The following is a 72089-nucleotide window of genomic DNA, read 5'->3' as shown; positions in this document are numbered from 1 at the left end:
ATACCAGCAAAAATATCTTCTTTGGTGCTGTGTGTGGATACTTTCTTTCATTCTGTGTGTATTCTAGAAATTCCTTAAATTATGATGCATTTTAATAAATGTGGACTTCCTGTTCCTTTTGGTCTTGGTTCTTTATAAGGATGTGACTCCATGGTCACATCCCTTGAATGTCATCTTAATTAGACTAGCTCATTTATGTTTCAGAGAAAGGAATTTAGAAATCTTCATAGAGATGGAGAAGAAATCATGCAACTTTCATAAGTTTTAGAAGTAAAACAACAAACTTTTCTAGATACCATTGAGGGGAGTGATATTCCAATTTTCAGATGAAATTGGTAACCAATGTTGAGGGTGGTGTCAGGTAGCTTGAGGATAGACGATGATGACAATGATTATGATTGATGATGATGATGAATTTTGGACTCAGAAGACTATGGTTGTCAAATTTGGATTATTTTTTAGCCTGAGTGGTGAGAATGGAAATGCATTTAAGAGAGTTTAAAAAAAAGATTAGGTAGGAAGAAAGTAAACCTTGAACTTTTGGGTCACATGTGAGAAATTTGGTAACTGAAAGAGAAGGGCTAAGAATACAAAATAAAATAATTTTGTAGATAAGATTTTGTTTTGTATATTAGAAGGCAAAAAAGGAGAAACTGAATAAAGAAGGAGAGTAAAAAATTATGAAGGTATGGAATCTAAGGCATTCATTAGTTTCTAACATTGGGAGAAAAAATACATAACTTTTTTCATAAGTAATAGAAAGCGAGAATAAAAATAGAAGTGTAGTTAGGTAATGGTACATACACTGAGTGAGTTCATTCTTTTCAGTGATTTAGAAAGCAAAGATTGTATCTCATTTAGAAAATCGCCCAAGAAATTCCTTAGGAAACACACACACACACACACACACACACACACACTTGCATAAAAGATCTAGCCTTGACTGACAAGCATCTTAAAAAAAATCAAGATCAACCGTAAGTCTCTTTATAATGAATAGACAATTCAATTATTCAATAAACATTTCAAAGAATCTTCACAATGCACAGCAAATAATTAGTAGGTTAACTGCATTTCTCAATTTTCGATTGTATATGTGCTTCAAATAGCCACGATCATAATATGTTCTTTCTAAATAGAACCAAAGTTGATCAACTCAAATGTTCACTATGTAGTAGTTATTAGAAAACTTCTATATTTTATGCCATTTAATAAATTTAGTTAATGATGAATACCAGAAAAACAATTACCAATTTCAGAAAGAAGAACTATAGAATTGATTTTATGAGGGAGAGGGAGAGGGAAGAAGAGAGGGAGAAATAATTGTCCAAGGCTTTGGCGTTCTAGTCAGGCATCAACATAATTTAATTGATGTCCAAATATTGAGCATATTTTATTACCAAATACTGGACTAATAATCATTGGTGCAATTAGCCTTGCCTTGGTAATTTTTTATATAAAGTTAAATATTTTGCATAAATAAGAAAAAATAAAAAACAGAAAATGTTTCAGAATAAAAGAATGTTTTCTTTTAATCTAAGAGAAAACATAATACCTATTTCTCACAGCTACTCAGTTCCAATGTTTCCATTTTTAAAAGCATTTAATCTTTGATTAATTTCTTAATTTTAAAATGTGTTTATGGCATTTATCTCAAATGGAAAACTATGTTTATGCAAAAACCTGTACTTGAACATTCATAGCAGCTTTATTTAAGAGCCACGAATTGGAAACAAGTCAAATATCCATCAATATGTGAATGAGTAAACAAACTGTGGCATATCTTTGCCATGAAATACTACTCAGCAATAAGAAGGAAACCACCATTGCTGCACACAACTTGGGCGGATCTCAAGGGAATTACACTGAACGATAAAAGCTGACCTAAAATGTTACCTGCTGTATAATTCCATTTGTATAACATTTTTGAAATGACAAAATTATAGAGATGAAGGTTAGCAGTTGCTAGGTACTAAGGAGGTAAGAGAAAAATTGTCTTTGGCTATAAAATGTAACATGGGGGACCTTATGATGGAAATGTGTGTTTTGGCTGTGCTGGTGGTCACAGGAATCTACAAATATGGTGAAGTTGCATTGAGTTAAATGCGCACACACACACACAAATGAGTGGATGTAAAACTGGTGAGATAAATAAGATTATGGATTGTTTCAATGCCTATTTCTTTGTTGTGATATTGTGCGTTAGGCAAGAAGTCGTCACTGAGGGGACTGGGTGTAGGGTGAATGGTATTTATAGATATATTATTTCTTATAACTGTATGAAAATCCACAATTATACAAAAAAATATTTTAAAAATAAAGATACTGTTCGCGTTCAAGAGGGAAAGAGATCAGTTTTAGTTAAGAAATGGGGTAAGAATAGTAAAGGAAGTGTCATTGGAGTTAGCCTTCAGAAACTGAATAAGATTTTCAAAGGTGAAGATTTTCTGTGACAAAATATTCTAGGTGGAAAGAAAATAGGCAAAAGCATTAGTGATATTTATTCATCATTTAGCAATTATTTATTGAGAATTACTAGGTATCAGGCACTGAGATGGATGTTAGGAATAAAAAGTAAGCAAAAAACATATACTTGTGAAAATAGCATATTGTTGGAGTGAAGTCTAACATAATCAAATATTGTACAAATATATGTACAATTTTCATGTTGGCTTCTATAAAGAACAAATCAGAAGGAGAAATTTTTCAAAGATGTACAATCAGTTATACAGTAATATTCCAGGTGAGAGAAACTGATGCAAGGTGTTTTTGGAGGTAACATTTAACTGATGAAACAAATGACATGGAATAAAAATTAAGATTAGTAATGCAGATTTAAGGTCAAATATTTATGCATCCAGCACACCATTTATATCAGGCACTGTAGTAAATGCTGGGCAGTGAACAGCATTAACAGCATGGCTATTTCATAAACTATTCTAGTAGATGGCAAAGAGATATAGTGAATAAACAAGATGATTATTGAATATGATAAGCTTTTGCAAGAAGACAAAACTGGATGATATGCTAAAGTGGTTGATGATGGTGATGATGGTGGGCTCAATAAAACATTAAATAGAATAGTCAGACAAAGACTCTCAAAACAAACTACCTCTTAGCTGAAATCTGGAAAAATGTGGCCATTGTTTAGAAATAAGAATGGGAAGACATTCTAGGTAGTATGAAAGCAAATGCAAAGGCCTAAAATAGAAAGAGCTTTGGCATCTTAAAAGAACAGAAAGGAAGCTATGTAGTTTAGTGACCAAGGGAGAGAATGATACAAGGTAAAGTTAGAGGAAAGCGTGGATAGATATTGCAGGTCATTTTCAACCATGGTAAGAATTTAGATGTAATTCTAATTTAAGTGGGAAGTAATAAAGATAAATTACATCATACTTTATCTTTTTAAAGATTATTTTGACTTTCTTAAGGAAAATGGAAGGGGAAACAAGAAATCAGAGAGACAAATTTTGGAGGCTAAAATAGTGTTCAGATTTGCTGATGGACCGTGGACTGAATTTAGTGCTTTTCTTCTAATATGGAAAATATGTTGATCTCATCAGAGGCAAAACAGTTAGTTGGTAACATGAGGACCAAGTCACTCTTCTCTTCACTATGCTCAAGAACTAAACAATTGGAGTTGGGGAAAACCAGTAATTAGTTGAGATTTTCCATGATTTGGATGGCAACTGGATGTAATATTGGATTTGGTAATTTTTAAAAGTGTAATAAAAATTAGCTTTCTTTTACACTTGAGTTTGTAGCCTGAGATGATGAGATGTGTTCACTCATTCCTGAAGAGCAGGATCATTTTTGGACTAAAAGTCACAAGGCATGGAGACCATCTATATGATGCTAAAGTTTAAGAACAGAGGTAGAGGCCAAGGTTCTCCCATGGCCTAAGCTCAGCTAATAAAGTTGGACCCTAGCTCCTGATCACAGCAGAGCAGGGCTTGGTGATTCCATGTCATGCAGCATATAAACTCCAGATCCTCAGGACCAGGGTCCCTCTCTTCAAGTCTGATACTTGGGCCGGCCAGATCCTTGACATTGTCCAGTGTGTGTTGAATGGTGGGGGCATGCATACTGGCTGTCGCTACATGTCTGGTGTTTCTGGCCATAAACACTGTTTCAGGCTTCAGTGTTCTTGGCTAGGTGATACATCACCATTTATTTGACAGATTTGTACCCCCTGTCGTGTTACTGATGATTGTCTGAAGCATATCTGGATTTGTTACGTACTTTGGAGGCTAATCCTAGAACAGTTCCGGTATTCTCTTTTCTACAGCCAATTTGTTTACCCAACACAGGCCGTGCATTGTGGTGAGTGGTTCTTGGTTCAGTCTCAGATTCTTCTGTCTTCCTCTTCTCATATCGTTTCGGTTCCGGTTTGTCTTTTGATTGATATAGCCTATTGTCTATACACAAAGTCCTGTACACAAAACTCACATATAAAGAGATGTAGTTTTCCCTTAAAAAAATTGTCACTTTTTGGGGAGAAAGGAAATGAAGGAGGGCTTGGAACTAAAAGAAGAACAGAATTTGCTCTGGGGACAAGCATGCAAATGTAAAAGAGGAGTCTGGAAGCAAATGTAGCTGCGGATGAACACCACCTTAATCCCACCTGCTCTGGCCTAAAGGCCTGCTTTGTGAAAAATAGCTAAGGATTGACCCTAGGTTGCCAAAACATGTGGTGCTGGCATCCCTGAGACGTGGTCACACAAAAAGGTGAATGGCTTATAACTTTATTCACTTTGACATGTGACTTTAAGCAGATGATCATGGAAAAATTTTAAGCACTAAATAAGAATAAAAATGCTAAAAGAATTTGTATGTGTTAAAAACATCATCTATTTTATAAGAAATTTGTGAGGTTGGTATTATAGTATTATTCTCAGTTTACATGGGAAGTGTATGAAGCCTGGAGATGTTAGGCAACTTGCCCAAATTTGCCAGTGAATACATGCCAGGGTCTGAATTTAATTTTTCTGATTCTGTATCCCGTGTTATCCCAGGTCAATATTAGACTGCCACTCAAGAAAAGTAACAGCGGGCCTCGATTTTCACATCTGTCATAGGGGTATTAGGCTTTGTTGCTCTAGCATCTCTAACATCAACATGTTATAATTTTCCTGGAGATTTACAAGCAACATTATTCCCATTTAAAACACCTGGAAAAGCATTTTTTGTGAGTTTGCCATATGTTTTCAGCAAAAGATTACACTTATTTCCCCATGGAATAATGTGCTAAGAATTTTAATTTTTTTTAGGATAGTGTTTATGACAAAGTATTTTATATAATTTTATGTTTTTAATATGTCACATTAAACCTTGGGAAAGTAATGGATAACAAGAAAATAAATATGTTTGTAAATAGACTAAATATCATTGCCGCCTGTCTAGGTTATGCACATGGCAAAAAAAGAAAACTAAAGGTTGTTAGAACTCATGAGAATCAAGATTTTTGAGTACCTGAATTATTTATGTTAATGATTAGATTATTGTCATATGACTGAAATCAAATTCACAAGTTTAAAAAGTAGATTTGTAAATTGTCAAATTTTTAATTCTATGAAAATACTTTTTATATTTATAACACAAGTAAAATTTTTATTTTTAGGATCATTTTTTGAATTTAGAACAAATATTAAGAATATAAAGAAGGTCATCATTTTATTTGGTTTAAATACCTATTTAATATTCTTCTCTCATTCTACCTGAAATTTTCCGAGAGAAAAAACTGTAGAAATAATATATAGGCACTAGAGTTGATCTTTATTATTCCATGTAAGAATTGATACTTTTACTAATACTTTTAAATAGGATAGTATTTCGCCTGTGTGTGTGTGTGTGTGTGTGTGTATAACTGGTACACCGAAGGGTTTTAAATTATCAAGTGCAATCAGAAGATCAACTGTTCTTCACTTCTGGCCATGTAACCCTCCTCTGTGAAATCATGCTATCTGTTCACACTCAGATAATAACAAATGTCCTCTGATGAGTTTTAATAACAAGCAAAATTCTCAGTTCAGTACATCTAGAGCCAATGCTAATAGAAATGTTCTACATCTGTACTGTCCAATAAAGTAGTCATCACACGTAGTTACTGAACACTTGAAACGTGGCTGGTGTGACTGATGAACTGAATTTTTAATCTTGTTTAATTTTAATTTAAATAGTCAAGCTTGGCTAGTGGCTCCTGTATTGGCTAGCACAGATTTAGACTAGAGGGATCTTCAAAAAACCAAAACTTTATTTTTAAAAGTCTCTTTTTCTTACACAGCCTAGGAGCGGTTGAGTTTGATAGCCTGTGGCAAGAATGGAAAGTTTGGTCAGCTTTTTCCCTTTATCTTGTCCTTTGGCCAGATCCCAGACCTCTTACCCGACTCCCTCCTCAACCCCACCACTGTCAGTCTCTTCTGTGTTAGGAGAAGAGACATTAAAATCAAGGTGGTGGGGAAACAAGTACATGAGCAAGGAAGGGAGCTATAGTGCATTGGTTAGCTCTCACTCTGAAAGCATTTACAGCTGACTCTAGCCTGGGTGATCGATGTTGCCTTCTTAGAGTGTATTTGAGACTACTGGGAACTTTCTGCATTGCTCCCCATGACACAGCAATTCATTTTCCTTCAGCCAGACACTTACATTCCTTCTCTTTTTCTTTTTTCTTATTTTACTTTTTTGAGTGGTGGTCACCTTGCCTATCCACACAGTGTTCTTGTAGAAGATTTTAACTAGCTCTGGGACTTTTTCAGTCTTCATTATGGTTCATGAAAAACAGGCACTCTCTTTCCCCTTTCAGATGAAATATAGTTAGTGTCTAATGCTAGTCAATCCACTCTCATTTGTTTGCTTCTGGTCGATGATAAATTCTCATGCATCTTTGTTTTTAGCTCAAATGGAAATGTAGAAAGCTTTTGAAGTTAACTGGTTCTCTATCTCTCCTTTCCCCATAGGTAAGTAACCGCATTTCTCACATACATACTTTTTTAAAGCGTGATGCTAGCTCTAGGCTCTGACCCCATAGACTCCAGGAGACCACAAGTTAAACTCTTCTTGTGTGAAGGAGAGGATACCTTACCTCTGCTCTAGAGGGTGAAGTTGAGAGTCATTTCAAACTGATAGCTCCCATAAATATCCAAAGACTATTTAAAGTAATAAGTTTTATGCATATATATTATACACATATATTATATTTCTCTTTTCCTAAGTAATAGTTATTTTCTCCTATATTTACATATATTATACATTTGAGTACTTAGAATTAATGTACAACTTGGTTTATAAAAGTAGTGCCTCTATTCTCTAGAAATGCTGTGAATAATGTACTATTTAACAATTTGGCATCTTGGAATCCAATACATATTAGAATAACTGAGCCACTAAAAGTGTGCATTAAACCATTTCTAATGCAGAAAAATATCAAGATCAACAGGAAATTATATATAAACACTCTGATAAGAGTCAATGAAGAGTTGGATGTGTCCCTAGAGTTTGATCAATTAATAAGATAATAAGATAACCATTATAAGTTTTTTGTTTTTTTTTTTAAGACATCATGTCTTTGGAAATGCTGTTAGAGTGAAAGTAATTTATCATGCCATTCATCTATTGATAAATTCAATAAATACTTAAATGTATGGCATTGTCTTAGTCAGAATCAATGATACCAAAGAATGTAAAAGGGAAAAAAAATATTCACAAGCTTCTCAGCAACCGGTCTAAAGATCGATATGTTTGACCAGGAAAGAGAAGTGAACAATTCTTTACATTTTCATATTTATTTTAATTTAACCCTGAACACAGTTAACAGTTTATTTGTTTTATCTTAACTTGTTGACTTTAAATATGTAAAGAATTCAGGAGCCTCTTTATTTTAAAGCCATAGGTACTGTACTGTTGCTATAAGAAAAAATAAATCTATATACATGTAGTTAAAGGTTGATGCTATAAATATGTCAGGATGTATGAAACTGATTTCACATCCCTATCATGAACACAGCATGTCCTATGAGCATGACAAATTTATTAGGTGTGTGCACATAGAAATTTATATGTGAAATAATGAAGTGCCTCATTTTACATATAAGATCTAAAGAAGTTATGTGATTCTCCCAAGTGCTAGTGCCAGTTGATTACAGAACCAAAATGGATGAGTTTATTATTTCTCTTACATATACAGAGAAAGAACATTTTGAGATGTCTAGGAAGAGATATGATTCTTAGTTTCTGAAATATTCTCAATCTATAACATTATATTGTATATGTTATATTTTCTTTTAGCAGACTATAACTTATCTACTTAGCATAACCAATCACATACAAGTTCAATTTAGTAGTGAACAAAAAATTATATCCTAGGAATAAATATGATTGATGGTACTTATAAATGTAAATCTATGTACATCAGATGCTTTCATACATGAAGGATACATGCTCCACAGCACAAAAGAAATCATAATTTTCCTTCTCACACCCTTCTTCTTCTAGTCCAACTGATATTTGTCTTAACATCATTTTTTTCTTATCTCCTGATCTAACCAAGCCCCAGTTTCATACAGTGTCTTAACTTCTTAGAATGTTAATAGGTCATTTAATTTATTACCCAAGTGATTCTCTTTTCTTCCATGCACCAAAGTTACTGTGAATATGTGGAGATGTGAGCCATTATCATACTGATGCATCTCTTCCCTTCCTGAATTTTGCAGCAGAGGGAGATTTTGGCCTATTTAGTGAATAGCATTTGAAGGTAGAGGACAATTGGGAGTCGTCATAATTTTATCTAACACTTATTGTCCGCTGAATAGTCTCATTTCCTTTCTGCTGAAAGGAAAGTATAAAACATGGGCTTTGCTATATTCAGAAAAAGTTATCTTCTGAGATTGGAAGACTTTCTCCAACTGAGATGTTAGAGGAAAGAAGAGGTTGAGAGTTTTACATGCTCCATATCACATGCTTTTAAGAAATTATTACTTATTTAAGAATTGTTAAAATTGGGTTATTCCTGAATTTAATGCTTTACAATGCATTAAAATTTTCTCTTAAAAGTAATTTTGAAAAATTTTAAATAATAGATTTTTGGAAAATATTGTGTTTCCTACATTATATGTTTAGTGTTTATTCCTCTGATAAAGACCGGATATCTGTGGGTGGCTGGACCTGGGGATACAGAAATGAATAAGAAATGAACACTGACAGGAAGCTCACAGTTTAATATATAAAAAAAATTAAGCTTTATGAAGTTATGATATCTATAATCTCTTTCATAGAATCAGAAAAGTTTAAAACTGAATCCTTAAATATAATCTATTACAATAATTTATTCAACTTACATATAAAGAAAACATGCCCCAGAAATTACAAGTTTTATTTAATTTTTGAGTCTATTCCATGTGCCAGGCATAGAGGATATGCAAATTAGTAGAGAACAACATAAATTAGGTTCCACCTTACTAATTTCGAAATATGGGATGAATGCTAAGACAAAAGAGAGAAGTAACAGAGCACAGAAGATAAACGGCTTACCTAGATTTGTAGGGTTTGGGGATATTTACTGGCAAAGGGGATATTTAAGCTTAATCTTAGGAATTGCACAGTTTTCCATCAAAGAGAAAAAGGTGATGGTGGGATTTCAGGTTGAGGGCTAGCAAAATTAGAGATGCCAAAGGGAAAAAAAACGTGGTAGGTTAGAGAACCTGAAAGAAGTCTCTGACTGCTCTATAGTAAAGTGTGTTTCTGAGGTGAGATAGAGAGGTCAGCTCTCAGATCGGTGCTCATGTTTTTCAGGGTGGTGAAGAGCTTTGAGAAGGTTTTAAGCAAAAGTGTGACATTCATGTTTGCTTTTAAAAATGTCATGCTATCTTCATAAAGTGGATGGGAGAGTGGTAACACTAAAGGAAGAGGAACCTATTAAGAGGCAATTGCAGTCATTTAAATAAAAGATGATAGGGACCTAAACAAGATTAGTGAAAGTGTGGACAGGGACCAAAAGAATGAATTTGAAAGATCTTTGGGAGGTTAAATTGGAAGTATTTGGTAGCTGAATGGAAGTACAGTATGTGAGAGAAGGAATCAAGGATTTCCCCAGATGTCTCATTTGTTCAAGAGAGCAGCAAGAAGAGACTCTGATTTCAGCAAGGTGGGGGATCTTCCATTTAGTTATAGCACATTAAGTTGGAAGAAATTATGAAACATCTAAGAAAGGTGGAGGAGACAATTAGATAAATGACTCTGAGCCTCAGGAGATGTGAGCTGGCCTGTCTGCCTCTCTTGGGCTTCTTTCCCCAGCTAAAGCTTGCTCATTATTTAAAATTCAAATCATGAATTATCTCTTTAATGCCCGAAGTGACCCCATCTTATGTATTTCCATAGGAGGGATGTTTGTCATAGCTCTTACTCTTTTCATTTGCTTATTTTCTCGTGTTACAAAATTAATATCCTTGAAGAAAAGAGAAAGATTTGCTTCTCCATCTTGCTTAGATCCTTGAAGACAGTAACATGACTCCTTTCTGGCACTATCCTTAATGTCTGAAAGAATTCTAGACACATAATAGGCAATTATCATAAATGTGTGTTAGATTGAAACTTTACTGACTAAAGCAAAACTAAGTGTCACTATGAAAGCAGTAGAATTTAGGTTGGATGAAGATCATTCAGGGTCTCGTATGCTTAAATTGAGAGTTTGGATTTATTGTTTTCATTGTGACTACCAATCTAATTGTTAATGTCTAAAGAGTTATTTCATCATGATTTATATGCAGTTTAGTGGACATTTATTCCTCTCCTAATGGATGTCACATATAAATTATGTACAACCTTGGGAGTTAACTGTCTTTATTGAAATGGTTAATAATAAGACAAGGTACTGGTTTCTATTTGTTTTTGGTAAGCTCAAACCATCTCTTTTCAGCTTCTTTGACTAAAGTACAAACAAAAAAAAAAAGAGAGACTTGTTCTTGCCTTGGTACTCTGGAAAACTGGGCTGTGTTTTGGGTGTGACAATTTCTGCATATACATCTTAATCACTTTATCTTTTAAATTGGTGGTTGGATTAAATTATACCTACATTCACTAGGGCTAAAATATATAGTGAAATCATATCTAAAGTACGCTAGGTCTCTATTGCTTGATATCTCCCTCTTAAATCAAATCCTGTTATCTTTTTGGTCCTACATTAGATTTCATATATTTAAACTTTTCTTACTATGAACCTACATATTTTAGATGGGCTTTTTAATTAGAATTAACTGAACTCTCATGAAATCTTCACTAAAAGCACTAATTATAATGATTACTTATCAAATAGTACAGATGTGTTTTAAAAGATCCACTTTATACTTTTGTTTCAAAAATTCTGTTAACATTATTCTGAGTAAATCCTAATTGAGAAATTTACAACGATTATGAGCTAATTTGATAGATTGCCAAATGAATATTAATTTTTATACTTGTGAAATGTTTTATTTCCATGTTTAATTGAAGGAATGATAACAGACCATTGTAGCAATTTTATTATTGTAAGTGGTGTGCATTGTGAATTAATCACATGAATGACAATAGCTTGTACTATCTACAGCTCCATTTTGATATATAATACTCCTATCAAAATTGTTTCATTTTAGCATCCCTAAAATAAAAAGAAATTTAATAGTCTTTTCTGAATATTAAAATAATTATGTTTATGCACACCATACATACATGTAAATATAGACAATATCTTCAGTGTATATTATTGTAATTTCTCAAATTATTTTCAGATTTATTTTAGATATAAAAGTTAGTCTATACTAATGGACAGAGCTATCTAAAACAGTAACACCTGGCTACCCTTGAAATGTGGCTGTGTTGTGGAAGAACTGAATTTCTAATTTTATATAATTTTATTATTTTAAATAGCCACCTATGGCTAGAGGTGACTATATTGAACAGCACAGGTCTATTGATTTAGAACTATATTTTATAAATATACTCTTTTTTAATGGCATTTGTTTTATATGAAAATTTTTAAATTCTTATTTTTAATAATTTTTTTCAAGTGATAAATATGTTTTCAAATCTAAGTAATTATAGTGTATATTCCGTAGTTTTTAATTTCCTAATATGTTCTTAAAATGATATGTCTTAATTAGAGCCAGCATCTAAAAGATAAAGGATAAACTTGATTTATGGTCTTTGTATTTGCATTCATCCCCTTTTAGCAGCATTAAAATGCCAATTTACTACATGTTTAGCATGTTCATTTCTTGATATTTAAAGGTTTTCTCAAGCTTGTTAATTGTTAAGATTAATATCAGGTTCTTCTCATTCTTTTTTCCCAAAGTGACTTCAATTCACATACATACACGCACACACGCATACATACTTCCCTTTTAATACTGAGAATAGCTTATACTTTATAGTAACCCGAAACAGGCTGAAACTCTCCAGGAAGAAAGCTGGGTAAATTCCTTTAATACCACAAATTTAGCAGCCTTCTCAAGAGCTGAAGAACACTACTAGCTTCCTCCCTTACACAGAATGAAGCATATGATACAGTTTGGCAGTTTACTCTACAGGCAAATGCCTGACTAAAATCTGGACTTCTCAAAGCCTGAATTCCAATGACTGCATAAAAGGTTAAAAATATCTATTCTTGATATTTTGGACTAATTAAATAATATTCCAAATTATCCACCTTTTAAATGACCCCAAATGACCACTTACTACAGAATTATTCATTTGTAGTAATAGAAGCAAGAGAGGCTGTAGAAATCTGGGCGTAGTGAAAAATGGGACTTCTAAATATTGAATAATTTTGTTTCTCTGGGGTAGTGATACTTGAGACAACTATACACATAGACACTGGGATATTCTTCATAAATTACTGCTTTGATCTTGTTACTCCTTTGTTCAAGAAGTTTCAATTGCCTCTGCTCCATTTGCTTAGAACAATCTCTAGAGTTTTCAATCATGCTATTTCAGGTAGACAAAAAAAAAAAATTGGACATACATGCATATGAAGTTTATCTCTAAATTATACACATGTAGTTACTAGATGCATACACTATATTGTAAGTTTTATTTATCATGATTTTTATGGTTGGGAAATTAAATTTTAAAAACCTGTACTTATATGTGCTTCCTCACTGGTTCATCATTTGCAAATGGGACACACTTATTTTGGGGGGGAATCACTTAGGTTTAGAGAATGATGTCCAAACCCCACATCTTGGTTTTCCAAGACCAGGTGATGGCTCTTCTTTTTCTTTCCTAGTAATTTTCCACTGCTTCTCTGTGTGATCCTTCTGTATGATACCAACCGTTTTCAAATTCATTTGGAGTCAATTTTTTTTTCTGTGTACATTTTTTCAACATTTTAATTATTAAAACATTAACAAAAATATTCAAATAAAATAATTATTGAATATCTCCAATAAGTTAATTGTGTTGCAAATATAATTCAGAATTCTGTTTAAAGCCTCCTTGGCTACCTCTATAAATGTACTTGAAGTTTTCCTAAATATATTCTTGAGAATTTTACACCCTGAACTTTAAAAAAAATTTTTGGTCAATGTTTTTCCTTCTTTTCCAACTTCCTTCTTTATTTCCTTTCTCTTCTCCCTCTTTTCTTTCTCTACTTTTATACCTTAATTCAGATGTATGCACATCTACTCATTTAAATTTAAAGTAAATATTCTATTAGTGCACATATAAGCCAGGGCAATTAAATGCTGGATAGATAGGCTTGGCATAGTTTCACATCACAGAATCACAAAAATTTGTACAATGGTAAATGAAACTGATATGCTATATTTTGAGAATATCATGTATATAAACAAGGTATTGTAAGTTTTGTTAACTTGTTACGTGATTTTTATGCTTAGAAAAAGAAATTTGAGCAATAGATATTTTTATCATTTAACTTTAAAATAAATTATCTCATACCAGAAGAAATCTTAAAGTTATTGATCATTTTAATTTAAGAAAATCCTATAATTTTATCTGAGTTATTAAAATTAAAGTTGTATAACTACAGTTCTTCATGAATAATTTAGTTTCTTCTTTTTAAGTAAAACAAATGGCTAAATAAATCAGGGGCTTCTGCTATTAGCTATGATGGAATAATAGGGACAAGATTTATTCTCTCACCTTAAATAACTAGATATATGAACAAAATGTATGAAACAAAATGGTTTTCAGGCTTCAGACAATAGGCTGTTGAGTGGAGTAATCCCCAAGAAATGAGAAGTAAATGAGGGGAGCCATAGACATATCTCAGCTCACTGTCTAGAGAGTTTCTGGACCCATTATAAGACAGAGGAACCCATATAGGAACTGGCAGTCTCCTTGAATTGAGGAGGCATAGTTCAGTGTTCAGGAAGTCCAAGTGGGCTAGAATTTGCAGAACAACTATGAGAGAGAGAGAGAGGGAAGGAGGAAGGATGCATGAGAGAGAGCTAGCTCTGAAAGTCTACAGAAGAGTTTGAGGTTTGACAAAGTACTGATATACACTTGCAATGTGAAGTAAATACTAAAGATGGGAGGAAAAAATACCAGAAAAGATTTGGAAGATTAAACTCCCCAAAATCACATGAGGCTGGGAATAGTTTGTGTTCCAGCCAGTCAGAATGGCAGAATTCCTAATGTACAGGGCATCAGGTAGAGTCCTCAAGACTATTGCTTCAGTAGTAGGGCCACATTAACTGTGGATTGAAGTGTGTTCTGGACTCATCCTGGCAAAATTTAAAAGCAAGACACAAAAGAAAAAACTGATTCCGAGTAGCTTAGTTGCATACCAAACAGATTATGAGTTGTTTAAATTTTATAACAAAATCTAGCCACCAATGTAAAATTACATGTCCAATATCAAATAAAAAATTACAATTCATGCAGATAAAAAGGAAATATGTCCGATATCAAAAAGGAAAATCAATCAATAGAAACAAACTCGGAGATAACAAAATGACAGAATTAAAAATGAAGACATTGAAACAGCTGTCTTATTAGCCATTTGGGCTACTATAACAGAATACCATAGACTGAGTGGCTTAAACCACAAACATTTATTTCTCACAGTTCTGGAGGCTGGGAAGTCCAAGATTAAGGTGTGGCTGATCCATGTCTGGTGACACTCTTCCTGGTTTACAGATGGCCATCTTTTCTTTGTATTCTCACTTGGGGAGAAAGTGCAGAGGGCAAAAGCTCTATGTCTATTTTTGTAAGGGCATTGATCACATTCATGGGGGCTCCCCCTGTATTCTAATTATCCCTCAAAGGCTCCAACACTTTTATGATTACTTTGGGGGTTATGATTTCAACATATGAATTTATGGAAATAAATATTAAGTTCATAGCAAAAGGTTACAAATATACTCTATATGGTCAAGAAAATAGAGGGAAATATGACATGATAAAATAATTGAGAATTTTAAAACACTCAAATATAATATCTAGAGATAAAAAAGTACAATATGTGAAGGAAAAATACTCTGGATAAAATTAACAGCAATTTAGACATTGAAATCTAAAAGATTAGTGAACTTGATGATCTAGAAATAGTGACTACTCAAAATAATGCCCACAGAGAAATAAAAATGAGAAAACAAATAAAGCATAAGTAAGCTATGATAAAATATCAAATAGCCTAACAATTAATTGGATATTCTGAAAAGAATTGGGAGACAGAAAATATAATTGAAGAAATGTTTTTCAAATTTGGTGAAAACTATAAAGCCAAATATCCAAAAATCTCAATAAACCTTCGTTAGAAGAAACATAGCTAAAGTCATATTAAGGATATCATAACAAATAATTGAAAGTCAGAAATTAAGAGAAAATCCTAAAAGAAGTCAAAGGAAAATGACATGTTATATGAAAGAAACAAAGATAGAAACTTCTCATCAGAAATAGTGCAAGATGGTAGAAAAAGGTATGATAGCCTTAAAGTATTAAAAGGTAAAATCTGTCAACCTAGAATTCTAAACCCAGAAAAAAATTATTTTTCATAAAGAGGACAAATATAAACTTTTAAAGACATAAAAGCTAAAAGAATTTATTACCAGCATACCAGCACTACAAAAATTTGTAGGCAGAATGAAATTAAAATCCGTAGACTGGAATGATGAGCATCAGAAATGGTACTGAAGTAGGTAATGTCGACAAATTTTCTTTTTAATTTTTTTATTTTTGAATTAGTTGACATAATATTAATTTCACATGTATAACAGTGATTAGACATTTATATAACTATAATCACCCCAATAAGTCTAGTACTCATCTGACACCATACATAATCATTACAATATATGTAATGACTTACAATAGGTGTAAGGTGATAGATATCTCATTGCAGTTTTCATTTGCATTTCCCTGATGGTAAGTGATGTTGATTATCTTTCCATATCTATTGTCCATTTCTATGTTCCCATTGGAGAAATGTCTATTCAGGTCCTCTGAACATCTTTTAATTGGATTTTTTGATGTTGTGTGCATTTCTTATATTTTTTTGTATATTAACCCATTATCAGATGTATCATTGGCAAATATCTTCTCCCATTCAGGTTTGTGTTTTCCTTCTGTGTGGAAAAATTTTTAGTTGGATGTGGTCCGCTTTGTTAATTTTTCCTTTTGTTTCCCTTGCTTGAAGAGACATAACCAAAAAATATTACTGAGAGCAATGCCAAAGAGTATGCTGCCTACATTTTCTTCTAGAAGTTTTATAATTTAGTGTCATACATTTAAGTCTTTAATCCATTTTGAGTTTATTCTTGTGTATAGTGTAAGAAGGTGGTCCAGTTTTCAAACACCATTTATTGAAGAGAAAGTTTTTACCCCATTGTATAATCTTGCCTCCTTTGTCATAGGTTAACTGACCATATAGGCATGGGTTTATTTCTGGGCTCTCTATTCCATTCCATTGAACTATGTGTCTGATTTTATGACAGTACCATGCTGTTTTGATTACTATATCTCTGTATTATATTTTGATATCAAGTAGCATGATACTTCCACACTTGTACTTCTTTCTCAAGAATACTATTCAGGGGCTTTTTGTGGTTTCATATAAATTTGAGGATTATTTGTTCAAATTCTGTGGGAAAATACCATTGGTATTTGGATAGGTATTTCACTAAATCTGTAGATTACTTTGGATAGTATGGTATTTTAACTATGTTAATTCTTCCTATCCATGAGCATGTTATATAGCCTTTCACTTATTTCTATCTTCTTCAATTTCCTTCTTCAGTATGCTACAGTTTTCTAATCACAAATCTTTTACCTCCGTGGTTAAATATATTTGTTGGTATTTTATTCTTTTTGATGCTATTGTAAATGGACTGTTTTCTTAACTATTTTCTCTTTCTGATAGTTCATTATTACATAAAAATGCAACTAATTTCTGAACATTAATTTTGTATCCTAATACTTTATGAATTCTGGGTTTTTTTGGTGGAATCGTTAGGGTTCTCTATATGTAGCAGGATGTCATCTGCAAATAATGACAATTTTACTTCTTCCTTTCCAATTTAAATGCCTTTTATTTCTTTTTCTGTTTGATTGCTGTGGCTAGACTTCCAATACTATATTGAACAAAAGTGGTGAAAGTGGACATTTTTTTTCCAATGTAAGGAAAACATTTTTAGCTTTTCACCATTGACTCTGATGTTAGCTGTGAGTTTGCTATATATGGTATTTATTATGCTGAGAATTTCATCCTAAATGGATGTCTGATTTTGTCAAATCTTTTTATGTATCTATTGATATGATCATATGATTTTACTGTTCATTTTAATTATACGGAGTATCACATTAATTAATTTGTGGATTTTGAACTTTGCATCCCAGGAATAAATCTCACTTGGTCATGGCATATGATCTTTTCAATGTATTGCTGAGTTCAGTTTATCAGGGGGGTAATGGTTTGAGGGCTTTACTTCTGTTGAAGTTTTTGGAATAGTTTGAGAAATACAAGTGTTAATTCTTATTTGAGTATTTGATAAAATTCACCTGTGAAGCCATTTGGTGCAGGACTTTTGTTTGTTGGGAGTCTTTTGATTACTGATTCGATTTCATTAGTAGTTATTCTGTTCAGAGTTTTCATTTCCTCTTTATTCAGTTTTGGACAATTGTATGTTTTTTGGAATATAACTATTTATTCCAGGTTGTCCAATTTGTTGGCATATAATTGTTCATAGTATTTTCTTATAATCCTTTATATTTCTGTGGTGTCAGTTATCACTTCTCTTTCATTTTTGATTTTATTGGGCACTCTCTTTTTTTCATGGCTGGCTAAAGGTTTATCAATTTTGTTAAAGCTCTTGGTTTCATTGATCTATTCTATAATTTTTAGACTATTTCATTTATTTCCCATCTGATCTTTATTATTTCCTTCCTTCTACTCACTTTGGGTTTTGTTATTCTTCTTGTTCCTTCAGGTGTAAGGTTAAATTGTTTATTTGAGATTTTTATTGTTTCTTGAGTTAAGCCTGTATTGCTATGAACTTTTCTATCTTAATACATCTTTGGCTGTGTTCATTGGTTTTGAGTTGTGTTTTCATTTGTATTTGTTTCCAGGTATTTTTTTATTTCTTCCTTGATTTTGTTAAACCATTCATTGTTTAGTAGCATGTTACTTAGCCTCCGTGTGTTTGTTATGTGTTTTTCAGTTTTCTTTTTATAATCGATTCCTAGTTTCATACCATTTTGAACAAAGAAGATGTTTGATATAATTTGAATGTTCTTAATTGTATTGAGACTTGTTTTGTGGCCTAACATGTAGTTTACCCAGGAAAATGCTCCATGTGGATTTGAAAAGAATTTATATTCTGCTGCTTTGAGGTGAAATGTTTAAAAATATCAGTTAAATTAACCTAGTCTAATTTGTCATTTAATGCAACTCTTTGCTTGTTGATTTTCTGTCTGGATGATCTATCCATTGCTGTCAACAGGGTGTTAAAGTCTCTTACTATGACTACATTACTGTTGATCTCTCCCTTTATGTCAGTCAATATTTGCTTTATATATTTAGGTGCTCCTACATTGAGTATGTATATGTTTATGAGAGTTATATCCTGTTGTTGAATTGATCCCTTTACATTATTAAATGCCCTTCTTTAATGGTTTTCACAGCTCTTGTTTTAAATTCTATTTTGTCTAATATAAGTATTGCTACCCCAGCTTTTATTTGCATTTTCATTTGGATGAATCTTTTTCTATACCGTTACTTTCAGTCTTTGTGGGTCCGAAGTGGGTCTTTTGTAAGCATCATATATATGGGTCTTGTTTTCTTATCCATTCTTTTGATTGGAGTATTTAATTCATCTACTATGAAAGTAATTATTAATTGGTATGCAGTTATTGCCATTTAATTCTTTCTTCCTCCTCTTTCCTTCCCCTTTCCTCTCCTCCTCCTTTCCCCCTTCTCCCCCTTCTCCTTCTTCCTCTTTTTCAATAAGTCCCTTTACCACTTCTTGGAATCCTGGTTTGGTGGTGATGAACTCCTTTGCTTTTTCTTATCTGGGAAGCTCTTTGTCCTTGGATTCTAAATGATGGCCTTGCTGGGTAGTATAATCTTGATTGTAGGTCTTTGCTTTTCATCACTTTAAATATTTCTTGCCAGTCCCTTCAGGCCTGCAAAGGTTTTGTCGAGAAATCATCTGACAATCCTATGGGAGCCCTCTTGTAAGTAACTAACTGCTTTTCTCTTGTTGCTTTTAAGATTTTCTCTTTGATTTTAACCCCACCTCCCACCCCCCACCCCCCTTTTTTGTTTTACTTCAACCTTTGCTCTTTTAATTATGTGTCTTGGTGTTGGCCTGTTTGGGTTTATCTTGTTTGGGACTCTCTGCACTTCCTGGACTTGTACATCTACTTCCTTTGTCAGGTTAGGGAAGTTTTCTGTCATTATTTCTTCAAATAGGTTTTGAATTCTTTGCTCTCTCTCTCTCTTCTTCTAGTACTCCTATTGTTACACTTGATGTTGTCCTAGATGCTCCTTAAATATCATCATTTAATTTTTCTTTCTTTTTGTTATTCCAATTGGTTTTCTGCTGCCTTGTCTTCCAAATCTCTGATTCAGTTCTCTGCTTCATCTAATCTGTAATTGATTCCATCTAACATATTCTTCATTTCAGTTATTGTATTCTTCATTTCTGACTGGCACTTTTTTATGGTTTCTATCTCTTTGTGTAAGTTCTCACTGAGTTTAACTATTCTTCACCTAAGTTTATTGAGTTATCTTTATAACCAATATTTTGAACTCTGTATCTGGTAGATTGCTTGCCTTCATTTTAGTTCTTCATTTCATTTAGTTCTTTTTATGGAGTTTTATCCTGTTCTTTCATTTGGGACATGATTTTTGTCTCTTCATTTTGGCTGACTCCTTGTTCATTTCTTTGTATTGGGTAGATCTATGTCTCCCAGTCTTGGCAGAGTGGCCTTATGTAGTAGTTTTCCTGTGAGCCCCAATGGCACAGTCTCCCTGGTCACCTGAGTCGGGTGCTACTGGAATGTCTCTTGTTTGGGTTATTTGTCCCCTCCTGTTGTAGTTGAGCCTTGGTTGCTGTTGGCACATCAGTGGTTGGGATTGACCCTAAGGGCGACTGGCTATGAAGAACGGTCATGATTACAGTGGATGAGCTATTGTGTGGGGCCTGATCCCACAGAAAATTTGCTTAGTTGGGCTCTTCTGTCTGCAAAGTCCACCCTTTGGTTATGTCATTTGCGGAGCTAATTATGCGGTGCTCTCAAGGTTTGAAGCTGGACACTGTGTGTTGGTTCTGGGGCCTCTTGGGAAGGGCTATGGTGCAGGCCAAGGTAGGCTGCTCCCTGTGCCCAGCTCAGAGCCACCTGATAGGATCTACAAAGTGATATGCAGTTGGTAGCCACCTGTTCTGGGTTTGAAGGTGACTGGGAGAGGCTATGCTGTGAACCAAGGTCGGCTGCCACTAGTGCCATATTCAGGGCCACTTCAGAGATACAGGACATGCCATTGCCAGCCACAAGTTGTTTGGGGTTTGTGGATCTCCGAGAGATTTTATGAATTCAGAGCATGGGCCATGGTTGGATGCTTATGAGGAACAGCTGCTGAAAAAGATTTGGGCCATTGCATGAGTTGGGTGGGATAGGGGATCTCAGGGAATCACCAGGGTAAGGAGAGTGGTATGAGGGCACTTTGAAGAAACAATGTTACCTGCCAGCATTTCTGTCCTGGAGAGAGCTGCCCCTACAGCCCTCATCTTGAAACAAGACAATTCAACTCCTCCATCTATGTCCCTGAAGCTTTTTCAAGCTGCTGCCCCAGCACTGGAGCTCAGAATGAGTTTGTGAGTGAGTCTGTGTTGTGCATGGTCCCTTTAAAACCAGAAGCCCTCGGTCTCATTCAGCCACAGTCCCTGCTGGTTTTCACAGCAGGTGTTATGGGAACTTCTCTCCCCTGCACTGAAGCCTTGTGCTGGGGAGTCCAGTGTAGGGCCAAGATCCCTCACTCCTCAAGGGGGACCTTTGCACCCCAGATATTCCTTCCAATTCTTAACCACCACAGGAGCATGTAGGACCAACCACTTCAGCATCTCCACTACTCCTACCAGTCTCCACATTGCTTCCATATCCTTAGTTATAGGAAGTCCAGTCAATTGGACTTCAGGTTGTTCTCAATGATGATGACTGTTCTATAATTTAGTTGTAATTTTGATGTGGTCTTGGTAGGCAAGCACAGTGTTTATTCCACCATCTTAACCAGAAGTCACCTGGAAGACTTTTCTTTTCTCATTTTCAATGTCATTAAAAGTTAATCATTTAAAATAACTATATTTCCTATTAAGAGTGATATAAGAGAGCAAATCTACGTTACAGATTATTGAGTTTGTTAAAATAGCTTTCTTATTGCTATTTAAAAACTTAAAAATAAACACATTTAAAGAGTTTTTGCTTAAAATTGGTATCTCATCAGCATAATTTTATTGAATATGTTTTAGATAATAAGTTATTGTGCAACCATTTAAGAAACAATGGTTCTGTTTCTTAAAAAGATTTAAAAAAATAGAATATTTAATATCAGTGCCTAGGAAAGTAGGGGTCTTTTATCCATCCCCTGGGTTTGTCTCTGTTCAAATTCCATAATGTTCTTCTGTGTTATTTACTGTTTCAAACTTGCTGACACCTACTTCAATTCCAAATTTATTTTTATATAATGGCCTCCTTTATGATGACTTCTCCTACTACATATAGGAGGTTTTTCACTCTCTTGTGAGCAAGTTTGACACTTACCATATTTTAACTTATGTCCCCAGAATGTAGTAGATACTTGTTACATAGCAAACAATTTGTATATATTTGGGGGGTTAAATGAGCAAATGAACACATAAAATATGCACGTTATTATGGTTCACACTGGTTTATTTTCTCAAGTACTATCACAGGTGGAAATGTTGGCCATAGCTCTGAAATGAAAGTATTTGGAGGGCAGAGATTATTCATATTATATTTTTGAATCATTGCATTCCTTGCTTCACCAGCATATAGGAGTATACATAAAATATGTACAATTGGATGCTATTTGATGGTATATCTCACCCTACAAATGAGGTCATTAGGGCCAAGAGAATCCAAAGTTACTTAATGTTGAGTTGGTATTTTAACCATACTAGGTTTCCTGAGTCCTGGCCCAGCTCCCATCCATTCAGCAAAGGATCACAAAGATCTACTTTCTGTCTATTGTTTTCAGAGATAAAATATTAAAAATTTTGGCTTGAATTTGCTACTCATGGCTTCATGGTCCAGACTGACTACATTCAGTATCATATTCATCACATCAAATAATTTTGTGTGGGTTAAGTTTAATATTTTAGAATAAAAGAGATTCCTAATGAAGCTCACATTAAATAAACCCAAGTCAGGTCAAAATTATTAAGTTTAAGTAATTATGGCATTTGCTAGAATACCAAATTCTCCTTAAAATAATAATTTTTAAAAGTGTGAGAAAATAGGTTTTAGCAATTATTTTAAGGGAAAAAAGTCTCATTAATGACTTCTATTTCTTTCTAGATTCTTTGAAAAAATACATTTCTTGGAATAAAGATTAGTTAAGTAGTAACATATAATAAGCTAGATATAGGAAAAGTTGTGGCAGAGGCCTTAGAGATGTAAAGAAAACAGTAGAAAAGCACAAAGACCTCCCAAAAGGTAGAAAGCCCTGTTGCCGATGGAGTAGCAGCTGGAAAAGAGATTCAATTCTTTGTTGAATGACCTAGTATTGGCTTAAGAATTGATGTTTGGGAAATGACAACTGATTTTTCTACTACACAGTGAGGTCTTTAGATTAAGATATGGTTCTTAATCTTGTGAGTATCCATAATACCTGGCTCTAAGTTAATAAATAATTTAATGAATTAACACATGAATGAATGGACCATAATATAAAAATGATGCAAAATTTTTATTTCTATTGAGTCAGTTTAATTTGAGCCAGTTTCCATTTTGTATATACTTAACCTGAAGAGAACTGTTGAGTACCATGTTAAAAGCAAATGCTAGCTGTGACTTGCCTGAACTTCAAAAGTAAGTTGTATACATCTCATAATATTATATTATGTGGACATACATGATGTAATAGACTTTTGACCAGAGAGATATTTCTTGTGATTGTTGTATCACAACCTTGTGAGTATTCAATTATTTGTACAGTACCAAAGAAGATAATAGTCTTATCTGTAATATTTTAGATTTGTATTAAAGGATATTGCTACGTATCTTAAGTAATTAAAATTCATTGAAAGTAATTTAAAATGGAAATCACTAGCAGAAAGAAAAAATATAATACAACTAACAAAATGCTGAGGAAGACGGAAAGTTACAGGTTAACTGTAAATCCCTGATTTTTTTTTTTTTCTAGAGGGGAGCAAATTAATTTGGACTAACAATAAATCAAGATATAGAAAAATAGGCCTATTATTTAGAATTGTGGTGAGACTAACAATGTTAGTCTCGAGAATGGGACTAGAGGTTAGGTGAGAAAATTTCAATTTCCATTATTCTGTCCATTGGTGTTTTGAATGCCTCCTCCACCCCACCCCCCAGCACAGCCACATACATATATTTTCAACAGTTAGACTATTAATAATATTTATATAATTTTAATGAGATACATGTCCCTAGATGGAGCCAAAGGGTCTTGAATTATAGGTCTTAACAAAAGCCTTTCATCTATTGGCTAAATCTTTAAATAACATGCAATGTTATCCAGGTTTAGACAAACCTCAGAAAGTTGGCATCCATCTATTTCCTCCTGTCCATCTATAAACAGAGACAGCATAAAACATAAAGGAAGCTCCACCAGAGACTACATTAGCATAACTCTTCCTGAAACACAGATTTATTATTATGTCTCAAGTATTTTTTAATCCTGGTTCATAATACAGAATTCTATTAAAAGCTAACCAAAATGAGGTAAAATAATTTACTTCAAATTCCTTTCCTAAGTCCACCTGCTATAATCTTTAATCCTGGGTGCCACTCATTATTATTCTGGATGTATTATTTATCTAATAGTAATTTTTAAATCAACTATTATATGCAAAGTTAGAAATTTGGGGAGCTCTAGGGGTTGAATACATAGAAGTTTAAGTACATAAATTCATTAATCACTTTTCTTCAACTTCCAAAAAACAATGCTATTAAAATTTAATGTGGTGCAAACAATTCCTCTAAGGCATGAGAACACCAACTTTGAGTTCATACAATAACCAGGGATTTAGCATCTGAATGCGAGTCTTTCTACCACCACTTTATTTCCCAGCCATAATCACTGTATTTCCATCAGCAAGTCTTTTTAAAGAATCGGCGACCCAGTGATAGGTGCATTCATGATGTGTGCAGCACTATTGTTTAACACTGTGAGATCCTGGCTGCCAGACGGTGCCATAGGGAAACATTGTCACTGGCAGGTGGCTGGTTTGCCTTGATATTGAGATACCTATTTCTGGCGAAGATGTTTTGCCCTCCTTATTTTGCAATTTGCTCTCCCTTACAAAAAGCTGTCTTCCCAAGAGCCTTCCCCTATGTCGTGGACCAGAGTTCATTTCTGTCAGTCCTAAGGTTGATAGTCCATCACAGAGTAATGTCCAAACATAAGAAATTGTGATAATTAAACTTTTTTTTTTTTTTTTTTTGCACAGAATAACTAATTGTAAAAATTGGCAGTCAGCCTGCCATTTGAAAGTGAAGAAAACATCTTGCTTTAACATCTGAGCAGGGATTTTTTTTGTAATCTATAAACAATTGGACCATATGTAGTGTGATGGGAAACATGAAGGCTGTGATAGAACATCATTGAAGGAACCTTGTGTTTAATCACTGTTCTTTGATTCACTGAAATAGAAATTAGCTTTTGAAGTTCTGGGTTTTGTCATGATTTTAAAGAGACAGTTTTTCTTTAAATATCAGACAACACCGATAATTTACCAAGTCATGACTGTGATAAAGGCAAAGGAATTCCAATTTTAAAAATGTAAATATGTTTTTAAGACACCTAAACAGGTAACAGATGTAGCCATGGGCTTTTACAGCCTTTGTTTTGGCCTGCAATCTACTCAGTGATACAAAGACTCTCCACACAATATGGTTCAACTCTTAGAAGGTACATTTTTTTTCTAAATAAAAACTGTTGTTGAAACTAAATTAAAACAAAAATAACATTTCTAATTAAGTTTGTTTTAAAAATGGAATTTTATCTTCTAAATTTTGCTCTATTTCCAGTTTATGATGTATAGCACGAGTAAATTAATTATGATGTTAAAAAAAGAGTAGCTGTTGACATTCGGTGGGTAACTGTTTAAATCTTTATGTTGAATGAAGGGTCCTTACATACCATGATGAAATTTCTTTATATTCAGCTGATGATGCTTAAAAAATATAAAATGATCAAGAGAATTCTGAAGCCATTACATGACACCAATCTGTAATGCTGTGTCAAATGGAAATGTGTTTGAAGAAGAGACAGTGCTAGGTTCTCTGTCTGACTCACCATTAGCTAGTTTTCAGGTTTTGTGTGAATATCTATCTTTCTGTGACTTGGTGTTCTTTTCCCCCAACTTAGATGGTATGATCAGATCAGTAATTTTTAAAGGCAGAGATTAGGCAAATGAGAATCACCTGAAGAACTTTTTGAAAACACTGCTGGAAGAGAAGTGTCTCCTTTCACTTCCTCTCTTCCTTCCCTCCAAAATCACTGCAGGAGAGTCATTTTTGCCAGTTGGAAGTATGCCATGTCTGAGAACTGTCAACCCAGAGTATTGCTCAATAATAGTCTATTTAGCATTACTGAAGATTTAAAAACATCTCGTTGTTAGGCTGTACATGATATTTTTTTACTCTAGGCTCAAATGTTTTTGAATTGATAAACTTTTGATTTTTAACTTTAATAATTTTAAAAATTTTATTGGGTTATTTTCCCACGTAAAATTTAAGTAGGAAGAATTTATGTACTAATATTTTGCCATATACTCCTTTGTGCCTCAACTGGCTTCCAACTTCAGTGTTTTCTGGAAAGCTGCACTTACAGGTCTCAGCCAGCAAGCTGACAAAGGAGTGTTCCATTTCTCTTCTGTAAAAGTTGTACTTACCTTGTTTTCATGAAACCAACCTCCGTTTCCAAGGAAACAAGAACAAAAAGGCAGTTGGCAGCTAGCATCTGGGACTTAGAAGAACTCTCACATGTCAATTTCAACTGCTGGCTGCCGGCTCAAACCTAAAAATGTGGAGTATTAAAATCACCTGCAGATTTTTAACACAAAAAAGAATGTTAAATTAATTTTTTCTTAATTTTTAAATAATTAGGATTAATAACAAATTATTTTAAATGTCCTTCAAAATAATACAACTAATTGAAAGTATTTTAATTGCTAGAAATACAACTCAAGTTTTATTTTAAACCAGTAGGCACATATATTGAAGGAATTTTTTAAAATTTTGCCACTTTCCTGTTTTTATTTATGTTGACCTTCCTTCTTTTTCCTTATTGCTTTTTACATTCCCAACTCAGAACTTTTTTTTTTTTGACATGTGCAAAATATATAGATATCTTGTTTTATCCATATAGCTTTGTGGTTGTTTTGTTGTCTTGATACACAAGTTTAATGATGAGACATCTTAAAAATATACTTTTATAATCCTAGGACTGAAAAGCCACACTAGCACAACCTGCTTTTTCTGAATAGCATTTGCTTGCTTTGCATAGCTTTGTATTGCAGAGTTCACCACAATCCTCACATTTTTGTAGTCTCCAAGCCTTCTTATTTCATGGCTCCTATATTCATTACAGTTCTTAGACTCCTACTAAAAGACAAATCTACCTGTAATGCCAGATTCTCATAGGGAAGCAGAGAGAGAGAAGATTTTTTTCCTTTTCTTTTTTTTCTTTCTTTTCTTTCCTTTTGCATGGAAGGCAGAAACTTGTGGAAATACTTTAATAAGCATTTAGACATTCCTAGGAGTTGGGTAATGATTGCCAGGAAAATGAAGTTTCAAACTGATACCTGCTCTCCATCTTGGGTTATATTATTTCATATCATTCTAATATTTGGTTACAATCTTCAAGTTAAAAATTTCCCTCTTTTGACTCTTTTGTCATTTTATAGTATACCAGCTCACTGAAATCAAGGATGCCTGTGGATAGATATTAGGGAAAATTCTGTGGAAAATTAACATGCAATAATTTATCATATTTGTAACATGGACTCATTTCATTATGTTTTATTAATAGCCTACTTATAATAAGCTATAAGGATAGATTTGTATAATATTTGAAATTGTCTCCATGTTTGACTTGCAAGTAAATGGTTTTCTATGAAACAGAAATATAGGAAAATATAGATAATAAATTTATGAAGGAGACTTTTAATTATAACTTCTCGTTTTTCTATCCTAAAATATGTATATTTACATTTTTTTAATTTTTTACTTTTCTTGGTACAGCGTCCAAGAAATTATATTTTTCATCTATGAATTCAAATAATGTTTAATGATTACACTTTTGGGGGGATGGGAGCATATGGAATTTTCATGTTCAAGATTTTTTTGCTACTGTTATAAAGCCAACTTTTCATAAGGCAAGAAATTATTAGCACTTGCTGGCAGACCATGATAAAGGCTATACAAACAATAGTTTATAAAGTTAGTTTATAAAGTATTCATAACATTAATACATAATGTTATGAATAATAAAACTAATCTCTTAAATTTGAGAAACCTCTTAAGTAAAAAATATTGCAAACTTTACTTCAAAATTGTCCAATTAAGCAATGAAGCTAAACTCAAATATTGTTTTGGGTTTTTTGTTTGCTTTTTAGTTTGAGATGTAATTCACACACATCAAATTTACCATTATGAAGTGTACAATATCATGGTTTTCATATATTCACAATATTATAAAAACCTCACTACTACCTAATTCCAGATATTTTTTTTTAACCCTAAAAAGAAACCCTATACCCATTAGTAGCTACTGTCTCCATTCCCTCCCTCCCTTCTCTGAAAACAAGTAATCTACATTCTGTCTCTATAAATTTGCCTATTCTGGACATTTCCTGTAATTATAATCATACAATATGTGACTTTTTGTGGTGGGCTTCTTTTATTAAGCATGATATTTTAAATGTGCACCTTTGTTATGGTATGTATCAGTATTTCATTCTTTTTCATGTTGAATAATATTCTATTGCATAGATATTACACATTATATTTATCCAATCGTTAGTTGATGGAAATTTGTGTTGTGTGTTTTTTTGATTATTATAAATTATGCTGCTATGAACATTCATGTATGTTTTTATATGAACATATGTTTTTAATTCTCTTGGGTTTACACAGAATTGCTGAATTATATGGTAACTCTAAAAGATTAGTTTAATTCAAATAGTCCAAAAATTTCTTCTGTGATGTTGTAAATGGAACAAAAGGCAAAAGAGATTCCAATTTTACTCACATAAAATTGTTTTAAGAAGCTCACCAAAAATAACAAAACAAGCACACTCTTAGATCAAGTTAATTCATTATTGGTGGATTGGTTTTTCCGTTAGTGTTTGTATTTATGTTTTTATTTATATAATGATATTTTAATAACCAAGGATTTAGTGTGACATATTAATCAGATACTGGTCATATAAATTCTGTGTTTAACTTCAAGAAGATATCTAAATGTGGACTCAAAATAGCTAGATAAATTAGAAGCCAGGCATATTACATATACTAATAATCCTAATATATCAATATCTGAAAACAAAGGTTTAATTCATTTTCAACTAAGAGAGAAATCATTTCATTTTAAATAAACTATATGCAGCCGTTTAGTAAGAAAATACTTCCTTTTTGTTCTATTATTCACTCTTAATATATTCATTTACTGTTAAAATTCTTCAAATCTACTTTTATTTCTATTAAGGAACTAGTTTAGCCTAGTATTTTTACTCATTGGCTTATTTCTCTGTAATAATAAAAGCCTGTAAGAGTTTGGAGTTTCAGACTTACCAGTCTTTAGAGTTTTCTCTTTTTGTCCTTGTGTGTGTGTGTATGTATGTATGTGTACATGTATGTGCATATATGTGAGGATTTTAAAGTATGAGTATGTATTTTTAAACATGCACACATATGAATGTATGTGTGTGCATGTTTTCTGTCTCTATAATTAAAAAGACTTTGTAAAAATGACTATCTCCATTCCATTAATGATATTTACCTGGCTTCAGCAATTTACTAACATTTTTATCAAAAAAAATGCAAATAATTTCTTACAAAAAAATTTATTTAAATTTAATTTTCCTTCAAAAGAATAATAAACTCACATTTGAAAAACCCAGTTGGCCTTTCCTAGAGAATATTTAAAAAATATCATTTATTGAACATAGCATGTTCTAATCAAAGAAGTTTAAAGTAATAGCCTGGAGAAAGATGCTGTATTTTACAAACAGAACTAAAAAGAAGGTGCATGAATTGCCTAATGCTACATCATTCTCCGGTAAATACTGTCCTTTTGAAGAACCTCTCCTTTCTTAATGTTCATTATTCTCTATTTCTCCTCCTGGTAATGCTCACTTCCTCTCTCAGTCTTCCCCAGTGTTTCTCACTTGTTCCTTCTTTTTTAATCATCCAATTATCCGTCATGTACTTTCCCATCTAAATATTTTTTATCTTATCCAATTCAGAGGACTCAGTCATTCTCATTCAATCAATTCAACTAATATTTACTGAGTGCTTACTATGCCTCTGACTCTTTATGAAGAGTTCCTAGATACAGAAAAAAAAAAGAGCACCGAAGAAGTCCAAAATAAAATATAATTCTTGACTTACTATAAATATAATATGTATATACACAAAAAAATCAGATAAAGACATAAAATACTATATACTTCTGAAGACGAATAAGATATATAAACTGGATTAGGAAGAAACAATTACAGAGGAGAATGAAGATAACATTGAATATGTAAATCACAGAGGAGTGACTATCTTAATATGTTTTGAAGTATATCCTCAGAAAGGTTCCATTTTACCAAACTTTATCAACTAACAGCTTACCAAGAGAATAAGGCACCCAGGACTCCAAAACATACAAAGGATAGAGAAGGTTCATGAAGTGGGAAGTAAGTCCTTTAAATTACTCCTTTGTGGAAGGTAAGACTCTCTGATGGCAAAAGAATGGTCCAATAAGATTCAACATAAGTTAGTAACAAAATATTTCAGCAGTAGAAACCCCAAGTGATAGGTCCAACTTTGGTCATTATATAAATCAAATTTCTATATGATGAGGTAATTTTAACAAGAATAGGTGAAGTGATCCAATGTCAAGAGGTATACATAGGAATATATAGTGTGGATATGAGGTTGTATATGAGGAAGAAAAAAATTTTAATGGGTTTGAGGAAAAGACAGGAGTACAAAATTACATGAAATGGGGTGATTTGGGAGAGGGCCAGTTAATATTATACCTAATGAGTTTAAATTTGATATTACATTTGATCATGACATTTTCCTTGGACCCTGGAGATCATATAACTGGCATGTGGAAAATCAGATATGATATTGAATATGCAAGTGGCTATATCCTATAATTAATTGCAAATTATTATGTAACAGAAATAAGACAGATTTAAGGTTTGTCCATGAATAAGTCTTAATTGAAATTATGATAGATGTATTCCTAAAAGCTTTGTTTGGCTTCCCCACCTCTCCATGAATGCCCCAGCCTTATTAAATTGCCTAGATTCCTGCAGTAGTGAACCAGTGCCAACTTTGTCTCTTAGAACTTACTACTATCCTGTTCTTCTAGTGTTCATGAATCTCTAGAAGCTTATAGAATGGAATCTAAATTGCTTTATATGGGTTGCTTTTCTTTTTAATACTAGTATTTCCACTTTAATGTCCCTTAGTGAATTATAAAACGCTTTAGTTAATTTCATATAACTTTGTTATTCGTAGGGTAAGTATGACCATTTTTTGGAATTCTGAGAAGTCAAATGCTTTTTCACAGTCACACAGTTCATTCACGCGTGGCCAAAACTAAAACTCAGGTATTCAGACTCTGGTCCTTTTAAATGTAACCGTTGAATTGTACACCTGTAACTTACTGGATTTTGTTAACCAATGTCACCATAATAAAAAGAAAAAGAAAAATAATAGTCACACACAAAAAATTTCCCACACTGCTTAAGTGAGTGGGTGGCCCTGGACGTAGTACAAATGAAATATATATCCCTTGAGAGATTGTGAGTGACATGTGTGCAGCAAAAGCAGGACGGAGGTGGGTATTTCCTTAAGCAAAGGCAAATAAACACATAACATATATGTATGTAATCTTAGTAGTATAAGATGCTATTTGATTGCTTACTATATTCCAGGCATTAAATCAATATATGAGATATATTTTCTCATTTAAATCTCATAACAACTTTAATGGAAACTGAAGCTTAAATGAGTGAAGTCATATTTTATATGTATATTAATAACTTTGATATGCAATTATTAATAGATTTTCTGAAAAAAGAATATCAAATTGTGTCCACTCATCTTAAATAAAAATATATATGTGAAAAATGTGAATCTTAAAATGTAAGGATAATATATATACAAATAGCACATAAATAACCTGAGAATATGTGAAGAACTACATTGGAAAAGTGTGATTACTATGACATATGGGTACCATACAGTATTTAACTAATGTTACATTATATTATACATATATATATTACTGTTGAAAGCATTATATTTGCTTTTTTAGATTATTTTGAGAGAAAGCCGCTTAAAAGATAGGGGATTATTGGTTATGTAAGACAGATTTAAAATTTAATGCAGTGTGTTCTTTTCATATTTTAATCCAGCACATTCTTTGTGTGTTATATGTCTACATTATATAGTAAACTACTGAACCCTGGGTAATTATGTAAGAAAAGAGAATTTAAACAGAAAAAAAATCCTAAAAAATAGTTATACCATGAACGTTTGAGTATTTCTGGTAACATAGGAAATGATTATTTGAAATTCAAGAAAACTTTTGTAATTACATTTTAAATATTAGTTTCAATTGCATATCTCATGAAACCGATAGTCCCAGTGATACAAAACTGTAAAATTGACTGATTTTAGTCAGGTCTATATTCTTCTGCTGCCAATCAGATGTTGAAGGTACTAACGAACTGTGAAATGGCCAAAGGCAGACAGCAGAGGGAAAAAAGAGGAGAAGCCACAGAACTGGATCACCACAAAATGAGTAATTAGTCACTGAATAATGGGAAATTCGACTACACGAAACCTCTATCTGCTACATGTATTTTGTATCTAAGCTTGCTAGAAATGTTTTCAAAATCCATTTTCTGAAGTCTAAAGACTTTTGTCCATTATATTGACTATAGATAAAAACATCTATTTGGAGTACTTGATATGGATGAAACATTAAAAAAAAAAAAAAAAGTCAATTTTTCCCCCTGAAAGATGGTTCCTTAGATGTTAGAACAAATTTAAACATTTTTGCAATTATCCTATTCCAAATTGTAGAATATATTCTCTACATAGATACATATCTATTCTGAATTGGTTTTATAGTGCTTTTAGCCCAAATCCTTTCATCAATGAAGGGTTTTTATTGTAGTAATTTTGAATATTTTTTGTGATCCTCTTGATGTATGCGACATTTTAGTTGTATATTCTTTGGTACCTGAGTCATTTTGATTTTTATCAGGCTCATGTTTGGAAAATAGGGAAACATAATTTGATGCTATGTGTGTGTGTGCACGTGTGCACATATGTGCATGTGAATAGATTTGATTTCATGGTACCAATAACTACTGAGGCCAAAAGAAAACATGGCATATGATTTACAATTTTTAATGTACATAATGAATATAAATATGGATATATAAAAATGACTCTGGCAATGAATACTTTGTTTAACTCAATCATTTTCATAAAACTAATAATACTTATAATTTTTGGATAGAATTTAGATTCTGAAAAAGTACTTTGAAAATGTTCTAGTTATTATTTTCCACTCGAGATTTTTTCTGGATTTCAAACATAACCTTTGATGTTTTTATTTTTGTTTGAGTAGATGTGTTCTGCATATCTCTCTATCATCTTAGATCACATGAAAAAAAATAAAACATGTCCTCTTCTCTTTCTGTTGTTTCTAAGATTTCAGGTCTTTTTCTTTTTCCTTAGAACTTGATAAAATAACTGGTAGCTGCATTTGTGTTATCTCCTTATAAAGCTCTTTAGGAGCAAAATAAATAACATAATGTAATTTTATTTGGAAGTAATCTTAACATTCTAGTCCAACATCAGAGTTGTGTGTTAGTATAGCAATAGAAACCAATTATTTCATCAACTGCTGAAGGCAGTCTCAAAAATCTGTCATGAATATACGTTTGATTGTCCAAGAGCCCACTTTTAAACATTGTTTTATTTGCATCGTAGGTATCATGCAATAAAATGGTGTTTATTTCTTAATATATTCACGTTGAACTCTTATCCTCATGTACTGTGATTATCTCCAAAACTTCTTCCAGGAAATTAATAGGTCTTCCTCAATGCACAAGACTGGAAACATTGGCATGTTGATTTTAGCATCAGTCACTATTACTGGAATCTTTTCTTTTTTTCTTAGTCCTTTTAGTATTACCTTAAAGAGTCTCTCACTTACCCTGATTCTGATAGTTCCTTCTTTATTTGCAATATAATCTTATTGGACTTTAATAGCTATATTCTAGGTAATCCCTTAAAAATAAAACATGTTCTTCACTTTGGTTATTTTCAGTATTATTATTACTATTATTATTTTTGCTATTATTACTCCTACCACCACTACAGCTACTACTTCTCTTGCTGAGGTGCCATTGCAAAGAAGTGGGGTACTGCCAAACCTATCTATAGCCTGTAAAATGTTTAACTGTGTATATGATTCACCTCTCTGGCCACACCTAATTCCTTTCTTTGGAATTTGGGAACTAAATTCAGGCATATTAGCTCCATGTGGGTGCAGAATCTGTAATATCATGTAGACTCATGGCTTGAGGATTCCCTTTTGGAGCAGCCATCATCACTGAGTGAGCAGTTGCTCAGAGAGCCACAAAGATAAAAGATTATGTAGATGAGGAAAAGAAGATGGTGTGTGAATAGTTGATTAACAATTCTGCAGTTCTTGTGGGTAGTGACATTTCATTTCACTTATGTAAGACCCTTACATATTCACTAACAAAGACTATATCCCTTGTTTTTTTGTTTTACTTTAAGCTACTTTTCACTGATTTCTGTCTTGCAGCTAAATATGCCTTCAGACTATACTTATGAACTTAATTATACTTTTATGATTTATGAGTCACTTAAGTTGTTCTAAATTTATGCTAAATTTCTGTTTTATTAGAAAAATTACAAAGCTTTATCAAAAGTTTGCTTTTATAATGGACATTTTTAGGGTAATGAAACTATATTTTAATTATGGTAGTAATTATATAGCTGTATGCATTTGTCTAAACTCATAGAACTTCACACTAAAAGAGTTTAAAAATAGGCTTTCAAGATTCAGAATATAGTGTCATATAATTTTGATGTTTTCATCTGATATCTGAGAAATCAAGAAAATATGAAATCAAAATTATCAATGTTACCTTTTTGTTTTGAAATATAAGCTTCAAGAAGAAAGGGTGTTTCTTATTTAAGGCTTTATCCTGATACCAATACATTACAGGCACTTAACGAAATCTTGAATGAATAAATAAATGAATTCTTAACTATTATATGATACAAAATAATAGTCATTTAATAATATATTAAATGCCCTTTCTCCAACCCCTGGCAACCACTGGTCTCTTTAATGTCTTTATAGTTTTGCCTTTTATAGAATGTCAATAGTTGGAACCATATAGTATTTAGCCTTTTAAGATTGGCTCCTTTTAAGCCAGTCTAGTAATATATATTTAAATTTCCTTCATGTCTATTTATGGCTTGATAGCTCAGTTTTCTTTTTTGTTTGTTTTTAGCACTTAATAATAATCCATTGTCTAGATGTACCGCCATTTACCCATTCTCCTAATGAAGGGCACTTTGGTTGCTTCTAGGTTTTGGCAATTATGAATAAAGCTGCATTAAGGCTTACATTTTTAAAAAGTAAGCACCTTATCCTGTTGCCTTAAGCAAATTGGTATATATGTTACTTGAAATATTTCAATATGCACACAGCAATATTATTTTAACTTCCACATATATAGTAAATAGGTGTGTTTCAGAACTAGAAGAACTAGGAGAATAATAATCAGTCAGAATGTTACAATGCAAGCAGTTTGAAGACCAGTCATATTTGATCACTGGCAATTTCTTTGCCTTTGAACTGACACCAGACAAATAAATATGAAGGTTCATGGATACATTCTTGCAGTAGTACACTCTTACGTTAGTTAAACAATATTACCCATCTAGTAACATCTTGGCATCCACATGAGTTACTAAGGTCACTTATTTTGGTATATTAAGTGGAAAAAAAAAAGCCTGTGAGCAAAGAAAGCTCAATTAATTTAAAACATAAAATAATGGGCTATAAAATAACAACTGCATTTTAACCAGTAAGTTCATTAAACATTTTCTCAAACTCATAACCATTATTTTGCTTAGTCAGATGTTTTCTCTAAGGAGAGTTCATTCATTTTAACTGCTTAAAATACATGATAAATGAAGCAATTTGCTTTTTATTTACGTTTTACCACTGATAATATTTTATTAAAAACACTACCACAAAAGAGCACACTGTGACTTGAATCAGTGCTCACTATCTAGGGCAATACTTTGTTTTACATTTAAAACTTCAGGATTATGTTTGTGAATGATATAGAATAAATGTCCCTAGAAATTACTAAAATAATCTATTACAAAATTAATACATGTCCATTGTACAGAAACATAAGTACAAATACAGATTAGAGATTTCTGTTTCATAGCAATGATTTTTTCAGAGGTAACTAAAAATTGCAGTATTTAGAATAAAGAGAAATTATATTGTATTGAAATGAGATGTTATAGAACTAATTTTTCCTTAATTACTTCAAGTTTATTTGAGAGCAGATAAAACTGACCATCTGAGATCTCTAAAACACCATTATCAATATCACTCTTATTTTTCCCTTCAAAAATAACAGTAATCCTAAATTTTCTTTTTGTTTAGTAGAGTTTACAAAACACATTCATTATTGACCATTATTTCCTGATCAGTTAATATGCCCACACAATTTCTTACTACTACTCATAATACTCATAAAATCTAGAAAATATTATTACTTGCAAATTAACTTTAATAAAAAGGTTAAGTGAATAACTAGATAAAGAGAAAACCAGGATATTGTGAATGGGCTAACATTTTATTTTATGTAGCTCAGATTTTTTGTGACATAACATTTTTCCTTAGCTTCCTATTAATTAGAATAGCTTTTTAAAGATGCTTTTATTGAATTTTTCATGTCTGTTATCTATAATGATGAAAGTCACATCATTCTGACTAGTATATCTTTTAGATATATTCCTTAAAGATATATATTCTTATATCTTAAATTCTCTTAACTGCAAGTTCTAAGCGCTTTGGTATAACCTCAAAGAGTATCTTTGGACTGAGCAGCCCTATCTTGTTTTATATTGGATAGTAATGCTTATAATGTATCTAAATTAAAATGACACATGCTGGAGATTTCTGCTGAAAAGCTTATAAGTCTTGGAAATTTTCTTTTTATTCCTAGTTTGTAAGAACTTTTTAAAATAAAGAATAACTATTGAATTGTGTCAAATTCTTTTGCAATATTTATTAGGGAGATCACAATTGTTAATCTGTTTATACGGTATTTGTCTTTCTCTGTCATATTTCACTTAGCATAATGCCCTGAACTTTCATCCATGTTATTGCAAAAGGCAAAATTTTCTTCCTCTCTACAAATAAATAATATTCTATTAAGCATGTGTGTGTGTGTATCACATTTTCTTTATCAGTTTATCCAGTGATGAACACTTAGATTGCTTTCATGTCTTGATTACTGTATTCTGCAATAAACATGGGGTGAATCTATATATAAAGTTCATGTTTTCATTTTCTCAGATAAATACTCAGAAGTGGAATTGTCGGATCGCATGGTAGTTCTATTTTTAATTTTTTTCAGGAACCTCCATACTTCACTAATTTACATTCCTACTCGTAGAGCATAAGAGTTTCCTTTTCCCCACATCCTCATTAACATTTGTTATTTTCTTGTCTTTTTGATAATAGTCATTCTGACAGGTATGAGGTGATATCTCACTCTGGTTTTGATTTGCATTTCCTTCAAGATTAGTGACATTGACCTCCTGCTGGCCATCTGTATATCTACTTTGGAAAAATGTCTTCTCAAATCTTCTGCCCGTTTTTTAATCAGATTGTTTTTCTTTTTTCTATCGAGTTGTCTGCATTTATATATTTTGATATTAGCCACTTATCAGAGATATTATTTGCAAATATTTTCTTGCATTTAGTAGGTTGTCTTAAATTTTTTGCTGGTGTCTTTTACTGTGCAGAAGCTTTTAAGTTTCATGTAGTCTCACTTATTTACTTTTGCTTTTGTTGCCTTTGCTTTTGGAGTAAGATGCAAAAAAAAAAAAAAATCATTACTGAGATTGATATGGAGCTTATCACAAAATAAATTTCATATTTTCTCCTAGAAATTTTATGGTTTCAGGCCTTATATTCAAGTCTTTAATCCATTTTGAGTTAATTTTTGTATATGCTGCAAAATAGTGGTCCATTTTCATTCTTTTGCAATGTGGCTGTCCAACTTTCCCAGCACCATTTGTTAAAGAGACTGTCTTTTCCCTATTGTATATTCTTGGATTCTTTGTCATAAATTAATTGACCATATATGTGTGGCCTCTCTATTCCATTGATCTGTGTGTCTGTTTTTATGTCAATACCATACCGCTTTGTAGCTTTTAATATATTTGGAATTAGGAAGAGTGATGCCCCCAGCTTTGTTCTTCTTTCTTAAGATTGCTATGACTATTTGAGGTCTTTGGGTTCTGTATAAATTTTAGGATTATTTGTTCCATGTCTGTGAAAAATGCCATTAAAATTATGTCAGGGATTGCACTGATCTGTAAATTGTTTTGAGGAGTATGAGAATTTTAACATTAATTCTTCCAATTCATGAGCATGAAATATCTTTCCATTTATCTGTATCCTCTTTAATTTCTTTTATCAATGTCTTATAGTTCTCAGTGTGTAGGTCTTTCTTGGTTAAATTTATTCCTAGGTATTTTATTCTTTTGATGCTGTAGTAAATGGAATTGTCTTTTTAATTCTTCATCCCGATAGTTTGTTATTAGTGTATAAAAATATGCAAGAGATTATATATATCGATTTTGTATCCTACAACTTTACTAAGTGTTGATTGGATCTAATAGTTTTTTTGTTGGAGTCTTTAGGGTTTTATATATATAATGTTACCTGCAAATAGTGACCATTTTACTTTTTCTTTTACAATTTAGATGTCTTTATTTCTTTTTCTTACCTAATTGCTCTGGCTATGACTTCCAAAACTATGTTGAATAAAAGTGGGAAGAGTGGGCATTCTTCTTCTTTTATCACTGATTTTAGACAAAAAGCTTTCGGCTTTCCACCAGTGATTATAATGTTAGCTGTGGGCTTGTTATAGATGGCTTTTATTATTTTGAAGTATGTTCCCTCTACACTCACTTTGTTAAGCATTTTTATCATAAATAGATGTTGAATTTTGTTAAATGCATTTTCTGTATCTATTGAGATGATTATATGACTTTTATCATATAATCCTTCATTTTGTTAATGTGGTGTGTTACATTGATTGATGTGTGGATGCTGAACCATCCTCTTACCCTGGAATAAATCCCACTTGACCATAGTGTATGATCCATTTAATGTATTGTTGAATTGGAGTCACTAATATTTTGTTGAGGAATTTGCATCTATGATTATTATGGATATTGGCCTGTAATTTTATTTTCTTGTAGTATTCTTGTCTGGCTTTGCTATCAAGGTAACATTGGCTTTATAAAATGAGTTTGAAATTTTCCTATTTTTTAGAGGAGTTTGAGAAAGATTGATAGTAATTCCTCTTTAAATATTTTGCAGAATTCGTCAGCGAAGACGTCTTATTCTGAACTTTAGTTTGTTGGGAGATTTTTTTCTTACTTATTCAGTCTTTTTACTAGTAATAAATATGTTCAGATTTTCTATTTATGATTCAGTCTTGGTAGGTTGTACGCTTCTAGGAATTTATTCATTTCTTCTAGGTTGTCCAATTTGTTGACATATAAATGTTTAGTCTCTTATGCTCCTTTGTATTACTGTAGTGTCAGTTTTAACATCTTTTTTTTTTTTTAAATTTGAATCCTCTCTTTTTTTTTCTTGGTGAACATAACTAAAGTTTTATCTATTTTGTGTAACAAAAAAAAGAGCTCTTAGTTTCATTGATTTTATCTACTGTTTTAGTCTCTATTTTACTTGTTTTTTCTCTGATCTTTATTTCCTTCATTAACTTTTAGCTTAGTTTAGTCTCCTTTTTCTAGTTCCTTGAGGTATAGAGTTAGGTTGTTTGAGTTTTTTTAAGTAAATATTTATTGTTATAATCTTCCCTCTTAGAACTGCTTTTGCTGTATCCCCCAACTTTTGGTATGTTGTATTTTCATTTGGCTTAAGGTAATTTTTGATTTCCTTTTAATTTTTTTTGACTCATTGATTGTTCAGGAACACACCATTTAAACTCTACATATTTAAATTTTTCAGTTTTCTTGCGATTAATTTCTAATTTCATACCATTATGGTAGGAAAAAGATGCGTGATATGATTTCAGTCTTTTTAAATTTGTTAAGATGTGTTTTGTGGCCTAACACATGATCTGTCCTGGAGTATGTTCTCTGTGTGACTTGAGAAGAATGTCTATTCTATTGCTTTTTAGATGGACTATTTACATATGTCTGCTAAATCCATCTGATTTGCTGTGTTTTTAAGAGCTTGACTTTGTATAAATGAAAAGAGTCTGGACTGAGTGGATCATAAATAACAAAGGGGAGAGTGATATATCTAAGGTTTGAGAATCAGGCCAGCTACAGATCATTCAGGGCTTGGAAGATTTTTTCTGGGTGTGGTGAACATGTAAAAGCCCACTGAAGTCCCCTTCAAGGAAGAACTTGTCCCAGGTGCTGGGAGTCTTAACAGACAGTTTCATCTGTCAGCACCTTCAGGGATTGCCTCAATTACAAAGAGATACTGAGCCCAAAGCCATGTCAATATGGACACTTTTGATCTAATTGAACAAATTTTCCAAGGTGATCCCCTAAGACCATTGAGATAGCATAACTTCATCTGAATCCATTGCTAAACAAATTCAGCTAGAAGTGTTTCTTCTGAAACAGAGTCCTAAACATGTAGTCTCTACACCAATAACATTAATGTCACCTGGGAACTTTTAAAAATGCAAATTCTTAAGCCCCGCTTTATAGTTACTGAATAAAAAACTGAGAATAGGGCCCAGAAATATGTCTTAACAAACGAGGTGTTTCCAATGGAGACAAAAGTTCGAGAAACACTGGGATGAACTTGAGTTAACTACTATATCTTCAAACATTCTGCAAAACTAGTGAGTCAGATGAATTTTTCTAAAACCGAAGCCTATCAGACTCATTAATAAGAAGAATCTATATCAAAAGTTCTGGTAAATTAATTCCTTATTGCCTTTCTCAGAAGTAGAATCTAAGAACTTGACATGCCCAAGTTGAATACCCTCTGCGTGTTTGATAATAGAATTCTTTTGAATATTTGTAATTTTGCCACAAATACATTCCTAGGTAAGTGTATTATATTGAGGAATAGTCTAGGGTTTCATAAGTAAGTACCGTGATTTTTAAAAATACAGGAGCTGTATTTTCTAAATATCAGTCATGGTACCAACAGAGGATGAACTGACAGATTTTAAGAAGTTCAATATGATATTCATATATAAAATTTAGTAGGAAAAAAGACAATGGAAAATTAAATTATTAGTATCATCGGTGACATTGGTATTCATTCACTCAGTATTATAAAGCCCAATGATATGTGTTCCATAAAATAAACAATATCTTTAGGACTTCCTGAGGTTTTTTCCTAGTTTTATTGAGATATATATAATTGACATACATCACTATATAAGCTTACGGTATATAGCAAAATGGTTTGACTTACATACTAAGCTCATGGTAATAATCATTTCAAAATATATGTATCAATGTAAGAAACATCCAAACCTGTAGATTATTATTATGAGTTTATTTCAGCCAAACCGATGACGTACCTTGGAAGCAAGATCTCAAATGCTTCCCAGAATAACATTTCTGCAGCTTCTTTTATGCATTTGAAATTAAGATGTAAGGAAGAATGGAGAAAGCAAGGAGGGAATTAGATTAGAGGATAGTTAACAAAATTATGTGCTCTCTTGAGGGTTAACACCTCCTGAGGCGGGGCGGTATTACTTCTGGTATTTCAAAGGTGTATTAACCTAGATGCATAAGAACAATGGAAAAGGCTGCCTTAAAACCTTTCGCTACAGAAGTTATAGGCCCGGGGCATGACTACCCTCTATAACTAGCTCAGTTATGAATTTATGATCAGATCACCCATGAGGTTACTTTCGATAACCCCCCCTTTTTTTTCATCCAAACATCCATCATCTCACATAGATACAATAAAAAGAGAAAGAATTTTTTTTCTTTATGAGAACTCTTAGAATTTATTATCTTAACAACTTTCCTATATATCATGTATCAGTGTTAATTATCGAGCTGTATATCTTTAGTATTTATCTTGTAACTGAAAGTTTGTAACTTTTGACCACTTTTCTTCAATTCCCTCTTCTCTTACCCCTCTCCTCTGGAAACCACAAATCTATTCTCTTTTTCTGAGTTTTTGTTTGTTTTAGAGTCCACATAAAAGTGAAATACAGTATTTGTCTTTCTCTGACTTATTTAACGTAGCAAAATACCTTCGAGGACCATCCAAGTTGTTGCAAATGGCAGGATTTTCTTATTTCCTATTATCTGTCCATGGACACTTAGGTTGTTTCCATATCTTGGCAATTGTAAATAATGCTGCAGTGAGCATGGAGGTGCAGATATCTTTCAGGATAGTGTTTTCATTTCTTTCAGATATACTCCCAGAAGTGTAATTGCTGTATCAAAGGATAGTTCTACATTTAATTTTTGGAGAATCCTTCATATTGTTTTCCATAGTGGCTCTTCCAATTTACAATCCCACCAACAGTATACAAATGTCTCCTTTTCTTCACATCCTAGCCAGCATTTGTTATCTCTTGTCTTTTTTGATAATGGCCATCCTAACGGATATGCGATGATAGCTCATTGTGGTTTTGATTTGCATTTCTCTAATGACTAGTGATTTTGAGCATCTTTTCATATGCCTATTGGCCTTTTATATATCTTCTTTGAATGTCTACTCAGGTCTTTTACCCATTTTTAAATTACATTATTTTTTTGCTGAGTTGTATGAGTTCTTTATATATTTTGGATATCAACTCATTATCAGATATAAGGTTTGCATGTATTTTTTTCCCATTCCATAGATTATCTTTGTTTTTTTTTTCTTTAGCTGTGCAGAAGCTTTTTAGTTTGATGTAATTTCACTTGTTTTTGTTTGTTTGTTTGATTTTAGTTTTATTGCTTGTGCTTTAGAGGCCATATCCAAAAATTTATTGCCTTGCCGATATCCATGTCAAGAAGCTTATTCCCTATGTTCTATGTCTTACAATTTAATTTTTATAAAGCATAAGAGAGGGGTCTAGTTTCAGATTTTTACACATGACTATCCAATTTTCCTAGCACCATTTATTAAAGAGACTGACTTTGTTGAGTATTCTCGGCTCCCCTGTCAAATATTAGTTGAATATATATGCTTAGATTTATTTCTGGGCTCTCAATTCTGCAAGATTGGTCTATTTGTCTGTTTTTATGCCAATACCATAATATTTTGATGACTATTTATAGTACAGCTTAAAATCAGGAAGTATGATGCATCTTGCTTTGTTCTTTCTCAGGATTGCTTTGGCTATTCAGGGTCTTTTGTGCTTCCATATACTTTTTAGGATAGTTTTTTTCTGTAGAAAGTACCATTAGAATCTTGATAGAAATTGTATTTAATCTCTAGATGGCTTTTGGTAGTATGGATATTTTAACAATATTACTTTTTGCAATCCATAGACATGGGATACCTTTCTACTTATTTGTGTTTTCTTTAATGAGAAATGGTTTTATGGTTTTCAGATTAAAGATCTTTCACCTTCTTGGTTAAGTTTATTTCAAAGTATTTTAATGTTTTTGATGTTCTTGTAAATGGGATTTTTTTTTTTCAGGTACTTTGTTAGTATATAGAAATGCTACTAATTTCTGTATGTTAATTTTGTATCCTGCAACTTTACTGAGTTTGTTGATTATATCAGTTTTTTGGGGGAAGAGTCTGTATAATTTTCTAAATATAAATCATCTGTAAATAGAGATAATTTTACTTCTTTTCTAATTCTGATGCCTTTTATTTCTTTTTCTTGCCTAATTGCTCTGGTGAGGACTTCTAAATTATCTTGAATAGGCGTTATGAGAGTGTGTAACCTTGTCTTATTCGCATCTTAGAGTCAAAGCTTTCAACCTTCCACCGCTTACTATGATAGTAGCTTATCATATATGCCCTTTATTATGTTGAGGTATGTTCATTCTATACCTAATTTTGTAAGAGTGTTTATTGTGAATGAATGTCGAATTTTCTCAAATGCTCTTTCTATATCTATTAAGATGATCATATAATTTATCTTTCATTCTGTTAATGTGATATATCACATTGATTTGTGTATGTTGAATCATCCTTGCATCCCAGTTATAAATCCCACCTGATCATGATGAATGCTTCTTTTAATATGCTGATGAATCAGTTTGCTAGTATTTTATTGAGAATTTTTGCATCTATTATCAGGGGTATTGGCCTGGAGTTTTCTGTCTCTGGTATCAGGGTAATCCTGGCCTGATGAAATGAGTTTCAGAAAGTTCCCTCCTTTGTGATTTTTTGGAAGAGTTTGAGATGAATTTGTTTTAATTCTACTTTAAATGTTTGGTAAAATATACCAGTAAAGTCATCTGGATCTGGAATTTCTTTTGGAGGGAGATTTTTAATTACTGGTTCAACTTCCTTACTAGTAATTGTTCTATTCAACTTTCTATTTCTTCTAGGTTGTCAAGTTTGTTGGAGTATAGTTATTCACAGCAATCTCTTAAGATTCTCTGTATTTTTATCTTATCCATTGCAATGTCTCCTTTTTCACTTATAATTTTGTTGATATGAGTCTTCTCTCTTTTCTCCTTGGTTATTCTAGCTAGGGATATGTCAATTTCATTTATCTTTTTCAATGAACCAATTCTTAGTTTGGTTAACCTTTTCTATTATTTTCCTGTCCTCGATTTTATTTATTTTTGTTCTAATCTTTATTTTCTTTCTCCTGCTAGATTTGAGTTCACTTTCTTCTTTTGCTAGTTCCGTAAGGCATGGAGTTTGGTTGGAATCACTCTTCTTAAAGTAGATGTTTATTGCTATGAACTTTCTTCTTGTAACTGCTTTGCTGCATCTCATAAGTTTTGGTATGTTGTGTTTCCATTTTTATTTGTATCAAGATGTTTTATTTACACTTTAATTTCTTTGATTCATTGGTTGTACAGAAGAGTGTTTAATTTCTGTGTATTTGTGAAATTTTCAGTTTTCCTCCTATTATGGATTTTTAGCTTCATATCATTGTGGTCAGAAAAGTTATTTGGTATGATTTTTATCTTCTAGAATTTACTAAGACTTATTCTGTAGCCTCACATATGGTCTATCCTGAAGAATGTTCAATGCGTAGTTGAGAAGAATGAGTATTTTGCTATCTCAGAATGTTCTGTATATGTCTGTTAGGTCTACTTGATTTATACTGCTCAAATCTTCTGTTTCCTTATTGATTGTCTATCTGGATGACTATCCATTGTCGGGTTGGAGTATTAAAATCCCCAACTATTATTAAATTGCTGATCTATTTCTCTTTTCAATTTGTTAGATTTTGCCTTATTTTTTAGGTGCTCCAATAATAGGTGCATAAATATTTAGAATTGTTATATCTTCTTGTTGGATTGACCCCTTTATAATTATATAATGACCTTCTTAGTCTCTTATTACTGTTTTTAAAATTTGTTTTATCTGATATAAATATAGCTACCCTTATTTTTGTGGTTACCATTTTCTTATCTTTTCCCACTAGCTTTGTATATATATGTCTTTAAGGCTAAAGTGAGTCATTTATAGGCAACATATTATTGGATCTTTTTTATTTATTCAACCATTCTATGTCTTTTAATTAGATAATTTAATCCACTTACATATAAAGTAATTGATAAGTGAGGACTTACTATTGCCATTTGTTGTTTCTGGTTGTTTTGTAGATCTATTATTCCTTGCTTCTTGCTATCATCTTTTTTTGGGTGTGTTTTAATGATTTGTGGTATCAGTATGCTTTGACTTCTTTATAATTACTGCAGGTTTTTACCTTTGGTTTCTATGAGGCTCACATAAAGTACCTTAAAATTATAACACCCTATTTAAAACTAATAACTTCAATGAATTCATAAGCTTTATACTTTTAATTCTCTTCCCTCCACATTTTATTGATGTTACAGTTTACATATTTTTTTATTATCTAATAACAAATTACTGTAGTTATCTTTACTGTTTTTTAAAGTTATTAGAAATTATGCATCACTTTACCATATTACAGAACTCAACTTTGACTATATATTTACCATTACCAATGAGTCTTACACTGCTTTATGTTTTTATAATGTTAACTAGTGTCCTTTCATTTCCACACAAGGAAATATTTCTTGTAAGTCAAGTCTAGTGGTAATTAATTCTCTTAGCTTTTCTTTCTTTGGAAAAGTCTAGCTCGCCTTCATTTCTGAAGAATAGCTTTGCTGAGTATAGTATTCTTGGTTGACAGATTGAAAAAAATATATATTTTGAATATATCATCACATTCTCTTCTGACCTGAAGAGTTCCTGTTGAGAAATCACCCAATAGTCTCATGGTGGTTCACTTGATATATCTTCTCTCTTGCTGTTTTTAAAATTCTTTCTTTGGCTTTGACACTTACAATGTATTGCCTTATTTGAGATCTTTTTGGCCTCTTGGATCTAACTATTTCTTTCCCTAGGTTTGGGAATCTTTTAATCATTACTACTTTAAATATACTTTCACTCAATTTCTCCTCACCTCCTGAAATTTTCATAATCTATGTATAGTTTCTTCCTTTTCATTGTGTCCCAAAATTCCCATAGGCTTTCTTCACTCTTTTTCCTTCTTGTCCTCTGGATAATTTCTAACGTCCTATCTTCTAGGTTGCCGACTCTTCTCTATTTTTAGCTCTAGGATTTCTTTGTTTTTTGATTGTTTCTATTTCTTTGTTAAACTTTTCATTTTGTTTATGTATTGTTTTTCTAAATTTTTTTAGGTGTCTGTACATTCTTTTAGTTCACTAAACTTGAAAGATTATTCTGAATGTTTTTACTGTAACAGTTCATACATCTTCATTTCTTTAGGGCCGTTTATTAGCATTTTAGAGTTTCATCTGGTGGCATGTTCACCTGATTTTTTGTGATCCTTGATTCCGTATGTTGGTATCTGCACATTTGAGTAACTGGTCTCCTTTTCCAGACTTTGCAGATTCATTTTGGTAGAGATAACTCTTTACCATTTCGCTCAGTTTGAATTTCTGGATGTTTCTGCTGGTAATGTCCTTGGGAAAATGGGGGCAGCTATTAGGGTCCATTTTTGAGTGAACTAACTGAGGTCAAGAGGGGGAGGGTTGTTTCACTGGCTTTGCCTTTGCTGGACAGTGGAATAAGGCCTGCATGTCTTGTTGTTTGGAGACCCAAATTAGGCAAGAAAAGTGTGCCCTGAATACTTTTGTCAGCTGAGGCTACCAGTTTTACTATACAGCCAGGGAATATCATGGGCTGTGCTCTTATCCAATGGCACTTGGCCAAGTTATACGACTTACCAGCTGTTCTGGTGAGGTTCCCTGGATGGGCAAGCTGAAGGCTCTATTCAGCAATAGGAGAAGCAGCTCCAAGGCCACTAATGCTCTTTACTTGGGGGTCTTGACTCAAGCCAATCCATGCCTCTAATTCCCTGCCTGAATGAGGCCAAAGGCTTCGTTCAGGCAGCAATTGAGAGTTGCTGGGTTATACAGCTTTCAGGTATTCTCACCAGCCCTTCCTGTCAGATGGGGCTGGGGGTCCACTCTCTGCTATGGGTAGGGATATGACTTAGAAAATTTGAAAGTTGCCTCAAGTGGGCCCTCTTAGTCTCTTTCAGGCAGGAATCAAATAGTATTTCTAGTCAGGATCCATAATCTGTAGCAGGTAGGGCTATGATTTTTCTACCTAAGAGTGGGAAGAACTGCACCCCACTGCATTTCCTGGTCAGACTGTGCCCCCAGCTTATATCTGCAGGTAGGAACTCGGTTTGCCAAGATCTGAGTGCTGGTTGTTGGAAGCATCTCCCCTGTGATCCCTATGGGATGAAACCAGAGTAGAGGCTCCCACAATGCTGGGCATCACCCCTGGGCTCTCTTTTCTTATTGGAAGAACCACAGATTCAGGGGAGACTTCTCAATGCAGTGCTGGCCTGGGGGAGGGGCAATATGGTCAGTGTGCAGCCATTTCTCTTACCTTTCTAATGCAGTCTGTCTTGATCACAGTGGTGCAGTGGGGTGGTGGTTAGGGCTCATCAATCTCATTTCCATGTTCTAGGGTTCTTTCAGTGGTGAGTTCTTTTGTTGGGAAACGAAGTCAGGAACAACCCATGTCAGTGATGATACTCTTCTCTCCTTGAAGACAGTTCTGAAATCCCTTATGAGTTATGTTTCAGTATGTTTGTCTTCTATAAAGGGAATCAACACTAAAATAATACATTGTCTAATGGAGAAAAGTGTACTTTGCTTTGACCTAATTCACTTGATATTTTCAAATCGTAGAATAGTTCCTAACTTCCAAATCTACCATTATAACACTGTTCTTTACCATGACGTAAGCATGTCAAATTGATAGCGCTATAAACATTAAAAAAGACTGTTTAAGAAACACATATATATTCAGGACTCTAATAGGAAGCTCAAATTTTAATTTGTTAGACAAGTTAATCAAATATATCAAGTCTCAAATGCCTCTACTGTAACACTGAGATCACAATATCTATTTTAGAAGGATATTGTGAGGATTACACAGGAGGCAATAAATATTAGTTTATACCTGTAGTAGAGAGGGCTAATGACTGAACAAACAATGCCGAAATTACTGTAGTTAAATCATCATATATATTTCTCATCTTAGTCTGATGTTTTTAGAGCTCTCCTCCAATGAGGTAGCTCAGAAATCCAAGCTATTCTCATACTGTGGCTGCAAAGTGACTTTGGTTTTATCTATCATCTGCAGAAATGAGGAGAGGCCTAAGAGTAGGCCCACTGTGTAATTATATACCTTAGCCCAGAAGTGACATATGTCAATTCAATTTAATTCACATTACCTTGGTCAAAACTAGTCATATAACTAAGTCCATGCAGAGACTGGAAAATGCCTCTAGTTTAGTGGCTAAGCATAAATTGGTGAAGTCAGCTAGCCATCATCCTCTTTTTCTAATTCTTAGCCATGGAATTAGAATGTTGGATTGGGAAGTTACAAAAGTAGAATTATTTTATTTATGATTTACTCCATTTCTCCATTTTCTTTTCAGTCCCTAGAGCTGGACTTCATCCCATTTTTTTTTTTAAATGGAAATTCCTGGAAGCTAATGATAAATTTAATCCAGCCACAAATATCAGAAGGTAGGCAAAAGTGCTACTGCATTACAACTGAACATACCTATTTCAGTACAATCTAAAAGAAAGTTATTTTAGAATCAAAAACATTTATCTTTAAAGATGTTTTAATTAGCTATAAAAAAGGCTAACACTAACTGGGATATTATTTATAGAAAGCAGAGTGAATCTAAAGACCTTTAGTTCAAACCAGGTAAATGACCACATGGCCTCAAAGATGAACCTTAATTAAAATGTTCCTCTTGGAGCAGCAAATGGCATCATAAAGATATTTATGAGTAATATACATTATGCAGTGTGAGAACACTTTAGATTATTTTTCTAAAATAAAGTCTTTAAAGAATAAGCTCTTTGGAAAGAAGCTAAGAAGTCCAGGATACTTAGAAATTTTAAATTGAAAACTTTATAAATATGTTTCCAAAATCTCAAGGTAACAAGAACTAGAAAGAAAATATTCAACATGTTTAGGAAACATTAAAATTATGCAAATTAAAGTCGGTTTCTAGATATACTTCTTTTTGTAGTAAATACAAAACAAAAAATCAACATGAACAATCTTCAGGAAAAATAATTTTCAAACTGTTAAATCTATTTCTGAAATCTCAGTGCAAGTAATTAACTGCTGGAAAACACATACACATCACTGCACTACCACATAAACTATACACTCAGAGTTAAACTGGGCCAAAGAAGGATGAAAGCAGATTTAAGAAAAAATAACAAACAATGAAAATTGCTTGTGGTACTGAGATCTAAAAGATCTTTACAGTTCCACATGCAGCAGCTGTAGCATGAAGAAACACCATTATTTACGTATAAACTGTCTGCTTACATACAACAATCACATAAGTAAATTTCTACATTATGCTGCAAATGTCATGCAAGAAATACAATTGTCTGACTGATATGCAGAATGTTTGCTGCAATGGTGACAGCCAAAGTAAGTTCAAAGTCACAGGAAATGTTGTCATCAGCCTAGTGTAAAAACGTACAATTACTTGCTATTCTTTTTCTGTTTAAAGGTGACTACTATTATCTTTTCCCTAGGCTACTTGTTCCCTGTTGTTTATTATCATTACAAAGTATTAAAATGGATTAGCTTTTCCATATTATGTTCACATTGGGAAGGACATGTTTTAAACAGCTCACTGACAAGGTTTGAAAAAAGCAGTTTTCTCCACTAAAAATTACCAGGCAGCTTGTTTTTGAGAATAAAACTCTCCAAATTGCATGCTTGCAAATTTCTCTTTCCTGATAATTTCATTTAATATAAAGAAACAGAGAGAAGAAGTGAGCGGTATCTAATTAATATCTTCTAATGCCCAACTAATGTCAAGCATGACTCCAATTTATAGCTGAATTGTATTTTTACATTGAAAAATTCAATTACATTTACTGACAGACTTTGAAATGCCACATTATTTATATTGGCAAACTTTGCAGGCTCACAGTATATTTATTAACATTCTTTCCACAGAATAAAGCATATATACAATACAGATCACTGCATTCTTCATTTTTTAATCTTTCAAAGTGATATGTATATCTACCAGAGCAGCAATGGGCTGCTTCAGTCTAAGAGAGCCAAAAGACCAAATAGAGGCCACTATTAATGTGCACTTCCCTCTAATTCTCAGGCGAAACAAGGTAACCTTGACATTTCACTATCTTCTCTGGCTCCTGCTACGATTTTCTCATTCCCTTTTTCTGGTACCTCTCCCTAAGCACCTCCCAACTCCATCCTAGTTCCTACAAACATACAGTACAATCACAGGGCCCGCATGCACACATCAACAATTTTGAGCTGTGAAGAGGTTCAATTGCCACATTGGTGACTCAGTTGCAATGCACAAATCATTTACTGGGATAGCTTGAGGACATGACAGTGACAGAGAGACATCTGGTGGGTAGACTGGAGGCAAAAAAAAAAAAGGGGGTTATTCACAGCTGGTGCATTAGTCCTGCTAGCCACTAGACCACCGCAGTGTCCCTGTCCTCCAGTTTCCTTCCTGTTCTTTCTGCCTGCTCCCTGCTGTCAGCTGCCAAAAGATATCTGTTCTCACCCTTTGCTGAATGAAAAGGTGCTAATGCATGACTTCAGGATATGTCAGAACATACAGCACTTACAAGTGTTTGGAGATGCAGCCAACCTGACCATGGGGAAAAGAAATAAGTACTAACGAAAGATTTTCTTGAAAAGGGGAGGGTGAAACACTCAAGGACTATTCTTTTCCTTTGACTGTACACTGGCAGGGAGGAGTTATAGGGAGGCAAACTTCTTTAGCTTCAAGTCACCTTTCCATTTTTCCATCCCTGCACAAGATATTGAATATCTTCTGCAATCCTGAAAGACTAAGAAAACACATATTCTGCAACTTGATCTTGGAAAATATAGCAATTAACATAAAAGATAAATAGTTCAAATTATAGGATTACCCTAGGAATATTAGAATATTTTAAGAATACATTTTTTATGTGCTAAGAAGAGAATGAAGCAGACATTCCACTTTGCCCATCACAGTTGTAATCAGATGACTCACTGCTATATATTACTCAAATGTTTATCTCTTCTCAGCTAACACCTAGCATGTCAAATCCATTCCACGTGCCACTAAGAAAAAGGAATTCCCCTCAGAAGTGGCAAAATCTGGACAACTCTTTTAACATGTAGAATCTGCATCCAAATCTTCCTGCTGGTTTTTTAAATTCTGATAGTCCAGATGAAACTAGAGTCTTATCAAAATAATCTAAATTACATAGCTGCATCAACACTATAAACAATGATGGATATGCTACTAAAACAGCAATATTTCACACACAAAAACCATAGGTCTAGAATGAAAAATATTAAAAAAAAAAAAAACAAACATGTAGCATAAGTAAAAAGATTTTCATTGGGAAATAACACCTGCCAAATATAGCACCACAGAAAGGATTATCCTGGAAAGTCTTTGCTCTCAGCCCTCTGAAACACAATCTAATATTACTGATTAGTTTTTACCAATTCTCATAATAATCTTGTGGCTTAAGTAAAAAAAAAAAAAATCAGGTAAACTGAGGTCAAATTCTTCCTTTTCAATTAGATTACATGGTCATCTACTAACCTAAAATTTGTTTCTTCAGAAATAATACTTCTTGAAATCAAAAAACTCTTTTTTCGTAAGAGTTTAATGCACTAGGTTAGAGCCTTAAATAGAATTAGATTTTTTCATGTACAGAATGTCGTATTTCAATCTTATTTTGAAAGTATGGCAATGCTATCAAATTTATTACATCTATGTTATTTTCTATTATGTATTTCCAAGTTTGGGTTTTTTTTTTTGTTTGTTTCTATGTATTATAATAGAAAAAATTTGGAATTATCATAAGCATGATAAATATGGCATAAGTTAAATAAAATATAAATTACTTTTAGAAGAAAATAACTAGTTTAAAATTATACACTAGCCATAACTCACAGAAATTAGGAAGTAACAATAAAATATTCTTACTCAATGATGGTTATTACCACAACTCCATGTCAGAATAAACCAAAGAAAAGAAAGTAGTTAAGGCAATTAATAGAGATAATTTTATGTTGTTCCAAATGAATAAAGGAAAAATATATCCGTATTATATTAATAAATTTTCTTCATTTATGAACTTTCCATTTTTGCTTTGTATATTTTGGTTTCATAATACCCAACAATTCTTAAGAATAAACCAGAAGAAAATACAAAGACCTTAATATCTGTATCTTATAGGATATTAAAACATTCACATATTTGAATATATAAAAGGGCACTGATGAGACTTACAGTCAAGCTGGTGGAGTTGGTAAATGCTATGCTCACCTCCTCCACTATCACATCAAAATAATAACTAATTATAGGACAATCATCATTGAGAACCTGAAGATGAGCTGAACACAAGTCCTGTAACTAAGTATATATAGAAGAAGCCACGAGGAGACTAGTAGGGGGTTCACAGATGCTGAATGGACAGGTCCCACATACATAGTGTTTTGGTTAAGAATTAGAAGGGCTATCTCAGCTGCCAGGAGATTCCCCCTGAGGAGTTGAGGGGTCCCAGCTGCACACCGGGCTCCTCAGACTGGGGCACCAGTGCCAGGAAGATGAGTCCCGATAACATCTGGCTGTGAAAACAATCAGGGATTGTATCTGAGTGACATAGAGGTCTGCTGGACTTCCAAGCATTCCTCTTGAGGGGCCCATGAATGGATGTGCTCACTCATAAATTCACTCACTCTGGGCACCAGCACAGGAGCAGCTACTCTAAAAGCACCAAGGACATATGGAGAGGAAGAGAATTGACTAGATGCAGGGCAGGGGTCAGAATAGCACTCTCTAGGAAGGAAATGATGGCAGGAGCCAAATTTGTGCTATCAACCCAGCTAACAGGGTTCACCACACCCTGATGATTCCCTGAAACCCTGCCACACCCAATGGACACAGCCAGTCCGAATCTCTTTCAGCGGCTTTTCCACATAAGCAGGCTTTGACTTAAAATGCAGACGTTACTAAAATCTCTCAAAGTCCACAAATTTCAAACAAGCAGAGACTGGTCTCAGCATACCCTGTACCTCTTGCTAAGTGGCCCCAAGCCTGGCACAAGCTGCAGCCAGTGTTGGCTTGGAATGTAGGTTCTAGTAAGCAGTCACAAACCTGTCAAAAGTGGTGACTGGCCTCAGCTCACATTATGGTGCCTACCAAAGGGTCACAATCCTGGCACTAGTGGCATCTGACCTTGGTTTACAACATAGCCTCTTCCAAGAGCCTCTAACCCCGCACCAGTAACAAACAAGCACATTATACTTTGTAGCTCCGACCGTGTGGCCCTGAGTAGGGCACAAACAGAAGCTGACCTTGGACTGCACCTGAACCCCTAACACTATGCTCCAGGGCCAACACCCATTGTGGCTGGCTGGAGACCACACTAGAGCACCAAACAACCAGCTCCACAAACTACATACCTCAAGGGTGATCTCAACTAGCATCAGAGCCTGATTAAAGTGACTCCCGCTCTGTGGGTCAGCCAACGCAAAACAGTTCATATGCTCTAGTCGTGGCCAACTCTCACAGCCAGTCAGCCTGAGGGTCAATCCCACACACAGACATGCCAACAGCAATGAAGACTCAACACATAACGCACACCAGAGACACCCACAGAGCACCTGGCTCAGGTGACCAGGAAGACTGTGCTACTGGGCACCACAAGAAATCAACTATATAAGGTCACTGTGCCAAGACAGGGAGACATAAAAGATTTACCTAATACAGAGAAACAAACAGAGGGAGTCACGCAAAATGAAGAGACAAAAAACATGTTCCAAATGAAAGAACAGGGCAAATACAGAAAAAGAACTAAACAAAATGAAATGGATACAAGCAATCTACCAGACATAGAGTTTAAAACACTAATTATAAGCATGTTTAATCAACTTAGGGGATGACTAGATGAACTCAGTGAGAGCTTTAACAGAGATAGAAACCATAAAAAAGAACCAGCAAGAAATGAAGAATATAATAACTGAAATGAAAACTATTTTAGAATCAATAGCAGATTAGATAAAGCAGAAAACTGAATCAGTGATTTGGAAGGCAAGGTTATAGGAAACACCTAATTGGAAAAGTAAAGAAGCAAAAAAACCCCAATTTTTAATGAGAATAGTTTGAGGAACATCTGAGACAACATCAAGGATACCAATATTCACATCATAGAGGTACCAGAAGTAGAAGAGAGCAAGGGATTGAAAACCTATTTGAAAGAATGACTGAAAACTTACCTAACCTGACAAAGGAAGTAAAAAGGGAAGTCCAAGAAGCACAGACAGTTCCAAATAAGTGGAATCCAAAGAGGCCCACAACAAGACGCAACATGATTTAAGTGCAAAAGTTTAAAGTCAAAGAGAGAATCTTAAAAGTAGCAAGAGAAAAGCAGTTAGATATATACATGAGAGCTTCTATAAGACTGTCAACTGATTTCTCATCAGAAACTTTGCAGGCAGGCAGGAATTGGCATGAAATATTTAAAGTGATGAAAAGTAAAGACCTACAACCAAGATTACTCTACCCAGCAAGGCTGTCACTTAGAATCACAGGAGAGATAAAGAGATTACCACACAAGAAAATGTTAAAGAAGTTCACTACTAAACCAATATTAGAAGAAATGTTAAAGGGATTTCCTTAAGTAAATAAAAAAAAAAAAAAGATAAAAAACATGAATAAGAAATCATAGAAAAGAAAAAAAATCTCACTGACAAACATGTATTAAAAGCAGTGGACCAACCAACTGTAAAGCTAGTACAAAGGTTAAAAGGCAAAAGTGGTAAACCATGTATAATAAGAACAATAAATTAAGGGATATATACAAACACATACTTACACACAAAAAAAGAAATAATGATAAAAACATAAATGTGGAGGTGGTGAGTAAAAATTGTAGTGATTTTAGAATGTGTTTGAACTTAAGTGTCCATCAGTTTAAAAAAGATTGCTATAAACGTAGCTTGACATATAGGAATCACATGGTGACCACAAACCAAAACTCTACAAGAGATATACAAGAAAGAAACCAAAATACAACACTATTGAAAGTCATCAACATATGAGAAGAAAGCTAGAAAATAAAAAAAGGAACAGAACAGAAATTCAAACAACAAGTAGAAAACAGTTAATAAAATGGCAATAACCAAATACCTATCAATAATTACTTTAAATGTTAATGGACTAAATGCTTCAATCAAAAGATATAGCATGGCGGAATGAATTTAAAAAAAAAAAAGAACCCATACATATGCTGCCTACAAGAGACTCATTTCAGATTGAAAGACACATACAAACTGAAAGTAAATGGATGGAAAACATATTTCATGCGAATGGAAACAAAGAAAAGTCTGGGGTAGCAATAGCTATATTTCACAAAATTGACTTTCCAACAAGGGCTGTAACAAGAGACAAAGAATGGCGTTTTATAAGGATAAAGGGATCAATCTAACAAGAAGATATAACTCTTGTTAATATCTATGCATGCAATGCAGGTACACCTAAATATATAAAGCAAATATTGACAGACAAAAGGAAGAGATCAACAGTAATAGTAGGGGACATCAATACCCCATTGACATCAGTGGATAGACCATCCAGGCAGCAAAACAACAAAGAAACAGTGGCCTTAAATGACACGTTAGACCAAGTGGATTTAATTGACATTTTTAGGATATTTCATCCAAAAGCAGACTAATATACATTATTTTTCAAGTGTATATAAAATATTTTCCAGGAAGACAAGTTAGGCCACAAGGCAAGTCTCAATAAATTTTAGAGGACTGAAATCCTATCAAGCATCTTCTCTGATCACCATGGTATGAAATTAGAAATTGATTACAGGAAAACTGAAAAACACACAAACACACAGATGCTAAATAACATACTACTACACAATAAATGGGTCAACAATGAGATGAAGGAAGAAATCAAAAGATAATTTGAGACAAATGAAAATGAAAATGCAACTCAATATCAAAATCTATGGAACACAGCCAAAGCAATTCTAAGGGAAATTTATAGCAATACAGGCATACTTCAAGAAACAACAAACAAAAAATCTCAAATTGTCTAAACTTATAAATCAATTCATATGATATACCCCATAAACAAAATGAAGGATAAAAATTATATGATCACATCAGTAGATGCAGAAAAAAGCATTTGACAGAATCCAACACTCATTTATGATAAAAACTCAGCAAAGTGGAGATAGAGACAATATATTTCAACATAATAAAGGCTATATATGACACACTCACAGCTAACAGCGTATTCAATGGTGAAAAGCTGAAAATTTTTTCTTTAAATCAGGAACAAGACAAGGATGTCCACTTTCACCACCTTTATTCAATATAGTGTAGGAAGTCCTAACCACACCAATGAACAAGAAAAAGAAATAGAAGTCATCTGAATTGGAAAGGAAAAAGTAAAATTGTCATTATTTGCAGATGACCTGATTCTATATACAGAGAATCCTAAATAGTCCACCAAAAATTATTAGAACAAATAAATAAGTTCAGTAAGGTATAGGGTACCAAACTAAAATTCAGAAATAGGTTGCATTTTTCTACACTAATAATGAACTATCAAAGAAAAAAACTGATAAATCAATTCCATTTATAACCGTGTCAAGAAGAATAAAATTCCTAGGAATAAATTTAATTAAGGAGGTGAAAAAATCTATAGTTGGAAAACCATAAGACAATGAAGAAAGAAATTGAAAAAGATACAAACAAATGGAAGGATATACCATACTCATGAATAATTAACATTGTTAAAATGCCCGTAATACACAAAGCAATCCACAGATTCACTGCAATCCCTATCAAAACATCAATGGCATTTTTCACGAAATTAGGAGAAATATTCCTAAAATTTATATGAAACTACAAAAAGATCCTAAATAGCCAAAGCAATTTTAAAACAAAGTTGGAGGTATCATGCTACAGATATCAACTCTACTACAAGTCTATGGTAATCAAAACAGCATGGTACTGGCCTAAAAACAGACACATAGATCAGTGGAACAGAATAGAGAGCCCAGAAATAAAACCATGCCTATATGGTCAATCTATGGATAAAGAGGCAAGAATACACAATAGGGTAAAGACAGTCTCTTCAACAAATGTCAGAAAAACTGTATAGATACATGCAAAAGATTAAAACTGGATCTCTTTCTTCCATCATATATGAGATAAACTCAAAATGGATTAAAAACTTAAAGGGAAGACCAGAAACCATGAAACTCCTAGAAGAAAACATAGGCAGCAAGCTCTTTGACATCGATCTTCATAATATTTTTTTTGGATATGTCTCTTTGGTCAAGGGAAACAAAAGAAAAATAAACAAATAGGACCAAATCAAACTAAAAGGTTTTTGCACAGCTAAAGAAACTATCAACGAAATGAAAAGACAGCCTACTGAATGAGAGAAGATATTTGCCAATGATACATTTGATAAGGGGTTAATGTCCAAAATGTATAAGGAACTCATACAACACCAAAAAACCCCAAACAATCCAATTAAAAAATGGGCAGAGGACCTGAATAGACATTTCTTCAAAGAGGACATACAGATGACCAATACACATATGGGAAGATGCTCAACAGCACTAATCATCAGGGTAATGCAAACTAAAACCACAATGAGATATCACCTCACACCTGTCAGAATGTCTATCATCAATAAATGAACAAACAACAAGTGTTGGTGAGGATGTGGAAAAAAAAGAAACTTTGTGTGCTATTGGCGGGAATGTAAATGGATACAGGCACTATGGGAAATAGTATGAAGATTTCCTCAAAAAGTTAAATATAGAACTACCATAAGACCCAGCAATTCTACTTCTGGGGGACTTATCTGAAGAAATCCAAAACACTAAATTAAAAAGATATATGCACCCCTATGTTGATTGCAGCATTATTTACAGTAGCCAAGATATGGAAGCAGCCTAAGTATCTATTGGTAGACAAATGGATAAAAAAGAGGTGGAACATATATACAATGGAATATTACTCAGCCATAAAAAAGAATAAAATCATGCCATTTGTGACATCGATGGACCTAGAGTATATTATGCCTAATGTGATACGTCAGACAGAAAAAGACAAATACCGTATGATTTCACTTATATGTGGAATCTAGAAAGCAAAATAAATGAACAAAGAAAATAGAAACAAAGTCAGATACAGAGAACGAACTGATGGTTGCCAGATAGGAGGGTGTTTGCGGGGCTGGGTGAAACAGGTGAAGAGATCAAGAAGTACAAATGGATATTTACAAGAGTCACAGGGATGTAAAGTACATCATAGAGAATATAGTCATTAATATTGCAATAACTATGTATGGTGTCAGATGAGCATTAAACTTATAGGGGTAATCACTTTATAAATTATATAAATATGTCTAATCACTGTGTTGTACACTAGAAACTAATGTAATGTGTATGTCAACCCTAATTGAAAAATTTTTAAAAAATCATTTATAAACTTATCTGATTGGAAGAGTTCACTTGTAATATAGCTAATCTCTGTTGAGAATATATTGCATGTCAGGCACTGTTCTTGGCTCTATGCACGTTTCATTACAATCCAATGAGAAAACAGATTCAGAGTTAAAACATTAAAAAAAAGAAACAATTTCTTATCACACTAATTCCTTGTTTTTGATGAACAGTACCTCTAAATGACTTGATTTACATATATGTAGATATATAGATACAGATTAGACAGACAGACAAATAGATAGATAGATATGATACTAGTTTATGGCCACAAAATACATACCAATTTTTGGCAACATGAGCTTTTATAATTTAAATAATTTCAAGTTGCTACATGAATGGTAAAATGACATTGAGTGGTTTTAATCTTATATGTGCTACATGACTATCTACATATAACAATGAGAGGTTAACCATTGAGCTCGCCTTCCTTCTCATTGAATAGCTGGTAGGTTATAAAATAGGTTGTTTATTTACTGTCTGGTAAATTTATTTTTGTGCATTTAGATTCCAGCTACATTGTTTTATAGTTATTTGTCTTCTATACAATACCTTCCTATGCCTCGAATAGCATAGGTTTTAAATAAAAATTTGTCATTTGGAATCCTGTGGAATGAGGCCTATTTTCCAAAAGATAAAGCTAAAACATAGGAGGATATTTCCCTTAACTAGAGTATTTAATCATTTCTTTACATGATTTCCTATAATGTCACCTTATTTTTAAGTTTAAAAATTCAGCTCGAACATTTGAGAGATAAATTTAATGTGCAACAGACTTGATCTCATTTCAAATAAGCCAATAATTTATTCATACTTCTTATGATATTTTATTGAGATTGTATATGCTATTGATTTAGTGTTTGTTTGGAGCAATAGTCCAGGGAATGGATGGCAAAGCTTTTGCTATTATTTATCCATAATGTTAGCTTAATGGCTGAGTCTGTAGTTCATAATTTCCTGGAATAAAACATGGGTACACCAGTTTTTAAATGACATAATGTGCCTATTGCACAAAGAAACTCTGGCTTCATATACTGTAGCAGAGAACAAATAATTTTGAGTTTATCTCCAACTCCTGCTTCGACTCATCACAAGAAACAGAAAGAAATGTGGCAACAGGCTTTGGAAAAATAAAAAGCATATGGACACGCCTACCAACTTCTAAGATCTTTGAAAATAGCTGCAAAAATGTATGTTTCATATGGCATGACACATATATAGAAACTTTTTAATGGTCAAATCATAACTTTCTTTAGTTTTAGTATGGCTTATTCATGACAACTATTATTTATTTAATTCATGTTACTGAGAGTTTCATATTATATGATTTGCAGTACTTTTTAAATGCTAGTATCTTCAGAAGAACATAGCCTTGGAAAATTTTTACCAATTCTACTCTCAGTCAATAATAATTTGGTTAACAAATTATTTGATTAGTAAAATTGAGTAATTTTATCATGACAATATTAACTATAAGACAGAACTCAGAGTATCTTATAAAGAAAAAAGTAAACTGCTAGAACAAACGTCTACTTCAGAGCAGCAACATTTAAATAGAAGTCTAGTTCCCTTGTAATATTTGTATTTTTGTCTAAATTCTAACATATAAATCATATTCTCCCAGAAATTGTTACTACTCTATATTAAACATTCTTAGCATCTACCCCCAAAATAGACTATGCCACTACCTCATTTTTCATATGAAAGGCATGCAAGAGATCATGAGCAACTTTGTGGTTTAGCGCAGCATAATTAAATGAAGATTAGGTCAACTGCCAAATAAGAAGATAGTCAAAAAAGTTAGCTAGCAATATGGTACTGAGAGTGAGTATAAACTGTATGCTACATCACTCTGATGTTATGACTTAAGAAAAAGAAAAAATTCAGTTATGCAGGTTATTCAAGAATTACATATGTAACATAAAAATGCAGTAAAAATTTCTCACCAAAAAAAAAAAGAAAGAAAGAAAGAAAGCCTCTCCAGGGTAGCTGAGGTCCTTAACTCTACCTGCCTATAAGAATTGAATATGATACAGACTCCATCAATATTTTTACCTATAATTTTTAAATCAATATAATTTTGACAACATTTGAATGACCAAAACTAGTCACTGAAAGCAAAGAATTAAAACATAGGCAATCTAACTAGAAATAAAAATTTTGCTAATTAGCTTAAGTTTATGGGATAAGTGACAACAGAATACCCAAGGAATAGACAATATATAATTTGGAGTGCTAAGAAGTAGCAACCACATAATGTCAGAGATTTGAAGAAGAATGTTGTATGCTAAGCACAATTATTAGTCAACCTATTGGACAAGAAGGCGGAAATGTGAGTATTAATTTATTCATTCATATGGACATTTTCTCATATCTCCAAGTTCTGTATACAAACAATAATATAATGATCCTAGTCCTTAAGGTGAAAAGTGTATTTTGTGAAAATATCATAAGAGATATGAGCAAAAGTTCAGATATTACAGGCAAATAAGAAAGCCAACAGTGTTTTCAGGTATAGCTGTTCTTGATTTGTTCATCTTGATACATGCCATACATATAGCCCTTTCTATAGAAAGTTGTCCCATCCATAGCCCTTGCTGGAGGGGCAGGTCAAGATAGCCATGCTACTACTGTTTGGAGTCACAACTGCTTAGGCCAACATGTTGTACAAACTGATCTGGCAGGCTAACTGGGCAGTTCACAAAAGAAAGCTGAAGAATGGCTTCCCACAAATACACGAAGTATGAATCAAGATGGTCTATCAATAAACTCACACTGAGAGGAAATTGAAGCTTTGAATTAGAAAAAACATTTAGGTTAGAGGGGGAAAAAAAAAGTACTTGACGTGGTGAAGACACATAGAGGCAAACAGTGAGAGCATTGCTAGACATCATCACTAAAGATGATGCATTAGTATGATGAATCACAAATTCCCGTGCTGAGGTCCATTGAGGGTCCCTGGACCCAATCTCAGTTACAGTTATTCCTGGTTCAGCTATATTTCTTGTCCCTCCCATGGGATCTCTAGTCCTTTTGTGACAATATCTGCTTCCTCCTCTCTTGAATAAACCAGTAAGTTCTATTTTCAAACATCCAAAAGACTCACTAAAATCTCTGTTCAAATAGATAGCAATGCCACTAAGAACAATAGCTTTGAATGCTTTGCTAATTCTCCCTTTCCTCTCTATTATACCAGATATTCACTTTCTCTTCTATGAAAGTTTATATGCAGATCCTATAGCCTCCTTTATATAAATCAATTTTGTTCTCACACTTTCACTTTGTTTAGTGATGAGGTAGGAAAATGGTTCTACTTTGAGTCATTAAAGGAGACCTTTCTTTGCTGCTAAACAAGCTGACACATTTCCTCTTTCCTTCCTGTATACTTTCTCCTCTTAATCTTTTTTATCTGAACTATTCATTCTCCTTGCTCACAGTCAACCTGATTTCCTTTTTAGATGCAACCTTCAAGTTAACTGAGAGTAAAACATTAATTAGCATGCTTGATTTTTGATCTTTAGTGTCTTCCAAGGAAATCTAACTGGCATTGATATATGAAGAGGTAGATATATTAACCACCTTTATATGCTGTTGAGTTCTCTTATATTAATTACTACTCTGTCTTATGTTTTATTCATGTATGAAAAATGTTTGCATTAGCACATATTTTCCCAATAAAATTATAAATAATGAAGGCTAGAAATGCCTTATGTACCAAATCAAATCTTTTGCTACATTAACTTGTTTTCGTCCAAAAGTTAGTACTTAATAGTAATACTTTTACTACTCTAGCTCTTTTCAAAGACATGCAAATGTGCACTAAAAACATTAAAAATTATTTTGCATTAGTGTAAAAATTACAAATTTGATTTGTTATTCTAAAAGCCAACCAATGATCTTCTAAGAAAAATCTTAGAATTTGTGGTTCTAAGAAGGAAAAATATTTTGCAGAAAATATTATTTATAAAGCAGGTTCTATACATACAAGTGCCCTATAAACTGTAAAATGCTATAGAAATGTAAGATACCAAGCTACCTCTTTTTCCAGAGATATGATGGTAAAAACATAGAAATGAAGGACCTGTGGAAGCCTGATATGTTCAAGACTTCAGAACAAAAAGAAAAAAACAATTCTTGAATGTTCTTCCTTTTCAGAGCAAAAGAATGACTAGCATTCTCAAAATTCTGTAATTTTTATGCCTTCTAACATTTAAACTAGTAACATACAATCTGTGCTTCTTCATAAATTCTGATTGACAGCTTAATGCAACAGTCTGGTTTTCTGCCTTTCTGGATAAGTATAAACAGTGTGGTTATCAGAAGGTAATACCTACCATTAGTGGGTCTGCCCATAGTCTTTCATAGCAACAAAAGTAAGCTTGATATATTTACTTGCATGAATGCTTGCCGAGAAATTCAATCTAGGTGTTTGGAAATGCTTGTTTCGAGCTTGGAAATTTCACTGACAAAACACTTGGTAACTACAGTGTTCCATATTAAGTATCACAGGTATATAATAGGAGATTTCCAAATTTGGAAATCTGTTCTATTATTTTCCCCCTGGAATGTGTTTTTATCAACTGACCTCACTTCCTATTTCTCATTGTTAATTTTCCCTAGGTTTGGACAACCATTCAACTTCTTGTTGCCTCAGAGAGTTGGAAATAGACCAAAAGAAAACAGTAACAGACCAGCTTGATTGAGCCATACCCAGATTCTGATAGCCTAGTGGTCCTTTCTGGGACATCTGACAATAGGAAGGGCTGTAATCACCATTCATGAAGAGGGTGGGCCTGGATGAGCAAAGGAGTCAGAGGTACGTAAATGCACTGTGAGAGTTACACTGAGTCAGTCCCACACCTTATCCCCCTGTCTCTGATTAAGAATTTAATATTTCTGTAATGACAGCTGGACGTGTGAATCAGAAGGCAATACCTTACAAGAGAAAAACTAGCTATCAGGGGAGAGGAATCTCGAAGAGTTTGTTTGTTTGTTAGTTTTTTACATTTCTGTATCTGGTTAATCCCTAATAGTTAAAATACAAGAGCTAAAAATTCAGTCATAGACTGCATACTAGTCCAAGCAAATGTGGAGAGTTCAAAAACTCTCCAGTAAACCATTAAAGCCTACTAAGAATCTGATCCTTCTTTTGTGTCCACAGCATCTCTAGAAATGACTACTCACTCACGACTACTAAGCACATCCCTGTGTCTGGTTTATTCACATTTTGATGACTTGAGTCTTTCAGACAAATGCTCCATCTGCCATGTTTTCTCTACATCCCTTTACTTCTCTCCAAGATGATACCTGAGAATACAGATACTATGCTGGCTGTAGGCAAGAATACTTTAGATGCTTAGATATATATCTTCTGTTCCTTGATCATCTACATGTGAGTGAATAATTGAATTAGTCCCTGTATTGGTCACATCTGAGATGATAATAGGCTGGTGGCATTCCTGGGAGACCTGATATCCTCTGCTATTGCTGCAGCTAGTGGAAGAGAGCTCTCTGACCTATTACCAGCAGTTCTCCTGAAAAGCTTGGCCATCTCCTTATGGAGACTTGAGCCCATCCCAATACTCCCTATCTATGAATCCAATTGTTCTCAGGTCTGGGTGGCCCACCTTGTAGCTTTTGACAGCCCTTGGCCAATCTCAGCTACATTCCTGACACACAAGAATTCCTATGACATTTCCATAACCTAAAGAAACAGAGGGATGCTTAGAATGCTAATTTGGGTTCTTTTTCAACCTCTCCGTACAATCACATCCTTTCTACTGTTGCAGTTTCTACTATAACTTCCTTAAGTTGGGACTGGGCTATCAGTGAAACAATTCCTGCCAGAGTCCCACTTGGAGAAAAAGAACATAAGCCCCAGTGATTATTATTTTCCTCTCCACCTTGCTACCTTGTTGTCCTCAGGACTTCAGTCTGGATAGAACATCAGGATGCTCTTGTTTATCTGTATGCTTTACCTGATACTCTCCCCATAGTTTGCCAAGACTATAGGTGTTGGGTGATTCTTTTATTCTTGGCTTAGATTTACCCTTTGTCAAACTATTCATATTCTCAAGTACATTAGGTTTTATATATCATGGGAGAAAGATGATTTTATCTATGATTTTAACAGTTTATATCATATGTTATCTCAGGACAGAGTTTTTGGTGAATTGATAGAAGTTTTTAAAAAATCCAGAAAAGCCTTTTCTCTTGGTAAATTCATGTTTTCAAAACTATTGTTTTCTATAGACTCACATAAGTTCCTTTCAGATATAAAAACCTAAATATTGACCCTACCTATACTTTCCATTTCTGCTTCAAAAGTACTAATTCTACCTAAGATAAATAGGTGTGTCTTGCAAAACAGTATGGGAATTAAGCACTAGGAAATTTTTAAAAAGGGAAAAATGCATATTAATATACTTCCCCAAAAGTTCCATCACACTGTTCAGAAAACAAAAGACACACCAGGGATTAGGAGAACATATTTATGAAACACATACATGAAAGGTATTGTATTCAGAATATATAAACTTTTCCAACTCAAAAAATAATAAGACCAATAACCCTGTTTAAAAATTGGCAAAATATTTTAAAATACACTTCACAAAGAAAATACCCTTCATAAAGCAGGTATACAGATGGCCGATAAACACGTAAAGTGTTTAGCATTATACATTGTCAGAAATGTACAACTCAAACTACAATAAAACAGTGCTATACTTGAATTACTAAAAAATGATGTGCAATACTAAGTTTTGATAAAGATATAGAACAATTAGAACTTTCATACCTTATTGGGAAAATGCAAAGTGAGATAATCATCCTGAAAAACAGTTTGACGGTTTCTTATAAAATTAACCATATATTCACCAGATGGTGTACTCATTCTACTCTTAAGTATTTCCCAAGAGAAATGAAAACACATGTCTACATAAACGCCTGTAAAAAATATTCAAACAGCTTCATTACAAAACTAGAAACAACCAAAGTGTCCATGAACTGGTAAACAAATAATATACTTGTAAAATAAAATACTACTCAAAAATAAAAAGGACTAATCTCCCGATGTGTACAACATAAATAAATCTCAAAAGTATTATGCTATAAATAGAAGCTCTTCATAATCCCCCATAGACTCAGCCAATTCTAGTGTGTCCTCAAGCTACACTTACATTTTGTTTACACCTCCCCTGCCACCAAGTGCAAGCTATTTTGCTTACTCTGCATTCCCAACCCTTCTCTCCTAAGCCAATATCTAACACCTTTCTATCATCTTTAAAAATCAAATTCAAATGCAACATTCAGCCTGTCCTGAGTTCCTCACATGGTTTCTTACTCTCCTTCCTTGATAACCTTCACAGTGCTACACATTATAGAACTAGCATTAGATAGGCAGACTCAGTTCTTGGTGACAGATGGCTTATTTCACTGTAAAAATTTACATGGTTGTCTCCCCAAGAATGGGCTCCTTGAGATCAAGATCTTTGTTTATCTTCTGGCATCTCTTCGAGCATCCTACACATGGTATGTAGGCATCCAAGAAATGTCTGTTGAATCTGTGTGTTGTTTTTTTTTTTATTTACCAGCAAGACAGTGATATGAAGCACACTATATATATAAAATATACATGTAATATATATTATGCATATATGTAATATATATTAATATATAATACATATTACATGTAATATGTAATATATATTACATATATATCACACACACACACACATATATACACACACACACACACACACACACATACATAAAACAGTAAAGCTCTATGGTGATGATTATTTTTGTTTTCTACATTTATCCTAGTATAGATAAACAGGGCAATTGTGAAAAGTGAACTAACATAAATTTTCCTTCTAATAGTGAAGATAGTGCCCTTATATTATATGCTTTTCCAAAATTGCAGCAAAATATTTTAGGTCTTTAAAACATTCTAGGAAAGAGAAGCTGGTTTTTATTTAATTACTTTGGATGTCCTTTATTCTTTTTTAACTATGATTGAAAAATGACTTAGCTTTTAAAATTTTAAGAATACAGAAAGCTACTGCGCTAAAATATTACTAACCAAAAAAAAGTATAAATAAATTAACTTTAATACTAAAAGAAATATTAGAAAATATCAATAAGTAGCCTTATTAATTATTTTTAACTTGGAATTGTGAGGAATATGTTTGGTAAGACCAATTAATATGACTAACTCTAGTTTATAGGTAGGAGTAAGAAACTGATTTATTTTTATCTCTGAAGGCTGGTGATTCTATCTAGTGTAGTTTTACAAAGAAAAAGTACAAACAAGACAAAAATATGTGGATGATTGATATTTGATTAGTTGCTCAGAATATAAGTTTCAGGAACAATATCAACTCAGAAGACTAACATATGAACAATAAACAAGTCAGTTCTGAGAGCAGTGGACTTTGATGATTTTATGAATAGTTTTGATGCCAATAGTTTTGCCTCCTTTATCTTTAAAGTATGGGAGAAAAAATAATTAACAAAAGAATATTCACTGGCCCTGATTCAGAATAATACCCTTAAAAGATACAAATTCTAGAACAGCAAAATGGATAATGCCTGGAAATGTGACAGGTAGGATCTAGCACTTTTAATAGACATTAAAATCAGAATAAAAATCTTTACTATAGAATTTCTTTTAATATATCAGATGTCTGACACTGATAATAGCCATTAAATCCAAACTCTTCACCCATTAATTAAAAGTTCTTAAGACCAAGGTCTTATATATTTGTCTATAGGGTCTCACAAAGTATTTTGCTAATCAGAGTCACTCAATATATGTTTATGAAATAAATTATTCAGTTGCACTAAAATTTGGTTGTTTTAATCTTGCTAGAAATAAATGGGTCATCTCACAGGCTGAAAATCTTTTGTTGTAGAGACATTATCTATTATAATATAGCCTGCGGCATTTTGTAACAATAAATCTTATAAAAAAACATTATTTTAAAACTCCTCATTTATTTAGGCCACAACTAGAGTAATCCTCTCCATTAATATTTCTATGTGAGAAGTTTGAAAATTAATTATGTATAATAAGAGTTTGGTGAAGGGTAAGAGGAAATTGGGCTAATTTAAATGAAGACTAAAACCCTGAGACCATCCTTAATAATAATTTAAAATACATAAAGATAGCAAGTGATACATGATTTTTTAAAAATTCTGCTGTGAAAAATAAATAACATGACTTACTTGAACAGAATATGCTAGATATAAGAAATATTTTTCTGATTATAAGGCACAAGTTGCCAGCAAAATGAATTCTGAAAGTAACCTGAGAATTATTCACAAAGATTTTTATTTTTGTCATCATAGCAGTATATAGTTTTAATTTTCACGTTATATTTGATAAATGTCTGCCACTATTCTCTAGGGCCAGGAAGCTAAACTATCCAGTCTATCTTCTATATTGACTCAGCAAGGCAATAGCAGCAAGAAGACACTTCTCTTTTGGGTCTGGCCCTCCATTACTGTGATTCAGCACAGGAACACTTCCTCCTGCACAGAAGAGCTCCAGCTAGACCCAGGCCTGCCTTCTCCCTACCTTCAACTGCTTCCAGCTCTAGCCTCCCAAATGGGTAACTGTGTACTGCTTCTACAGACCAGGACCAGCTCACATCCTATGAATAGGTGTGTTGCAACTGGCAAGCTACATCTTCCTATGAGAGCCATGCTCTCTATGAAAAGGTCTGAAGCTCAGCTGTGGGATAAAGAGATCCTCTTAGTCCTTAGTTCCTCTTATCATCTTCCCAACCTGGAGAAGTGACTGCCCTTTTGAATCTGCTACTCTGGACTCCCTAGAGCCCATTTTTCCCCCTCTCAGTAGCTAACTATTTTCTACCAATCCTTTATATTTAATTTTCTCCATTCAAATAACCAGTGTGGTTTCAGTCACCTGTTTGGACTCTGATGATATATTTAATAACTATTTGAAGTGGTTATAAAGTTTGTTTTAAACTTTTGCTATAAACTTTCCTATACTGACATGTAACATTCTTCCACTGATATATCTGATCTAATGAGTTACATGATAATGTTTAATTACCAATACTTGTCTCTATGAAAACAATGGAAAGAGGGAATATCAGAGTTAAAGAAAGACTCATTTTTAATTTGATTTTCTTATATTATCCTGAGCATATAGGAACTGCAAAAATACACTTTGCTTTTGAAAATGTGGCTATCATTTCTATAGCACTCTTTCTTACACTCCTACTTACCAACTATTGGTCAAATGCTTTCTTTGGAACCAACATTTGGAGTCTCTTACTCACAGTATACATAGAAAATGATTACTTGCTGCTTGCTACCTTAGCAGAATAATTGGAACAAATACATTTTAAGACTCACTCCAACTGGTTCATTTGCAAGTATAAGTAAGTTGTTCGATGGATTTGGAAGTGTATCTTTTGTATGGCCAACTGTTCTTTTCTTAAAGTTAGTAAAGTTTCACAACGTTGAGGTTTGTGAAAAGGGAAAACTGTAATTTTAGCAGACAGTGTTGTTCTTAGGCATGGACAAACTTGGGTTCCTGCCCAGCTTCCCAACTGTAGGATTGTGCTGCTCTGCAGTTTGCCAGGGCCTCTGTTTTCTGCTAATAGACCACAAGTTTTCTTGTGGGTTTTCTATTGTTAAGAATGATAAAAACAAATTCTTATAGAAAACTCAGTAGAAATGTACACTGCTTATACAAGAAACACTGAAAAAATCTTATTTCAGTGTTCATGGTATTTCTCTCTCTCTCTCTCTCTCTCTTTTCTTTTGGCAGAAAACAGAGGCACAGGCTGGCTCGGCTGGCACCTCATCTCAAGGAAAAAAAAAGAAAAAGAAAAAAAAAGGGAAAAATCAGAAGAAAGGAAAATCGAGGCACAGATGGCAGCAAACATTCTCAAAACCTCCACGATGAAAAGTTCTGAGATAGAATACTCATGGATTGGGCAGCCATCCCTTTGATGAAAGGTTTTTCAAATATCTATTCCTCAGTTTTGGTTATAGAGAAAATTTGGGGAAAGTAGATTTTAAAAAAGAAAAGGAAAGAGAAAAGAATGATTTAGTCACCCGAAAGAGAAAGGACTTCATAAAAAAAAAATGTTGGCAACCTGAAATTCTCCTGATAATTACTCTAAGTATATAAGGGGCAGGGTGGGGAGGGGGAAAGAATTCTGACCTAGGGCCATTTTTGTTTCTTTTAGGTAGACCTTCATCAAAGCAAATATAAAAATGACAGCAATATTAGGCAACTGTATTAGATAACTCTTCCATAAAGTCTTAAAAAGTGTAAAGACCAAAGAAGACTATTATCATAATCATTGTTGATATCTATTCATAGAGGCAAAATTATCACCTTTCATAATTATCAGATAGTTATATGAAAGGCTCCTTTGCCCCACTCAACATCTTTTTAACAGTATAGAATGAAAGAGTTCAGTCACGACTCTAAAAACTTACATTCAAATTCTGAGTAATAGCAAGCACCCAAGGAAACAGAGAAAATCTTATAAGCTTTTACTAAATTATTACACAATGGTAAAATTGAGGTTTACTTCCTAGTAATTTAGTAACTATATCACCTATAAAAATATTTTTATTTAATTAATATTTAATTGATATACAGTAAGTATGCCTTCTCAATTTTAGGATCCCTTTGAAATTCATTATTAGAGAGTGAGAATGAATTTGTGATTTTCCACAATAAGTACTCCAAAGAGATAGCTTTCTTTTTAAGGAAACAGTTTGAAAATGCTGAGAAGATATCAAAGGGCTGCTGGGGCAAATGATGTTTAAATGTAAGTGAAGCATAGGCTCGGTGAATACATTTGACTTAAAAATAAATATCCTCCATGGTGGTACCTGTCTACTCTCTGCCAAATGCCCTTCATCTGAGTCTTGCACCACTGAACAATGTCTATTGTTCTCAAATGTCATCCTAAGAACCCCCATCTCAGGATGTCTCTTTCTAGCTTTTAGATGGAGAGCTCCTAAAATCCCCATCTAAAACAATCTGTTTTGTCCTCATTTCTTCAGGGCTTTATTAAAATGCTATGATAACAAATGATGTGAGCCTCCTTGACTATATATATTCTGCTTATGGGATGCTGCTCACTGTTCTGTTCTCAAAGGCACACTGGAAACACTACCTACAAACATGTTTCTTTACCAAGGGAATCTCAAGCACTGTGAAGGATGAATGAGATTTGGGGAAAAGAAGAACCTCATATTAGTCTCAAATTATATCATTTTGGGTGATAACCTAAAATGAGGGCCATATAGGTCCCATAAATGAGTTAGAAAGTACAAGTGGAAGGGCATGTGTGAACAAGAAAACAAACACTGTGTTTAAAGAGTGTGGTTTCTATTCCATTTGATCATTTAATATAGAATTATAGAGGATGTATTAACTGAGATTCCTAGTTACCAAAAGAACAAAGATTTCTATTTCTAAAAGAAGCCAGAAATCTAGATCCTTAAGTGAAACCTTTAGTTGTTAATGTTGACTTATTTACAAGTGAAAATTGATCAAACTACTTTTGAAGACTGAATACAACCTATCGCCATCGTTTTTTAGG

The 72089-nt window shown here is 33.2% G+C and overlaps 1 long non-coding RNA gene across 1 annotated transcript; it reads right to left on the bottom strand.

The window, feature by feature from the left end:
- Positions 1–25126: 25126 nt before the first annotated feature.
- Positions 25127–51831, bottom strand: LOC120612529 (uncharacterized). The gene is made up of 2 exons (XR_005655472.1): positions 48293–51831; positions 25127–26748 (listed from the first exon to the last, which is right to left on the bottom strand). It is a non-coding gene; the product is annotated as an uncharacterized LOC120612529 (long non-coding RNA).
- Between the last annotated feature and the right edge of the window lie 20258 nt (positions 51832–72089).

The sequence above is a fragment of the Pteropus medius genome, unplaced genomic scaffold, assembly GCF_902729225.1.
Source record: "Pteropus medius unplaced genomic scaffold, Ma_sr-lr_union100, whole genome shotgun sequence".
Classification (NCBI taxonomy): domain Eukaryota; kingdom Metazoa; phylum Chordata; class Mammalia; order Chiroptera; family Pteropodidae; genus Pteropus; species Pteropus medius.
The sequence above is the reverse complement of the archived record's forward strand: the minus strand, read 5'-3'. Positions and strand labels throughout refer to the sequence as shown.